The sequence below is a fragment of the Miscanthus floridulus genome, chromosome 5, assembly GCF_019320115.1.
Source record: "Miscanthus floridulus cultivar M001 chromosome 5, ASM1932011v1, whole genome shotgun sequence".
In the NCBI taxonomy this organism is placed as follows: domain Eukaryota; kingdom Viridiplantae; phylum Streptophyta; class Magnoliopsida; order Poales; family Poaceae; genus Miscanthus; species Miscanthus floridulus.
This window is the reverse complement of record NC_089584.1, coordinates 86,341,556-86,403,547: the sequence shown is the minus strand read 5'-3', so window position 1 is coordinate 86,403,547 and position 61,992 is coordinate 86,341,556. Positions and strand designations below refer to the sequence as shown.

The window sequence follows — 61,992 nt, the reverse complement described above, 5'->3', positions numbered from 1 at the left end:
GATGAAGTTTGGTCCTGGTTTCGTATTTTTTCGAGGTCGTATGAATTAGTTATGAATTTCCGAAGTTTAAATCATTTTTGAAATTAGATAAAGGCTGAATTAATCCTGGGCTGACACGTGTCACGGTGTGACTGGTCCACGTGGCATGCTGATGTCAGCATGACGTCATCGTCTCGGTTCCGAGCTGACAGGTGGGGTCCAGCTGACGTCAGCATGACGTCATCAACGTCATCAGTTCTGACAGGTGGGTCCAGGGGCTCTTGGGTCGCTGGACATGTGGGTCCGGTCAAAGTCAATGTCAGTCCATGGCGAGTCAATGGTCAATGATCTATGGTCAATGGTTAGGGTCACTGATGTGTGGGGCCAGGGCTGCTGACGTCAAGCAGCTGATGTCATCGTGACATCAGTATGACATCACCCTGGCTATGTTGGCTTCTAACGTGTGGGGTCCCATGTGATGTGAGCATGACGTCAGCATCTGACATGTGGGTCCAGAGTGTCCGTGTTCATTGACATGTGGAGCTTGGGTTCAACGGTCAATGTTGTCCGGTCAACGGTCAATACGGGCTAGATTCGGGCCGGGCTTGGCTCGCCACATGGCAATGCTGTGGCACTACCCAACGTCACGGCCTTGGGCCTTTACTGGGCTTCATTTCTAGGCTGTGGGCGTGAGCGTGGCTCATGGTGGGACCCACGTTCATGGTCCATGGACTAAGGCAGGGTCCATGGTGGACCGAGTCCACCGTCTTTTCCCTCAGCTCGGCTCACGTGCACCGAGTGTAGGCTTGCGCTGCTCAACTCGCGCCCTTCTCCTTTGTTTCTTCTTCACGACCGTGCTCCCACCAGCGGTGTGCCTCGTCCGGCGAGCCTTGCCGTAGGCGCTGATGCCCAATTGAGGAGGGGAAAAGCTCTGCCGAGCCTCGCCTCAGCGTACACGGTGGTGGGATCTAGGTGGCGGACAGGGCTTTCTAGAGCGTCAGTCACGGTGGTCGCGGCTTGGCGTGGCGACGCTCATCGGTGTGGGCGTGGTCAGGCTGTGGTGGTGGCCAAGAGCGTGTTTGGCGGGGCGCGTGAGTTTCTCGTGGCTCCAGCGAACAGGGCGGAGCGAGTCAGGGAGGAGCCAGGCGCTCCCAGCGGTACTAGCCACGGTGGTCGGTGGCTTTGGCCAGTGGTCTAGTGCTCGGGCCGGTGGTTTGGTGCTCGGAGGTGGTCTGGTGCTCGGAGGGTGGTCGGGTGCGCCAGCGGTTGGCCACCCACGACGGCGGCATTGCGAGCACGTTGTAGCGAGTGCTCTGCTTCGGCGTCCATGGGGCTTGGAGGGGTCTACAAGCATCCAAGGGCTCGGAGGTGGTCGCGGTGTGCGCGTGAGTGTGCTGTGCTTGTGTGCCTATAGACCGGAGATGGCCTTAACCTATGCGCTCACGGTATGGGAGCGCCATGGCCGGAGTAGCAAGGTCCAGTGGCAAGTAGGGGATGAACCGGGGGCTCACCGTAGGTGTTGTGGAAGAGGGGATGGTGGTGGCAGTGACGAGTTACAGCCGGGTAGCTCCGGAAGCCATGCAGTGTCGTGCAAGCATCGTGGCGTCGTCCTTGCTCCGGCGGCTTCGGGGTGCTCCTCGGCGGCTCCTTCTTCTTTCTCCCGCTCCTTCCTTCTTTTCCTCCTTCTTGGCTCTCTCCTCTCCGGCTCGGGTGCACAGGGGGTGGCCGCAAGGTGGCGGCGGGCATGGGAATGCGCTAGGGCAACCGGGACCAGGGCTCTTATAGCCAAGTGGGGGAATGGCGAGCCCGGTGATCGTGGTTGGGGAATCAAGGGGCGATCGGAGATGCGTGCTGCATCCAACGGCCGCGAGTGTTGCGTGGGCACGGCGCCAAGGGGACAAGGCCATGCCCAGGTGTGACCCCCTGGCCCGCCCCTGCCAGTGCTGTCGAGGCTCGGGTCGGAGAAGGAAATTGGCGTGAGCGGTCGGGGGAAGGAAGACGACACTGTGGACGCGTGGGGCCCGTTGGCAGTGACAGCAAGCGAAGGCGGGGAGGCGCGTGGGCGTGAGCGGCATGCGGGGCTTGCTGGGCCAGTCGCTCGATTGCGCGAGTTGGGCCGGCTGCGCGCGAAGCAGGGCTGCCAGTGGGCTAAGCAGCCGAGCCGGCCTGCGAGGCCTTATTTTTTTTCCTTTTTCATTTGCTGTTTCATTTCCTTCTTCTTTATTGGAATTCAATTTTGATTTTAAATCTGATTCCAAATTGGTGTGCACCATATTCATTGGAGTTGTTAAGCATAATCATAACTCAAATGGAAATCCAAATCACATTTTGGAATTAACCATGTATGCAATACTTTATTTGTTAGAACTTAAATAAACACAATTAACTAATGACATGCCATGCTTATGTGTTAACTTGGGGTTGGGTTAGACCCAATGCATTTCTTAGGTTGGTTTTCTATACATGACACTCATCATCACATGGGAGTTTTAAGAAAAAATTTTGTAGTTGGTATTTTTGGTGTGTGGATTTTTAGGTTGTTACAGTCGGTGGGGGTGATCATGCACGCATGTGAATGGCATCCTTAGTCTTTTGATCAAGGAAAAGTTCCCTAGCCTGCTGCAGTTTGGTGGAACTATTGAGTCAGCCTACACATGGGCCCACTATGCCGCCGTCCCCGACGCCCCTGATCGGGATGGTAGGGTATTCGTCGACAATGGTGTAGCATGTCAAGGCCGAGCTTTGGGTAAGTCTTTCTCGCACTACATTGCTCAATACATTGCATTGATTGGACATGCTTGAAATAATGACTGGATACATCGTGTCTATATGCAGGATTTCTTTATATACGAGGAGGGATACGAGGCCAAGGCAGATGTTGTGGCTGACAAAGCCACCAAGAAACTCATCAAGGACATGCACTATGAGGCGCGCATCCAGGCCATGCCGCGGAAATTCTGGCAAGAACCATGAGGCTGACCCCGGAACAATACCTGAAGGTAAATATAGAAACATTAATACTTATTTTTTTTAGATTAATTACGCTTAATTTCATCTTCTTATATGTCATATACTTGATGACATAGGTGCCCTTTATGGTGGTGCGCCTATGATCTGCAGTGCTGTGCCCGGATGGTGGGACAGGTGGTGCGACCCCCGCGTGGGAGGAGAATCACAATGCTTGCCGGGAGTGGCGTTTGCTGATGCCGGGTGCACCACACCATCAAGGCAACCTCACCTCTCAGAATATGCGGCTAGATGGATACGCGAATTCATTTCTTTATTCTAACGCTCAACTCTCCATAATTTCTAATCATATTGCTTTTTTTTTGCGATTAGCGGCACATGGTGGCGAGCCTTGCTCCTAGTTCATGGCATATGCTTTTTTCCCACAAGGGCAAGGTGACGTCCGACGTCGCCTACAACCCGAAGGACCCACCCTCGGCGTATAGCAACGGAGTCCGTCCACAGCTACCTCGATGGATACACATCGATGGCAAGGGCGGTCCATGGCCCAGAGTATGATCTGAGTGCCCATGACCTTGATGGTGAAGTGGTCATGAGGGCGGGAGGAGGCAAGAAGCATAGCCGGTTCTGGATTGGCGATGACACAATCAACACGGCCAATACTCCCACTCTCTCCTAGATTCGAGCACGGAGCACCGGTTCTAGTCCGACGCTACGCCCACGGCCGGACTCTACACGGTTCCAGATGAACGCACTCCAGGTTATTTCTGTTTTATTCATTGATTTTTACATACTTTTTGCATTGCATTGTAGGCTCAGTTGGAACAAGAAATGAGGCGCCGGGAGGAGCTAGAGGCGAGGATGGAGACAGAGCGGCAGAGGATGGAGGTAGAGCAATAGAGGATGGAGTTGTAGATGTTTGAATATATGAGGGGTGTTTGCGCTGCAATTGGTCAACCTCCACCACCGATGGCAATCCCTCCTCCTCGACCTCCGCCAAATACTATTTTAGGCACTGTGAGTCGCTTTACAACCTTATAATCATCGTTTCTACAAAGATGCCCAGACACTAGAAACTTAGTGACTAATGCTATATGTTTGTTACCAACTAGTACTTAAACAATCATACTAGAGCACAATGCAACTGAGAGACCATACGTGTTGTTCAATCTTGTCTCAAACATGCAATCTCTTCTCTTTTGTGCAGCATCAATCAACGGCATCGAATGAGCCTCATGACCTAGAGTGATCGCAGTGGAACTCGTGGCCTAAGTGACTACTTGTGATTTAATTTGTATTTGTATTTGTGGATTATCTGTGACTACTTGTGACTATTTGTGGTTGTGAATGAACCTATTTGTGATTCTCAAGTTTATTTGCATTTATGTGTTGGCGATATATCTATATGAACTGCTTGTGATGCTTATTGTGAACTATTTGTGATGCATATATTGTTTATTTGAGTGGGGTACGTTATACGTAACCGAACAATAAAAACAGAGAATATATGGTCGCTTTGCCGAGTGTTACACTCAGCAAAGAGGCATTTTGCTGAGTGCCAGAGTAAAAACACTCGGCAAAGAGGACATGTGGCCAAAATTAGTGCATTCTGGGACTAAAATGACTTCTTTGCCGAGTGTCTACGTTGTGACACTCGACAAAGAAGCCAATATTTGTATGTTTTGGGCCTGTCTTTGCCGAGTGTCCAGTATTTGACACTCGGCAAAGATGACAGATTTGCCGAGTGCCTGGGATTTGACACTCGGCAAATAAGACATGTTTGCCGAGTGTCAGATATGGGACACTCGGCAAAGAATTCAGGTTTGCCGAGTGTCAGGGTCCAGAACACTCAGCAAACGCGTCGTGACCGTCTCCGCTGTCGTCGCGTTACTTTTTTTCGCCGAGCGTCGGTTTCAACTCTCGGCAAAATGTTTGCCGAGTGCCCGATAGAAAACACTCGGCAATGAGACGTTCACCGACACTGTAGATGTCGTGTGCTGTTTGTCGAGTGTTACACTCGGTAAATCTTTTGCCGAGTGTTTTTTGGTACCAAGTTTCCATATGATTTCACCCGGTTTTGTGCTGATTGTCTCCGCCGTGCAACAAGAAGGCCAAGGTATACGTACACTAGTAGAGAACAGACCTTTGATCCTCGGCCAAAATGGGCTCTAGTCCCAGAATTTTTTGCCCCTGGGACTAGAAATACCTTTAGTCCCGGTTGGAGGCTCCAACCGGGACTAAAGGTCCCTGCCCAACGGCTACTGCGCCAGACAGAGGTGGCAGGGACCTTTAGTCCCGGTTGGAGCCACCAACCGGGACTAAAGGTATACTTTTACTTCCGGTTGGTGGCTCCAACCGGGAGTAAAGGTCTACTCCCGGGCCGTGGCTGCGCTCGGGGTTGGAAAGTTACCTTTAGTCCCGGTTGGATCCACCAACCGGGACTAAATGTTCTCCCTTTATAAATCGACCGTCTCCTCCTTCCTCCCCGAGCCCGAGCTCAGCACATTTTGAAGCTCACTGCAGTAGTGTTCTTGCTTCCTCCCTCCCTCCATTGTTCCTCCATCCATTCTTCGATTCCTCTGTCGATTTCTTCGATTCCTCCATCGATTCTTCAGTTGTAAAGGTTACCAATCTCATACTCTCATTTTTCACCATTTTCTTATGCCATTTTGTTCACTATATATATTTATGGTTCTTTATTGTGGTTTTTTTTCATTTGTAAGCAATTTGAGCTCAAAATCACTTCAAGCTTGCATATTTACATGAAAGAAGGTTAAAGTATATATAAATATAAACTTAGAAAATAGTTAGAAAATTATAGCAAATCCGTACTAGTTGAACTTGCGGACCATGTTCAGCTCGGCGAGCATGTTCTCTGCCGAGCGGTAACGGACGTCAAGGAGGAGCTTTGATTCTACGAGGGAGAGCGACAACGGTCGTGGAAGACCGTGTTCCCTTCCTCGTAGAATCGGAGCTCTTCTTTGACCAAGTACGGTGCCGTCCGGTGGAGAAATGCTCGCCGAGATGATCACGTAAGCAAGGTCAACTAGTACGGATGGTTATTTATTCACATGTCCCGATATCATCGCAGTAGTCTGTCAATCACCGTACCTAAATGTAGTATATATAAATAAAAACTTAGAAAATAGTTAGAAAATTATAGAAAATCCGTACTAGTTGAACTTGCGGACCATGTTCAGCTCGGCAAGCATGTTCTCTGTCGAGCGGTAATGGACATCAAGGAGGAGCTTTGATTCTACGAGGGAGAGCGACAACGGTCGTGGGAGACCGTGTTCCCTTCCTCATAGAATCGGAGCTCTTCCTTGACCAAGTACGGTGCTGTCCGGTGGAGAAATGCTCGCCGAGATGATCACGTAAGCAAGTTCAACTAGTACGGATGGTTATTTATTCACATGTCCCGATATCGTCGCAGTAGTCTGTCAATCACCGTACTTTTTATTTTAACTTTTTATGAAATGAAAAACTTAGAAAATAGTTAGAAAATTATAGAAAATCCGTACTAGTTGAACTAGCGGACCGTGTTCATTTCGGCGAGCATGTTCTCTGCCGAGCGGTAACGGACATCAAGGAGGAGCTTTGATTCTACGAGGGAGAGCGGCAACGGTCGTGGAAGACCGTGTTCCCTTCCTCGTAGAATTGGAGCTCTTCCGTGGCCAAGTACGGTGCCGTCCGGTGGAGAAATGCTCGCCGAGATGATCACGTAAGCAAGGTCAACTAGTACGGATGGTTATTTATTCACACGTCCCGATATCGTCGCAGTAGTCTGTTATGTGTGTACACTCCCATTCTTCTGTTAATTTACGGAAATATCATGTGAATTACTTACCTGCCGCAGTAAAAGACGAGAACACAATGACCATTAAAAATATCATTGTTTAGAGATCTAGATAATTTTATAGTTTGTTAATTTTATTTGTTTATAAAAGGAGAAATTTATAGTGTATTAAAAAATGAGTATAGAGAGTAGATGGCAACTGCTTCTGGGTCCTCGGCCTCTCATGGGTTTCCAAAGCGACTTAGGCCGGGCCTTCCTCTCATTCCATGCGGCAAGTGTCGTGATGAGACAAAGATTGTGATGGAGTACCGAGTGAAGAAGGAGGGTCCCAACAAGGATCGTATCTTCTACAAGTGTCCGGATCGCAATGTGAGTTATTTTATCGTATTTAATGATTATGGTTAGTTTATACCTATTTTCATGATGGTTGTGATTAAAGTTCTAATTTTTTGTTTTAATTTCAGTGGGATGGCAGTGGACGATGTTCAGGCTTCTACTGGGAGGAAGAGTATGTTGAACTCGTGCAAAAATATCTTGCACAACAGGCAGATACGGCGGCTAATGAGGCAGTGATCCAGCCGAAGAAGCCCAAAGATGTTGCACAATCGGGGGATCTGTCTGTTTTAGTTGAGATTGGTCGCGAAATCCTTGTGCTCCTGAAATGTATTTTAGCTTTAGTTCTTTTAGTGGTAGTTGGGATTGTCTACATTGTAGCGATGCTTTCATAAATTTGTATCTTTTGTGGTGGCACGCATGTTGTATAAATAATTAATTATGATCTAGGTTTTAATATGATATTTATGTCATGTAATGCAGATGAGCCGTCATTGGATGTATAATGCTGATCGCCGCTCCCAAGAGTTCATTGACGGCGTGCATTCTTTGTTACGTGCGGCCGAGGCAAACAAACGCGACGGTTTCATGTGCTGCCCATGTGCCATATGTAAGAATACGGTGGAATATCCTTGCTCAAGGACTCTTCATTCACACTTGTTCAAGTCGGGTTTCATGCCAAACTATATTTGTTGGATAAAGCATGGAGAAATCGGTGTTGTAATGGAAGAAGGTGAAGAAGAACAATGGGACGACAATGATATTATTCCTGATGGTGCGTGCTTCAATGATATTGCAATGGGAGAAGCTGAAGAAGAGGTAGCCGCAGAAGATGAGTCGGCTGATGATCTTTGTCAGGTCATTCGTGATGCACAAAGAGAATGTGAAAGTGAAAAGGAGAAGATCAAGTTCGAGCAGATGCTAGAAGATCACAAGAAATTGTTGTACCCAACTTGTGATGCAGGGCAGAAAAAGTTGGGAACCACACTAGAATTGCTGCAATGGAAGGCAAAGAATGGTGTATCTGACAAGGGATTTGGAGAGTTACTAAAAATCCAAAAGAAGATGCTTCCGAAGTACAATGAATTGCCCGCCACTACCTACGAAGCAAAACAAGTTGTTTGTCCTATGGGGCTAGAAATAGAGAAGATACATGCATGTCCTAATGACTGCATCCTGTACCGTGGCAAAGAGTACGAGAAATTGGATGCATGCCCGGTATGCCATGCGTCGTGGTATAAGATCAGGCGAGATGACCCTGGTGATGTTGAGGGCGAACGTCCGCGTAAGAAAATCCCTGCCAAGGTTATGTGGTATGCTCCTATAATACCACGCTTGAAACGTCTGTTCAGAAACAAAGAACATGCAAAATTGTTACGATGGCACAAAGAAGACCGTAAGGTAGACAATATGTTGAGACACCCTGCTGATGGGTCCCAGTGGAGAGCAATCGACAGAGAATTCCCGGAGTTTGCAAATGACGCAAGAAACTTAAGGTTTGCTTTAAGTACAGATGGTATCAATCCTTTTGGAGAGCAGAATAGTAGTCATAGCACTTGGCCTGTTACTCTAAGTATCTACAACATTCCTCCTTGGTTATGCATGAAGCGGAAGTTCATTATGATGCCTGTGCTCATCCAAGGCCCGAAGCAACCTGGCAATGACATCGATGTGTACCTGAGACCACTTATTGATGAACTTCTCATTTTGTGGAATAAAGAAGGTGTACGTGTGTGGGATGAGTACAAACAGGAACACTTTGATCTGCGAGCATTGTTGTTCGTAATAATCAATGATTGGCCTACTCTAAGTAATCAATGATCTGCGAGCATTTTTGCATTAACAAAATAATAAATATTAGTTACATTATGTTTTATAATTCTAACAAAAAATAAAAAAGTTAGGTTATAGATTTTTCCTATGTGCAATAAACAAAAAGAAAATTCATATTTTTAACAAAATAATTTTATGCCTTTTATTTAATTTACTATGTATTTAACAAAAACTATTGCATTTCTATTGTATTTAACAAGACTATTGCTTAAAACAGGCGGGAAACGAAACTGCAGGCCACCTTTACTCCCGGGTGGGAAGCCCACCCAGGAGTAAAGGTGGGCTGCAGTTTCGTGGCCCGCCAAAAAAATCCTTTACTCCCGGTGCGAGTTACCAACCGGGAGTAAAGGTATACCTTTACTCCCGGTTGGTAACACGCACCGGGAGTAAAGGTACCTTTACTCCCGGTTGGTAATACGCACCGGGAGTAAAGGGTTTTTACTTCCGGTTGGTGGCTGGCACTGGGAGTAATTCTCTCTGATATATAACCTCCAGCGCCTGGCGCAGATCGATCCGCTCGTCTTCTTCCTCGTCGAACACCGCCGCCCTCTTCTTCCTCGCGCCGCGTCCATTCGCCTTCCGTGACACCGGCGCCGCCCTCTTCTACCTCTTGCGGCCTCCACCGCGCGCGCCCGTGCCCCTCCTCCGCGCGCGCCCGTGGCCCTCCACCGCGCCCTCCTCCGCGCCCGAGGCCCTCCACCACGCGTAGTTGCCCCACCGCGCCCGAGGCCCTCCACTGTCGAGCTCGAGGTGATATGTTCGTCGATCTCTTTGTACATTCGCCCGAGCCCTCCACTGCCGAGTTATAGATCACGTCGAAAACTACAACTTTGGTGTAAGCCATGTCAACGCTCGAGGTCGATTGAAAATTCCAAATTTTGAATCACAAAATCTAGGAACTAAAAATGAATATTTGGAACTCTAAATGATTTTAAATAAAAAACATATCTTAACGCAAGTTTTGAATATTTGGATATTATATGGATAAATTAGCAAGTTTAATTAGAGTGTCAAAAACTGCATTTTATGGTACTAAAATACATTTTAAGATCACTGGGACCTGAACTCATGACAAGTTTAATTAAGGACCACCAATGAAATTACTTTAGAAATTAATTAGATCGATGTAAATCCATGGCTTGTATAATAAACACGCTATATATTATTTGGAAACAACGCTACGAACCATCCGCTAATGAACTTTCGTACAAACTCCTCAGGATGGCAACCATTATCGTTGTCACTAAAGCTGAAAATGATCCAGCCCATCAACCGCCATATATTCATCACTATATGATATGCCATTATTCCAAGATGCAGTTTCAATAGAAGAATTTTTTCTATCTTCATAGATCAATGTTTGTTAACGAAATTTTATCCAAATATATTCATGTAGGGTCTTTTTTTTGAAGGATTTGTTGTAGGATATATAATGGTCAAATAGGAACTCAATTTTGATACCCAGTTTGTAAACTAAGCGTTTTTTAGTTTATAAAAAATATCACATGTGATGATGTAAGCAGTTTTGGTTGGACTTGCATGCATGGCTACAGACAAATGAAGGAAAACTTCAACGTTTCTTCATTTGTGAACTTTGAATATACAGATATAATATATTAATGTTGCTAAAGTAATATGAGCATTACATATTTTTTCCGGGAAGACTATCTTCAAACTTTATATCATAGCATCAGAGATCGCCTGTAGAAGAAGAAAATAAATTCTTATCATTTCGGAAATAGTAATGGTTATATTAGCAATAAGACACATATACTTACATTTCATAATGACTTATACTTACATTATTAACATAGAATTTTCTCATATGATGAATGACTACATGGTTCACATGGTACATAGGATCACAACATCACGCACCGACACCGCCCCGGCCCGCCTCACGTCGTCGTCGTCGTCAGCACGCCGGCCCGCCTCACGTCGTCATCGTCAGCACACCGGCCACCACGCCGACATGTATATATACGTCATTTGTATTCATATGCATGTATATATACGTCGCGGAGCACCGCCGCCCTCGTTCGTCCATGCGTTTCTATGTATACGGCGGAGCACCGCCGCCCTCGTTCACCCATGTGTACAGACATATATACGGTGGAGTGGAGCACCGCCACTCTTGTCACACCGCTCTTTCTCGTGGCCTAGTTGATCAACATTCGTATTATCGTTATCGTTAATGCTAAACAATCACACCAGGGCAAACCGCGCTGTTGATGTCACCGACGTGGTTCGCCCTAGTCACCGACGCAATTTGCCCTCGGTCGTTTATGTATAGCCCTAATTCGCCCTAGTACCGACGTAGTTCGTCCTAGTGTGGCGAATTGCGTCCGTGACTGAGGGGCAAGATTTAATAATGCATATTGTTCGTAGATTTTACGCATGTAAGCAAAGATTTGACGTACTATATATTGGTTTTGTTTTTTGAAGCTAGATGGCCGACCTGAGAAACATGGATGAGGAGGAGTTGATGATGAATTTGATCAACACTGGCACTCAAGTTGCCGGCGATGATGGTGCTAAAAATAACGTGCAAGAGGATGCAGATGACGGGAGCCAGTACTTAGCTCTTGAACAAAATGAGCAACAACATATTGGCCAAGTATATATTTTTTATTATTAGCTATATATATTATCATATGTCTTATGTGTGCTCATGACATTAAAAATAATGTTTATGTTTTGTAGCCCTCTGGATCGACATCAACAACTACAACGAAGAGTAAAAATGTTCGAGGTCCCAAAAAGCCATTGGAGGGCCGCTTCATCATCTCGGAGTTCAATGTGGATACAGGAGAACCGGGGGGGCCGAATAAAATGAAATTTGTGCACCTGTGGTTACCTTGTACGGGACCGGCTCCCGATTAGTACCCGTGAATGGAAGAAGAAGACCAATGCTCCTCATATCAGTTTTGTCTCCGATCGTGACAAGGCGTTAATTTGGAATGATGTCTTGGTACATTTCACGCTCCAAACAGATGGTTATGATGATATAATAGATGGTGATGAATTGAAGGAGCGAGTTAGGGATTGGGCAATGAAGAAGATGGCCACCCAGTTTCAAACTTGGAAGAAACACCTACACATGACGTATGTCAAGAAGAACATAGCACCAGATTTTACTGTCCCAGGCCCGATCTCAAAGCAGAGGCCCTATTGGGATGAGTTTGTATAGTACAAGACTTCGGAAGAGGGTGTGAGTCGGGTGATAAAGAACCAACGTAATGCCCAACATAAGACATACCACCATACCTTGGGATCAGGTGGCTACCCGACTGCCATTAAGAAGTGGAACAAAATAGAAGCAGACCTTCTTGCCAAGGGTATCAGACCAGAATCACTCGAGTGGGGAGAACGTGCAAAGAATTGGTTTTTCGGTCATGGGGGAACACTAGACCAGGAGACAGGGAAGTGCGTTTATGGCGCAAGACTACAAGAAGCAACAGAAAGATTGTTTTATGCTCAGAGAGCTACTGCTAGTGGTGCGTTCAGTCCCAACAGAGAGAAGGATGAGCTGACATACGCCATCGGGACTATTGAACATGGTGGCCGAACTAGAGGCAAAGGAAGTGTCTCATGGGAGCATGGATTCCCTCAGGACAGACCTTCCTACAGAAGTCACTAGAGAAAGAAGGAAGAAGAGGCACAGCGGCTCCAGAGGTTGAAGGAAGCGGTGCGTGAAGCACAGGAGCGGGAAAAAAACCTTGAAGCGAGAATGCAGGAGGAAATCAGAAGGCAAGTGCAAATAGCAGTGAGTGCAAGCAAGCAGGCATCAGAGCCAGGAATCAACATTAGCCAATCTGTTCAGTTGAAAAGCAGCTGCGCTTCCACGGAGATACCAAATCAAGGGGACACAGGACTGCGCTTCCCTGTGGATGACGTCACTGAACCTTGTACAACGTGTGAGCTACACATTCCGAAGGAGAATTCCACAATCAAGGTGGCTATCGGTCTTGTTAATCCTATCGACCGAACCAAGACACCAAGGATTCATGGGAATATAATCCAAGAAGGATATGCTACCATCTCGGTAGATAAAGCTGAAAAAGGTTTTAGTGATTTGCCTCTTGACATTCCTGGAGGTGATGGCGAGAAGACTCTAGGAGAAGCGGAGAAGACATTCATTCTATGGCGCAAGCGCTACATCATCATTCCAGGGATGTCGGCTCCACCTCCTCCTGAACTACCTCACCATAGGTACGTGCGGATGAAAACACTACATCATTAATTTGTATTGGCTTAAATAATTAACAATCTGCTCATAATAATATGTCATTCCTTTTTTTAGCAAATCCTCCCCCAACCTAAATCCAATTGTTCAATCGCTAGATCATCATAGTGCTCTGTACGATGACATTGTGTTGGAAGACGAGGCTGCATCCACACCATCTCCAAGGAGGTCTCCAACACCGCAGCCGCCACCTCCAAGGAGGTCTCCAACGCCGCTGCCAACACCTCCAAGGAGGTCTCCAACGCCTCCCCCGCCCCCGCCTACCAAGAAGCCTAGCAAGAGGCCAGCCCCTCAAACGAAGAACCAGTCCCCGCCTGCAAAGAAAGCCACCGTGAAACCAAGGGCTATTCCCAAAATAATATCTGAAGAGAAGGAAGAAGGAACTGATGCATATAAAAAAGACATGTCTAGATTCTATGACAAACTTAAAATGAATCAAGAAGCAAGGAGAAACCCGGAGAAACCGTACTTCTTCGTAGCTCCAGATATTCTAAGAAAAAAGGTGACTTCTTACCAGCAACAACAGTGGGAATCTCGTAAGCCGTTCAAATCAACGTTATCAGACTATGACCGCACTCTCACCAAGTCAATTGAGGCGGCACAGAAAAAGAAGCGAGCAGGGAAAGGAGTTGCCCAACTCGGACAACAAGCGCACCAATCAATCCCCCCGCTAGTTGTTGGTAATGAATATGGTTCGAATTTAGGATTAATGCATCAGGCAAACATTCCTCCGGATGTCGATTTGGATCACCTTGGTGAATTTCTTGATGAGACTGGTCTCGACCTTTACCAGATGTTTGGTGATGGAAACATTGAGAGTGCGGCGGAGGTTGATATTTGGAAGAAAAAATTTGTACTAGGCCAGAGTCTATACAACCCTCAAGCCTTATCTGATCTGGGGACGCAAATGTACCTGCTAAACAAGTGGTACATGCAGGCGTCTACCAGTGGAGACTTCTGCGTTGGTGTCAGAATTAGAGACGAACATTGGTTCCGTGGCGATGATGTTATGTATGTTGACTTTGCAGAATTTCATCAACTATGCCACCTGACCTCTCTGGACAAAGTTATCATTAGCTGCTATTGCCTGTAAGTAATAATTCTTTCGATCTATTATTAAACTCATCATATGTGTGTATATGCATATAAATTATCCTAACAAGTACTATATATATGCAGATTTACAATGACAGAGCTCAGAAAGGAAGGCTGCAATGAAATTGGTTTTGTTGATCCCCATATAGTATTCAAAGACCCAATTACTCCAAAGACTAATTGGAAGTCTGAGTCAGAGAGTAACCTCATGAACTTCTTAGTGAACCAACGCCACAAGAAGGATATACTCTTTCCCTATAACTTCAAGTGAGTGTTAATCATGTCGATCATATCCTTAATGGCTCATATGTTGATTCTAGTTAATTAATGAGTGTTATGCGTTATATCCTATAAACACATGCAGCAATCACTGGATATTGATGGACATCGATCTGGTGAAAAGTCACTTGATAATCTATGACTCGATGAGAAAACCACAACAAGACTACCAAGATATGATAGATATTATCCAGAGGTAATTTCGGGATCTCTAGCAACTATATATACACACAAACATGATGATTAACTATATCTGATGACGTGGCAAATTTTTTATTGGGCAGTGTTTGGAAAACCTTTATTGAGAAGCAACACATGGAAAAATGCAAAGCGCCACTGAATGTAATCCCTTTGAAAGTAAGTCCCCTGAATCGCATCATCTTTATTAATTAAACATATAGCTTTCACCGGATCACCAGATTGGATGACAAATCTTTTTCTCGTAAAGTGGTGTCTGAGGCAGGAACAGGGGAACAACTACTGTGGTTACTATGTTTGCAAGTTTATCAAGGTGCTCTCCCAAAGAACTCCTACAGAGAGACTCAAAGTACGTTAAAAATACACTATATATTCATTTAATTATTATTATTGATTGTGTTACTATGTCTTTATATATATATATATATATACATATATTAATTTATTTTCCTTTAATTCAAACCTGTAGACTCGATGGTTGGAGGAAAAGGTCATACGGCAAGACCAAATCAAAGCAATTCAAGAGTCTATAGCCGGATTTTTTAATGAGCAGGTCATCGATTTCAAGGGCGAGTTCTACTTCGACCCAACACTGCCATTGAAGCCAAGCTAAAGGATGAGAGGAAACTTGTTATGTCACAACAAATATAATGCAATCTTTTGTAATATATGCACATGAAATAATATAATGTAAAATACACATATGCAAGCATGCATGTAAATATATATATGACGCATGCATGCATATATATATATATATATATTTCTATGCTTGAATTGTGTGATTTAATACGTTTATTGTGCTTGAACCGAAACATACTATATGCGCGTATAAATGTATAATTAGCAGCGTACAATACGACTTCGAAAACCTATTTTGAAAAGAAAACAAAAAAATGAAAAGAAAAGAAAAAAGAAAAAAACCTTTAATCCCGGTTCGTATTACCAACCGGGACTAAAGGTGTCGGCCATCGTGGCATGTCAGGAGGCACCTTTAGTCCCGGTTGGTGTTACCCACCGGGACTAAAGGTCCTCCTTTAGTCCCGGTTCCTGACCCGGGACTAAAGGACCCCCCCTTTAGTCCCGGATGCTTGCTCCCAGGTGGAGAACTGGGACTAGAGGGGGTTTCCCACCGGAAGTAAAGCTCGGTTCTCACCAGTGGTAGTTGCGGACTTGTAGCACGGTGCCCTCCCATGCTGTCCCATTTCTTTTGAGGATGCAGCTTGTATCCGTCAGGGGTCAAGCTCAAGTTATGATGTACTCCGCCGCTTAAGCAATCTGCTGACGAGCTCGTTGTTGCTGAGCGCGAGCCCTCGTTGTATCACCGAACTTGAAACAAGCACCTATATATCGTGTTACGTGCCGCTCTTGCTAGCCAGTCTCACCACAAATCTTGCAAGCCCTTGCATCGCATGCACCCCATCCCCATCCTCATTCAGACGATGAGCTCTGCTCTATAAATCAAGGCCGATGAAGGGAACTGCCCGCCAGTATGGGTAGGACTGCAACAAGAACGTCGACGTGTTTGATGCATCATGGCTCGCATCAACGCTTATTCCCTAGCGCTGCTGCTCTTTTGCTACGTTTTGTCAGGTGCAGCTGAAGCGGCGTACAATGTCGCCAGTTTCGGAGCGAAGCCCGACGTCCGGCACGTTCGCCAGTGCCTGGTCCGCCGCTTTCCGATCACGGGAGCCGGCGGCCGTGCACGTGCCGAACGGGCACTTCCTGCTCAGCCGTGCGGCCTTCACTGGCCCATGCTCCAGCAGGGTGACGCTTCAGGTCGATGGTACGCTTGTTGCGCCATCAGGCGGGGACGATGGTTGGATCGTGTTCGACCACGTCGACGGCCTCACCGTGTCTGGCGGCACCGTCGACGGCCGCGGCGAGGCGCTGTGGGCGTGCAAGGCTGCCAGGCACGGCGAGTGCCCCAGTGGAGCAACAGTGAGTTGCCATATTACATCACATGCATCTTATTCTTGCAAGTGCATGCTGAAGTGCAAACATGCATGACACCACAAATATAAAGTGTTCCTCTTGATCGACTTGGTGCGTCGCTAGTCGCTGAAGGTGCTGAACTCGAGGGACGTGGTGATCAGCGGCCTGACCTCGGTCGACAGCAAGTTGTACCACGTTGTGATCGACGGCTGCGAGGGCGTCACGGTGCAAGACGTACAGATCGTCGCGCCGGGAAGCAGCCCCAACACGGACGGGATCCACGTGCAGGCCTCGTCCCAGGTCACGGTCACCCGGACCAGCATCCAGACCGGGGACGAGTGCGTCTCCGTCGGCCCCGGCACCACCAACCTGCGCGTGGAGCACGTCAGCTACGGCCCGGGCCATGGCATAAGGTACGTAGTGGACTGAGCACACAGTCGTCGTCGTCACATGTGTGATGGTTTGGGTCCGGTGGCGTCCAGCATAGGGAGCCTGGGGAAGGGAGAGCGAGGAGAGCGGTGTGGAGAACGTGACGGTGATGGGGGCCGCCTTCGTCGGCACCGAGAACGGGCTGCGGATCAAGACGTGGGCGCGGGCCAAGGTGGAGGGCGCGTACGTGCGCGGCGTCGTCTTCGAGCATGCGCTCATGCACGACGTGCGCAACCCCATCATCATCGACCAGAGCTACTGCCCCAACCACGGCGGCGGCGCGGGCTGCCCCCATCAGGTTCGCGCGCGCGTGCGGCACAGACATGCATGCATGGACACAAAAGCAGTTCGATCGAGCAGCTCGCAGGCATGACTCGTATGTATAGCTGCTTAGATTAGAATTTTGTTTTGCTTGCGTCACCGGTGCAGAGCTCGGCCGTGAAGATCAGCGACGTGAGGTACACGGACATCCAGGGGACGTCGGCGTCCAAGGTGGCGGTGAAGTTCGACTGCAGCGCGAGCAACCCGTGCAGCGGGATCGGCCTCAAGGACATCAAGCTCACCTTGGACGGCGGAAAGCCGGCAGAGGCGACCTGCCAGCACGCGGACGCCAGGGCTTCCAGCGAAGTCGAGCCTCCAAGTTGCCTGTAACGCGTTACAGATTAAGGGCTAGTTTGGTTAATTCCCAATCCAAAGGGATCAATCGTGATCCGTTTGAACTGGGGATTAACCGAACAAGCACTAAATGGTGTGGCGTTGACACTTGGATTATGTGCTCCATTCTGCTGTAATAACAGTTGGTCCGTGTTCAACTGTGTAACTAATATTGGGTCATCAGTGGGAGAATAGAACCAATAATCTCAACTAGCCCATTGCCCCATACCATCTTCTATCTACTCTTATATCTTAGTATAACTGAGAAAAAGAAACCCCTTAAAAGCCAAAATATGATCGGGGAGTTCAAGATGGAACAAGAAAATCACATGCAAGCAAAGAGGATCAAATTCGATAGCAAAATATGAGCAAAAGGGGCTAATCCTAGAAATTGCAGCAGAAACAGACTTACAGCCGGGTTTCCATACTAGTTAAGCAAAAGGGGCTAATCCTAGAATTTTTGTACTTTGTCAAAATGTGTAACAGGCTCCACCATTGCGTTCCTATCACAAGTCTATCGAAAAGCATATATAGATAGTTCAGTTTGGAGTCTAGATGGAGAAAATGCGATTTCGGAAAAATCATCCATTAGAAGCAAGCTTAGTCGGTTCCCTAAACCAGCTAAGCTAGTCTTGTACACTTCCTTAAATTGAAGAATAAACTTCATCATTGTGTTAAGTTAAGTCGATCAAAAAATATATAGATCGCCCAATGTAGATTTCGAATGAAGAAATTACGCTCTCGAGAAGTGTTTCTACCAACGAGCCAATACCAATTCAGTAGTGCAACATGTATCTTTTGCTTATCACTTAATCATCTAATCTTTTGTGAGTACTTGTGGTGGCTAGAGCACTTGGATGAGAGACTTAACTCCCCTACAACTTCAGCACCCTATAACACACTTGAAATGGACGGACATATGGGTAACCTCCAGATATAGTCGCTGGTGGCTAGCTGCAACTTTTGCACTAGCACCGGAGTTTCCAGTGCCGCACCAGAGCCTTTTTGTGATGCCACGTCGACTAGCTGTGCCGACCGTTGGAGGGTCCTTTCTCCTGTGCCCTCTAAAATCTTTTGTAGAGCTTCTAGAAGCCAACCTTGTCTTCGGCGCTCAGTCCTTGGTATCATCAGAGTAATCCGGTGAAATGAAGGTGTTGGTTCTTCATATGCACCAGAGTTATCTGGTGACGTGCCTATCCTCCGTGATGTCTTGGATTTCTTGTGTCTTCTATGATTTTCAATGGTGCTCCTGGGTCTTCCTTGAGGTGTTGATCACTTGATCCTTGCATCCAAATGAACTAACACCTTGTATACTAATAAACCACATTAGTCCATTTAATCATTGTCAATCAGCCACCAAAGTTATATATAAACCTTGATGTGCCATTTTCTTTATAATCTCTCTAAGAGAGTGAAATAATTTTTGTTCCCTTCCTCTCAACTCTAGCCTAAATCTAAGACTCCTCTATTTAAAATGCACATATCTATGCTATTCAATATGCTTATCTAAAACTCTTTCAACAACAATAACAACAACAAAGCATTTAAGTCCCAAACAAGTTGGGGTAGGCTAGAGTTGAAACCCAGCATAAGCAATCAAGGTTCAGGCACGTGGATAGCTGTCTTCCAAGCACTCCTATCTAAGGCTAAGTCTTTGGGTATATTCCATCCTTTCAAGTCTCCTTTTATTGCCTCTACCCAAGTCAACTTCGGTCTTCCTCTGCCTCTCTTCACGTTACTATCCTGGCTTAGGATTCCACTACGCACCGGTACCTCTGGGGGTCTCTGTTGGACATGTCCAAACCATCTCAACCGGTGTTGGACAAGCTTTTCTTCAATTGGTGCTACCCCTAATCTATCACGTATATCATCGTTCCGAACTCGATCCCTTCTTGTATGACCACAAATCCAACGCAACATACGTATTTCCGCGATACTTGTCTGTTGAACATGTCGTCTTTTAGTAGGCTAACATTCTGCACCATACAACATAGCAGGTCTAATCGCCGCCCTATAAAACTTGCCTTTTAGCTTATGTGGTACCCTTTTGTCAAATAGGACACCAGATGCTTGCCGCCACTTCATCCACCCTGCTTTGATTCTATGGCTAACATCTTCATCAATATCCCCGTCTCTCTGTAGCATTGATCCTAAATATCGAAAGGTATCCTTCCTAGGCCCTACTTGACCTTCCAAACTAATATCTTCCTCCTCCCGAGTAGTAGTGCCGAAATCACAACTCATATACTCAGTTTTAGTTCTGCTAAGTCTAAAACCTTTGGACTCCAAAGCCTCCCGCCATAACTCCAGTTTCTGATTCACTCCTGTCCGGCTTTCATCAACTAGCACTACATCATCCGCGAAAAGCATACACCAAGGGATGTCCCCTTGTATGTCCCTTGTGACCTCATCCATCACTAAGGCAAACAAATAAGGGCTCAAAGCTGACCCTTGATGTAGTCCTATCCTAATCAAAAAGTCATCCGTGTCTCTGTCACTTGTTCGAACTCTAGTCACAACATTGTTGTACATGTCCTTAATGAGCCCAACATACTTTGTTGGGACTTTATATTTATCCAAAGCCCACCACATAACATCCCTTGGTATTTTATCATAAGCCTTCACCAAGTCAATAAAAACCATGTGTAGGTCCTTCTTCTTCTCCCTATACCGCTCTATAACTTGTCTTATTAAGAAAATGGCTTCCATGGTTGACCTTTCGGGAATAAAACCAAATTGGTTTATAGAGACCCACGTTATTGCTCTCAAGCGATGCTCAATAACTCTCTCCCATAGCTCCATAGTATGGCTCATCAACTTAATTCCCCAGTAATTAGTACAACTTTGAATATCCCCTTTATTTTTGTAGATCGGTACCAATATACATCTCCTCCACTCATCAGGCATCTTGTTCGATCGAAAAATATGGTTGGACAGCTTGGTTAGCCATACTATAGCTATGTCCCCGAGGTATCTCCACACCTCGATTGGGATACCATCCGGTCCCATCGCCTTACCTCCTTTCATCCTTTTCAACGCCTCTATGACCTCAGATTCTTGGATTCTCCGCACAAAGCGCCTATTGGTGTCATCAAAAGAGTTATCCAACTAAAAGGTTGTGTCTGTATTCCTACCATTGAACAATTTGTCAAAATACTCTTGCCATCAATGTTGGATCTCATCCTCCTTCACCAAAAGATGCTCCCTTTCATCCTTAATGCACTTAACTTAGTTGAAGTCCCTTGTCTTTCTCTCACGAACCCTAGCCATTCTATAAATGTCCTTCTCTCCTTCCTTCGTACTCAAACGTTGGTAAAGATCCTCGTACGCTCTACCCTTTGCCACACTTACAGCTCGCTTTGCAGTCTTCTTTGCCACCTTATACTTCTCTATATTGTCCACACTCCTGTCATGGTACAAGCGTCTATAGCACTCTTTCTTCTCCTTAATAGCCCTTTGGACTTCCTCGTTCCACCACCAAGTATCTTTAGCCTCGCCTCCACTTCCTTTGGTTACTCCACACACCTCTGAGGCCACCTTCCGAATGTTGGTTGCCATCTTCTCCCACAATTTGTTTATGTCCTCTTCTTCCTTCCAAGAGCCCTCTTTGATAACTCTTTCCCTGAATACCTCTGGCGTCTCCCCTTTTAGTTTCCACCACTTTGTTCTTTCAATCTTAGCTTGTTTATCTCTACAGGCACGCACCTGAAAACGAAAGTCTGCCACCAAAAGCTTATGTTGAGAAACAACACACTCCCCTGGTGTCACCTTGCAACCCAAGCATGCTCGTTTGTCCTTTCTTCTTGTGAGGACAAAGTCAATATGGCTAGAGTGTTGTTCGCTACTGAAGGTCACTAGATGATATTCTCTCTTTCTAAAGAAAGTGTTGGCTATCATCAGGTCAAAAGCTATCGCGAAGTCCAGAACTTCCTCCCCCTCTTGATTCCTACTACCATACCCAAAACCTCCATGAACTGCCTCAAAACCTACGCTTATAGTACCTACATGCTCATTAAGATCTCCTCCTATAAAAAGCTTCTCACTACTAGGTACAACTCTAATCAGGCCATCTAAGTCTTCCCAGAACTGTCTCTTAGCACTCTCGTCAAGGCCTACTTGGGGGGCATACACACTAATTACGTTCAAGACCATATCACCAATGATAAGCTTGACTAAGATAATCCTATCTCATTGCCTTCTCACTCCTACCACACTATTCTTGAGGCTCTTATCAATCAAAACTCCTACTTCATTTCTATTCGCAACTGTTCCTGTGTACTAAAGCTTAAAACCTGTATTGTCCACCTCCTTCGCCTTCTGACCCTTTCATTTAGTATCTTGAACGCATAATATATTTACACGCCTCCTAGTCGCGGTATCAACTAATTATCTTAACTTACCTGTAAGCGACCCTATATTCCAACTAACTAAACGGATCCTAATTGGTTCGACTAGCTTCCTTATCCTTCGCACCCGTCGACTCAGATGTGAAGACCCTTGCTCATTTTTCACTACACCTGGACGCCGATGTAGCACGCTACTAAAGATGCGACGACCCAATCCTTGCTCACTTGACACTGTGCCCAGATCGCGTCACGGGGGTGACGACCCGGCCCTTGCTCATTTAACACCATACCCGGGTTCCGATATGGCGCATCGCTAAGAGGGTTACGCCCCAACGGTTTTCTTTCGGGTTTCATCTCCATTAGAATGGCTAGGTTTAACATTGGCTCGCCACGCCTATCACAACCCTCCTCATTTACCAGGGCTTGGGACCTGCTATGTTGAGACAACATAGGCGGAGTTATCTAAAACTCTTTCAACTATATACAATACTTCCTCTCTCCAAAATAAGTTAACTTATAAAGCTATGTCAAACAATTTTAAATCTGATCAACTTTATAATAGAAAGTATCAATATCCGTGACACAAAAAAAGGACACTGTAAAACTATATTTCAAGGAGTCTAATAACAAATACTTTGAATCATATATATTGTTACTTTTTTGTTCTAAAATTTTGGTCAAATTTAATATAGCATGACCTAAGACAACCCTGGAAAGTGATTTAACTGAGATGGGGATCATCATGTGTACGAAACGAGCTTAGTACATGCATTGTACACATTTTATATAGTCTTGATTGTCTAAGGTTTATGCACATACATTTCGCTGACGCTATTTACTAAGCGCCAACGCAACCAAAACTCCTTACAAACAACTGATGGTTCTACGCGCGTCCACACGCAAACCACTAGTTCTTTTCAAGTAGCAAAGAGTTGGGGATCCCTGAAAACAGCAGGGAAGGCAGAGCTCAGGCTGACCTCCCTCATACACCTCTAGAGCCAGGGAGGTCGACCCACTGAAGCTGGAGCTCTATTTCCCCGCACTCTACGTTCCTTAGCCGTAGAACCAGGTCTTGCTTCACCTTCCCCTCCGATACATATATCGAGCTCTCCTCTGCAAGGCAGTTCTGTCTGTTCGGCACCAGTTTCTTTACTATGGTTTTGTCGGCAACATCCTGGAGTTTCATCTTCACAACCTCGACTAATGGGCGGATGTCCACCTCTGCATTACCCATTGTATCATCCACGAAAGTGCCCTTGTCATAAACTTCCTGAAAATGAGAGAGAGTTACTTGTCAATATGAGTGTTTCTCTCTTTAAGAGATTTGGAAAATGAAGTCACGGTGTGCAATCTAAGCTATGAAATAGTCTTCTGAAAGGACATGGACTAAGTGTTTCAAGTTTCAACCATGAAAGTTCAAGGACAGCTATTTTCTAGCTCAAGTTTGCATCTCAGCCCTCCTACCGAAGTTCGCCAGACATTCATATTTCCCTTTGAGACTCAAATAGTCAAATATCAAAACCACAGGGAGCCTCAGGAAACTAATACACTCAACCTAAGAAGCTTAAAAGATCCTAAACATGGCTTAATTTGAATTACATTTAGCTGGCACAGGCAAATTACAAGTGTGCATCAATTCAATTGATCAGTTACATATAAGAATAGACAGAGTTAATTTCCATAATATGGAAGTTATTCAGTAGATTCAGCGAAAAGATAAAAGGCAAATAATTACTCCCCTCCAAGTAGTGACTGCAGGCTGAGTTAGCATTTACTACTAGTATATCAGGAGACACCTGATTTTCACAGTGTATGAAACATGGTTGCCCATATCGATTCTAGTATAGATAACAGCGACACTTGCACATATCGAGGAAGACTGGTAATAAACTAGAATAAACTAGTACTAGCAGTAAAGTAGTAGTACTTCTTCCTTTGTTACTCGTTTGCTTAGAATATTTGCAGAGTTTGGAAAGGGTAGGGGCAAAAGAACCCAGAGAACAGATTTGGGAAAGGAAAGGTGGAAGCGTATGCATACCAGTCTGACTGGAACTGCAGGGTCTTCAATAGAGAGCGTGAGTTCTTCGTTCCATTCCGGATTGGTACTCTTCTTCACCACCCGTGTCTTCAGTTTCTGTGGATTGTTGAAAAAATAATCACGATTCTGCGCACGCATGTGTGAAAAAAAAGGACAGACAACTTCATAGGGGAACGAACTCCAAACAGGGAAAATAAAATCCGAATAGCTGGAGTAGCGTATTAGTCGTCGTCTCTGCTGTAGGCCTGGCGGGGATCGATTCGAACGAAGTTCGACAGATCTCGTGACGGACAAAACCCACCGGTAAATCAAGGCAAACTTCAATCGCCTGTAGAAAAGAAAAGGAGGGGAGGAGAGGAGGAGGAGCGGACCTGCTTGCCGATGCGAACGACGACGTAGGGATCGCTGGATCGGAGGTCGCGGATGGCGAGGCTCACTCCCCTCAACACGCGCACCTTCACCAGCCCGACGAGATGGTGCAGCATGGTGGTCTCCCTCTCCTTCACCACCAAGTTCTCTCTCCTCCCCGCAGCCGCCGCAGGTCTTCTCGGTTGTTTGTTTCTCGATGGGTTTCTGCGGTTCTATTCTACCTGCCGTTGCGCTCTGGCTTCGACTTAAGTAAGCTGCCGTTGCGCTGGCCAAGTCAGAAAACTGTAGGAGACGCCGAATACGTATTGCCGCGGTGCTTGACGCCCCCAGTGGATCTCTTCTTCTCCCACGGTGGGCCCCGCGGTCCCACCCCCAGTGGAGCAGCGTAGACTATTCGTCCGTTACGTTCCGTCCTGATCCTGGCTCTTGACCTGTTGACCGAGGAGGGCCGACGACTCCCCGTTCTCCAGGCTGTTGTTGTTTGTTGACCGAGGTGGGTTTGATCCGGTCGCTGCTGCTCCGCGTCTATCCAGAATCCACAGATGCAGAAAAGCGGCAGGAAACGAACATCGTTGTGATGACACGGTAATTTTAGACGGGACGATCGGATGGAGCCTTCCTGGCACGGTGCTGGCCGGCGCCTGCCGTGGTCTCACGTCCGGCTTGAGGGAGCTCTGAATATTCACGAGGAGGTATCATACAAGTCTTAGGCCTGCCTCAGCAACGCATGTTCCTATGTTTGTCTCCAGTCCGTTGGCCTGCAGCCCTACGGGAGAGCGCGGCCTCGCGGACGCTGGCATCCAGAAGAGTAAACGCCATCAACGCCATCATCATCTCCATCGCCGCCTCGTCGCGCTTCCAGCCGATCGCCGGTGGACGTCCGTCGGCCTGGTCGTATGCCCCCGCCACCGACGTTGACGCCATCGGAGGAGGAGAAGTAGCGTGCGAGGAGATGGTGCGGCGGCCAGGGGGTAGGGGCGGCCTGGATCTACCACCGTGCCTCCTGGATGGAGGCCGAGCGCCGCCTCCCGGCCTGCGCCGCCGCCGCAGGGGACAAGGCCGCCTCCCTCCGCGCGCGCCTCACCGACGCCGCCGCATCTCACCTGCGCCTCACAGCCATTGCTCTGGCCCGTGTTCGTGGTGTCATTTACCCTGTGTGCGAGGTTTGCTGTTTTAAGCAACGAAAGGCGGGAGGCGGGAGCAGCAGTCGGCACCCGCGCGCAGGCCGGCTCCAGCAAGCTGCTGGCAGCCGGCAGCCGCAGGGCGCAAGAGCTGCAGCAGGCACGCCGCCGGCACCTGGCGCAGAGCTGCACTCTGCAGAGGCAAACGGCAAACCGGCAACAGCGTAGCAGGTAAGCAGTTTTTTTTTCCTTCAGTAATTCGGTTCCTCAGATTTCGTTGTTTTGGTCAGCCATCGTGCTTAACAGAGCTATAGCTATTGTGTTTTCGTAAATGTTACCTACATTTGGGATTTTCATTCTAGGCCAGAAGATATCAGGCAGGATGCAAATAGAAAGGGGTGTTTGGTTCCATGGACTAAATTTTAGTCCATGTCACATCGGACGTTTGGATGCTATTTAGGAGAACTAAATATGAGTTAATTATAAAACTAATTACATAGATGGAGACTAATTTACGAGATGAATTTATTAAGCCTAATTAATCCGTCATCAGCACATATTTACTGTAGCACCACATTGTCAAATCATGGACTAATTAGGCTTAAAAAATTCGTCTCGCAAATTAGCCACAATCTGTGTAATTAGTTATTTTTTTCGTCTATATTTAATACTTCATGCATGTGTTCAAATATCCGATGGGACAGGGACTAAAATTTTCCTGTAGGAACCAAACACCCCCTAACATGATAGTGATGCTGATTTGAAACAAATGTGACCTTTCTCATAGACGTGTTGTCAGTTACTACGAGGGAAGGAGAACGGGGCCAAGGAGGCTGGTCTGGTCTTTTTATGGAGGCATCTGCAGTTGCACAAAACATCGAGGAGGTGATTTTTTTTACCACTACAATACTACCTAGTAGGGCCAAGGAGGCTGGTCTTGTTTTTTTTTTAGTAATTCAGTTCCTCAGATTTTTTTTTACCTACTACATGTTTACTACCATCAATCGCAAAAAAAAAGTTTACTACCATCCCTGTCTTCAATCATAGATTTGTTTTATCTGGTTGCTTGCCCCTTCATCACTTGTTTTAAGTAGCCACCTATTATAAACATATATCTCCTAACATTACTTTACTAGGTTGTCAATCCCAAATGATGATGTCAGAGATGCTTGTTGGTACTACACAACATTACTACTAGAATAATACTAAGTAGTTCTTTATCATTTTATATGACTAGAAAGAATATATAAATATATGATTAAAAAGGATTTGCAAGCGCACAGATAATATATCATTGTAGCATTTTAACCGAGAGTATTTCAGGTATCATTATTTATATTTTTACCACAGAGAAGGTCTAGCATGGAAATGTATTGATAACTTATACTATTGAAGGAGAAATAAACTACAACCAATGTTCTACTCATAACAAGAGTAAGTCATAGGATAAGATATATATATATATATATATATATATATATATATATATATATATATATATATATATATATATATATATATATATATATAAGTATTGATCAATAATAATGATAAATCACTCAGAGTACTCCTTTCTATGGTATTAGCATGGTCAGGTAGAATATTAGAGGAATAATTCCTAAGCTATTCTTAATTACAAGTCAAAGCATACATCGATTACTACAATTATACCTGGTAGTCATTGCTAAGATCATGCTCATATCTACACATAAGGGATATTACTAAGGAAGGTTAAGAACAGATCTTGCTCTTCCTTTGTAACCGGAGCCTACGTGCACCTATATTCGGGGAGTGGACTACAAAGGACTCAATGGGAGTGTCACATCCGCGATCTACCACATGACCAAGAATATAGGGTGTATCCGTAGGTAAATAATGTATAAGCACCACGCTTACACAATGTCGACCACTCACCCCGTGAGCAGCGGAGCGAGTGCTACATGAACTTATGCATGGATATAATGATAAACTAGCTATATTAAGCATATAACCAAAGTAAACGATGAACATTATAACAAAGAACATGAATAATATAAATTCTAATATTATCATAACAATTGTAACTAGCATATAAAAGTAATAGAGATACAAAAGAGAGGGGATATAAAGATTATACCGAACCATGCTCTTGACAAGATAGGGAATCCAAGCGAAGCCTGCTTGCCTCTCTCTAGACCTAGCCTAACTAGCTATGCCCTAGAATATGGTGGAGCTCTGAGGATGATTAGGGTTTCTGTTTTCTCAAATGACTTATGCCTTCAGGGGGTAGGTGTTGATACATATAGGCCAGAGCATCCAACCTGAGCTCTTGGATCAAACCGACTTAAAGGACGGCGTAGATGTAATCTAGGAGGCGGTGGAGAACCAACATTACAACAAGGGGTTGATAGGTGGCCCCTAGGGGCCGGGCGTCTTACAGGTGGGGCCGGCCGACCTCACCTGGCGACGTCTCGCCCTCCGCTTTGTTGTGGATTCCTCCTGAGTCTTCTGGCGTCTGTTTCGCTGCGGATAAGCGCAATTAAATCTGACATGTAGGTCCACCTTCATGGTTTTCTGAATAAACCCTGCAGAAAATACAGATTCACCAAATCTCATAGAATTTGTTAGTTTAAACCCCTAAACCTTCATTGGTGGTTATATTTATGCCCTTATACATGTTATATTGATGGTTTATAATGGTTATTAACTACCGTCAACATAAATGAAGGCTATGGATAAGTTAAGTGAGTAGGTCTAACTTAGTGAGATAGGAGTAAGTAGTTTATCATTTTGTATCAATACCTCAATACATATAAGTATCAAAAATAGGGCGATAGTAGTGGGGTGCCAACCTGTCATGTAGTCCCGATGACTACGGATGATCTTGACTATGCTTACATGTCCCTCACAATCTAGATTAACCTAAAAGAAGACATTGGATGAGTTGGAGACGAGTTCCTTGATTGGATAGAGAGATAAAGAGCATATGAGAGTGATCTTGTGATTTGGAGCTTGGGAAGACATCTAATAGTGGATTAGTGTTGCACTAATTACCATCTAAATGGGTGATAGGGTGGTTGGAACTTAGTGCTAAAGGCTAAACATTATAACATTTTAAAATAAGGATACACGGTCCATGCAATAAATTCCCAAAGCCAACAAGTTCAGGTTGGGTTCTGGGTGAATTGATAGAACGTTACATGGGTACTGATGTATGCTCCATGCTTTAAGGAAGGTTTCATAGAATGATCCGTGGCACTGGTACTTAGTCATTTTTGGTGGTTTGTGCTCACGGATGCTCTGTGCGAATTAACAGACATTCCATGGTTCACTAGGTTGTCTCGGGTTCTCTATAGTTCAGTTTTATAATTCGACGGACTGCCCGTGGATCATCACGGACACTCCATGGAATTATTGACAGTGAGGATCAAGTGCATGGCTATGAGTTTTAGATAAGTTTTTGGGTTAACAGACTCTCGGTCCAATGTGACGGACACTCCGTCCTTTGTTGACAGAACCAATGTTCTTAACCTTCCATGTTGCCCTTTTGTGATTCAAGCCTAGATGGTGAATGCTCTACATCATGCATGTGCAAGGGATTTCTAGGGGTGTTAGGTGACATGTTGGGCTAGTGTTAGCTAGGGTTTGAGCTCTAGTTATGAAGTGCAACTAGTGATTTGAAAATTGATTAAAATCATGAGAAATTGGGAGACAAATTCATAAGATTGAGTATTGCAACTTAGCTATAAAATTTGATGATTCCTAAGTCACCAAGATAGAGGATAGAGGTGCCTTTGAGCAACCTTACTTCCAGGCTAGAGATAGATTTGGCCATTCTTGCAAAAATCCATAAAATTGCATGAGAGAGAGATTAGAAGGATGCATGAGAGGATTAAGTTGTAGATGATCTTGAGCTTACTCTTGAGATGGTGAAGCAACTTCCAATCCTCATGCTTCATCCATGCATAGAGAGAGACATGAGTTAGGGTTTTGAGGATTGAGCTCAAGAGAATGAGAGGAGAGAGTTCTTAAGCTAACCATGAGATGAGGGAGATGATGATCATGGGGTGGGGCTGATCTTAGTGCCCTTTTCTTCCTTGTTTTCTCATCTTTCACTTTCTCACTCTAGTTCATCTTGTTCTTCATGTGTTCTTCATTTCTAGAAAGAGAGAGGGGGGAGTGGAATGGGAGAGAGGTGAGTGAGTGAGTGGATCTGGCTCCTTCATGCTGAAGATATTGGCCATTTCATGCTGACATGTTGGACCCACTAGGGAGAGTGGAGAACAACTCACTTTCCACTCAATTATGCCAACTTAGTGAATTGACGGATAGTCCGTCAATTGCAATGGAATGTTTCGTCAATTCTTTTGACCTTGAGAAATTGATTTAGAAAATGGGATTTTTGGCATTGAGGCCATTCTTAATGTCCAAGAGATAGATAACCACTAGTAGAGAGATTAGGGATGTTGTTTAGCATCTTCCGAAAGGTATCCTTACGATGTTGAAGTCAAGTCGACCAAGGTTGACATCCTATTGACTTCGGTTGACTTGAGAAAACCAAAGAGATTGATTAGCAAATTTGGAGTCCTTGTCCTAGTAGAAGATACCAGGGATCTTTCAAGAGAATGATAAAGTGATCCTTGGGAGTTTGAGGGTGTTTGCAAGGCAATCAAGGAGGTTCTACTTAACAGGGCTTAGTTGCAACAACTTTGGGTCGTGACAATATCCATCCACGATAAGATCCACAACATTTTGTCACATCTATCCTCACAACAACCTACAGGTAAAATTTTAGACCCACATCCATACCCGTGGTCGCCTACGGGTTTGGAACACCCGTCAGATGTGTTAATGGCATAAATAATATATTATCATGATGGCATTAGCAAGTATATAAAGTTAAAATAGGCAATTTTTTCTCATCTTTGTATGATACATCTAATCATCTATCACATATATACCAAGTACTTGTGAAAGTTCCTAAAATAGACAAAATCTAAGGCACAAGTACCAAGCATGTCGTTGCCAATTGGATGCTTGACACATTTTTACATAGGGTCACCAATTATTTTGTAGGTACCCATGGATGCAATTTGACACCCACACCCGACCCTCATTCATATCGGGTCTAGGCCTAGTTGAAAGCCCTAGTTTGGTTTTGGACAATTGATGAAACCTATTTGGACTAATCCTTGCATCTAAGTGTGTGACTAGATAGGGTGGTCCAATCCAAGTGGTGGAGCAAGATGAAGTCCATGGAGGTAAAGATGGACATGAGATGATGCTAATCAAGCTCCAACTTGGAAAAGAAGAAAGAGAAAAACAAAAACTAAGTGTTGATCAAGGCAAAGGTATCAAATAGGTTTTTGTTTTGGTAATCAAGACACTATAGAGAGTGTGATCACATTTAGGATCGATAGCCATACTATAAAGAGGTGAAATCTTTGGCTAAGCGGTTATCAAGTGCCACTAAGTGACTTGATTCTTGCATATGCATTAGGGACCTAGTGTGCTAACAATTTACCCTTGAAAAATGCTTGGTAAATGCTAACACACCTGCACAAGTAGTGAGACACTTTAGTGTTGGCACATGGAAACAAGGATAAAGTGACCGCGCTTGAAAAGAGAAGAGACAGGGGAGTTGAACCCTAGCTCAGGAGGTGTCAGACTCTGCCTGGCCAGGTTTGATGGCTAACCCTAGCACGCAAGCAGAGAGGAGGCAGCATCAGACTCTATGAATCTAGGGCATCGGACTGGCTGGTGTCACTGTTCCTCGAGTCCAACGATGCTATGCTAACAAGAGTGTTTACGTAGACGCGACATGTGGTAGCGTCGGACTCTTCCTGGGTTCAACCCAAAAACATGTTCTAGAACCTCTAGGTGTGATTTTATCAAGCATCAGACTCTGGGTGTCGGTTGGTCCGATGGTCACGTCTGGCTGGGTCCGATGGTGGTGATCAACACATGACTAAGGGTTGTTGGGTGGCAATGGTCGATTTGATTTGAATAGGATGCATGGCAGTGCAGGAGTGGCCGCGGTAGGGCATCGGACCCTACGTCGGACGGTCCGATGGCCTTGCGTAGCTGAGTCCGACGGTCACTTATGTGACCTAACAGCTCTATCTCATGGTGGCACCTATTTAAGGTGGGCTTATACTCTTGGCACTTTCACATACATGACATCCTTATGAGCCTAAGCAAAGACCTCCCGCTCATCTCCATCATTGATTCATCATCATTGTGAGATTGAGAGTGATTCCTAGTGCATTTGCTTGAGTGATTACATCTAGTGGCACTTGGGAATCGTTGTGGCTGCGGAATTCTTGTTACTCTTTGTGGTTACTGCCACCTAGATGGCTTGGAGCAGTGGAGGAGCATTAGCACGGGTTAGTGATTGTTCATGGCCATCTCTAGGTGATTGTGAGGGGTCTTATACCTTCCCCGACGGAGAGCCAAAAGGTAACTCTACTGGATTGCTCGTGTCATTGAGTTACCTCACTTATAGGTAGGTTCTAGCAGAACCCAAGTGTTGGGCTAGGTTTGTGGAACACCTATTATCCACCGAACCACCAAGTGTTGGTCAACACAATGGGGACTAGCGTGCCGACAAGCATGTAAACCTGAGGAGAAAATCTTATGTCAAATTGTGATTGGAATTCTTCCGGTGATTCATTTAGCATTCATTGATTGGTTCATCATCTCTTGCCACGGTGGTATAATCACCTCACTCACTCTCTTGTATTTACATTCTAGTGAAGCTAAGCTCTTTAGTGTAATTAGTTTTGAGAGCTAGCTTGTTTTATGAGTAGTTTTGTTAGTGAGGCTCTTTAGTCTAGTCTTTGAGTGCTCACTAACTTAGTTGGTAGTGTCTTAGCCTTTGCTTCTCATAGAGATCATGGTCAACTAGAATTATGGTGTAGGTGGCCTGCAACCCTTGCAGAGCTAGAGCAAAATTATATTTTGCCATTTAGGTTACTAACCATTTGCTCTAGTGAATTTGTAGAGAATTTTTATAGACTATTCAGCCCCTCTAGCCATTTAGGATCTTTCAAGTGGTATCAGAGCCGTGGTCACCATTTGATTAAGGATTCACAACCTTTGGTGTCAAAAGATGACTCAAATAGTGTTCAACCATGTTGGGGGTAAACCACCACACTTTGATGGAACATGTTATGATTATTGAAAGAGAAAGATGAAGATGTATTTGGGTTCAATCAATGACAAGGTGTGGGATGTGACTGAGAGTGATTTTGTGATTCTTGATCCCACCAATCCTACCCCAAGAGAGCTAGAGAACAATCAATGCAACACAATGGCGCTCAACACCATCTACAATGCCATTGACTCAAAGGTGTTTGAGCAAATCAAAGATCTTGAGAGAGCTAGTGAGGTTTGGAAAAGATTGGAGGAGACTTATGAGGGCACTCCGGCGGTCAAGAGTGCAAAATTGTACATTCTCAAGGACAAGTTGATAAGCTTTATGATGAAGGATGATGAGAGCATTTTGGAGATGTTCCATAGATTACAAGTCATTGTCAATGATCTCAAGAGTTTGGGTGAGAAGGTACAAGATGATGATTTCTCTCATCGGTTCTTGATGTGCCTACCTCTAAGGTTTGAAACATTGAGATTGATCATCATAAGAAGAGGATTGAAGGACATAACCCCTAACCAAGTACTAGGTGATATCATAACACAAGAGACATACCATGTAGAAAGGGAGGGGGTTGATCAAGATGAGAAGAAGGATGAGGACAAGAAGAAGAAGAGTGTAGCATTCAAGGCTAGCCCATTATCCAAGAGCAAGGGCAAAGCAAAGAAAGTAGAATCAAGTGATGATGAAGATGCTAGTGACATTGATGATGAAGCCATGGCTCTCTTTGTGCGCAAGATGGGCAAATTTATGAAGAAGAAAGGCTATGGTGCAAGAAAGAGAAGAGATCACAACAAGGAGTATGTGAGAAGATGCTATAAATGCAAGAGCAAGGATCACGTTGTAGCGGATTGTCCCTACACAATAGTGATAATGATGAGGATGAGAAGAAGAAAGAAAAGAAGGAGAAGAAGGAGAAGAAAGAAAAGAAGATGACATTAAAGAAGAAGAAGGGTGGAGGCTATGTGGTCACTTGGGATAGAGATGGCTCTTCGGATGATGATGACTCTAGTGATAATGACAAGAAATCCATCAAGAAGGCACTAGCTAGCATCGCCATCAACAACAAGCCTTCCATCTTCGACACTCCATTTACTTGCCTCATGGCGAAGCCCACCAAGGTAAAATATGATGTGAGTGATAATGATGATTGTGAAAGTGATGATTGTAGGAGTGATGATGAGGAGTACTCAAAGGAGGAGCTCATGGATATGTTAGAGCATTTTCATACTTGCTTTGAGATGAAGAGAAAGGAGTGCAAAGAATTGCGCAAGAAGGTTAAATCTCTTGAGCAATCCTTTAATGAGCTCAATACAACTCATGAGAGGCTAATGGAAGCCCATGAGAAGATTGTCAAAGCTAACTCTAAGCTTGAAAAAGCTCACTTCTCTCTCCTTGAGCAAGCCAAGAAGGAGGTCATTGTGACTTGTGACGTGGGCTCTACATGTGATCTAATCAATGAATCTTTCTTTGAGCCTATTGTTGTTGCTCCTACTAACCCTTCTTGTAGAACTTCTATTTCTACCTCATCTACTAGTGATGGTTTCACTTGTGATGCCACATTAATAGTTGAGAAAGAAACCCTCGAGAAGGAGGTGTATGAGCTCACTCGTGCATTAGGCAATGCCTATGGTGGAGATGTCCTCTTGCTAAAGTGCTTGGGTAGACAAAGGTTTTCTCTCAACAAAGAGAGATTAGGCTATACCCCCAAGAATGGTAAGGCGGCCCTTGTCACTCACAAGACTAGTTTTGTGAGGGGCAATGGTTGGTTTTGCAATAGATGCAAGCAAGTTAGGCACATAGAGCAATACTGCAAGAACAAGAACAAGCAAACTAATGTATCCTCAATTAAGTTTGATTCTTGTTATTTGCTTACCAATGGTGCCAATGGTGTTGCTAAGTTCATTGGTACTCCAATTGTGGGCTCAAAGAAGAAAGCCATTTGGGTGCCAAAGACCTTAGTTACTAACCTTTAAAGACCCAAGCAAGTTTGGATACCTAAAAAGAATTGATGTTCTTTTATAGGTCAATTATAAAGCCGGAGGAAGGCATTGGTGCTTGATAGTGGGTGCACACAACACATGACTGGTGATTTAAGAATGTTCAATTTAATCAACACAAATGATAGCAATGGGGTTGATAGTATAACATTTGGTGATAATGGCAAAGGCAAGGTCAAAGGGCTTGGTAAGATTGCAATATCCAATGACTTGAGCATATCCAATGGGTTGCTAGTAGAGAGCTTGAACTTCAACCTTTTGTCAGTAGCACAACTATGTGATCTTGGTTTCAAGTGCATATTTGGTGTGGATGATGTAGAGATAATAAGTGTAGATGGCTCTAACTTGATATTCAAAGGATTTAGATATGAGAATCTATACTTAGTTGATTTCAATGGTAGAGAAGCTCAATTGTCAACATGTTTGCTCACTAAGTCTAGTATGGATTGGTTATGGCATAGAAGGCTTGGTTATGTTGAAATGAAACAATTGAACAAATTGATTAAGCATGATCTAGTAAGGGGCTTGAAGGATGTCACATTTGAGAAGGATAAGCTATATAGTGCATGTCAAGCCAGAAAACAAGTTGGTAACACACCCTAAAAAGAGCATGATAAGGACATCTAAGGCATTTGAGTTATTGCACATGGCTTTTTTTAGGCCAACAACATATACTAGTATTGGTGGCAATAAGTATGGCTTTATGATAGTGGATGATTATACAAGATATACATGGGTAGTCTTTCTTGTTGATAAGAGTGATGTGTTTGCTACATTCAAGTCATTATTAAGAGAATTCACAATGAGTTTGAAACTACAATCAAGAAAGTGAGAAGTGACAATGGTAGTGAATTCAAGAATACTAGAATTGATGAGTTATGTGATGAATTTGGAATTAGACATCAATTCTCAGCCTAGTACACTCCACAATCAAATAGCCTTGTTGAGAGGAAGAATAGAACACTCATTGATATGGAAAGATTTGTGCTTAGTGAGCATAATGTGAGTCATTTTTTTAGGCCGAAGCAATCAACATGGCTTGCTACTATAGCGACCGCCTCTATTGTCATCCATTGCAATAGAAGACCCCATATAAGCTATTGAATGATAGAAAGCCCAATATTGCATACTTTAGAGTCTTTGGTTGCAAATGCTACATTTTGAAGAAAGGCACTAGATTGAGCAAATTTGAGAAGAAATATGATGAAGGGTTCTTACTTGGTTACTTCACTACTAGCAAGGCCTGTAGAGTTTGGAATTTGGCTAGTGGTACTCTTGAGGAGGTTCATGATGTTGAATTTGATGAAACCAAGGGTTCCCAAGATGAAGATGAGAATCTAGATGACGTGAGAGGGACTTAATTGGTAAATACACTGAAGAATATGGACATTGGTGATATAAGGCCTAGAGAAGTGATTGATATTGAAGATGACAAGAATCAAGTGCTATCTAACTCAAATGTGCAAGCTAGTGGTTCTTATGATCAAAGTTAAGCTAGTGCAAGTGATGACAAAGAGCAAGATCAAGAACAAGTGGCTAGTTCATCATCTTATCCAAATGATCAACCAAGTGCAAGCAATCCAGTTCAAGTGCTCCAACCAACCAATGTTGCAAGATATCATCCATTGGACTCTATAATTGGTGATATGTCAAGAGGTGTGCAAACAAGATCAAGATTGGCACCATTTTATGAACATTTCTCATTTGTGTCATCCATTGAACCAAAGAAGATACATGAAACTTTGAAGGATGTTGATTGGGTCAATGCCATGCATGAAGAGCTAAACAATTTTACAAGAAATCAAGTATGGGAGTTAGTTTAGAGTCCTAAGGATTATAATACAATTGGAACAAAGTAGGTCTTTCGAAACAAGCAAGATCAAGATGGGATAGTAGTAAGGAACAAAGCAAGATTTGTAGTACAAGGCTATACACAAGTTGAAGGTCTTGACTTTGGTGAAACATATGCCCTGGTTGCAAGATTGGAAGCAATTAGGATTTTGTTAGCCTATGCTTGTGCCCACAACATCAAATTGTACCAAATGGATGTGAGAGTACATTTCTCAATGGGTACATCAATGAGCTTGTGTATGCAGAACAACCATCCGGTTTTGAAGATGAGAAGAAGCCCAACCATGTCTACAAGTAGAAGAAGGCATTGTATGAATTGAAGCAAGCACCTAGAGCATGGTATGAGAGGTTGAGGGACTTCCTACTCTCTAAGGAATTCAAAATGGGAAAGGTTGACACCACTCTCTTCACCAAGAAGATAGGCAATGACTTGTTTGTGTTGCAAATATATGTGGATGATATCATATTTGGATCAACCAATCAAGATTTTTATGATGAGTTTAGAAAGATGATGGCAAATGAGTTTGAGATGTCCATGATTGGAGAGCTTAGTTACTTCCTTGGTCTTCAAATCAAGCAAATAAAGAATGGCACATTTTTGAGTCAAGGCAAGTACATAAAAGACATGCTTAAGAAGTTTGGAATGGATGATGCAAAGGCAATTAGTACACCAAAGGGGACAAATAGAAACTTGGATAGTGATGCTAGTGGCAATATGGTGGATCAAAAGATGTATCAGTCTATGATTGGAAGCCTACTCTAAGTGACCATATGAAGACCGGCTGTGATGTTTAGTGTATGCATATGTGCAAGATTTCAAGCCTCACCAAGAGAAAGTCACTTGAAGGCAACAAAGAGAATATTGAGATATTTGAAGCATACACAAAATGTTGAATTGTGGTATCCCAAAAGAGCTAGATTTGAGTTTATTGGATATTCAAACTCCGATTATGTGGGATGCAAAGTTGAGAGAAAGAGTACATCGGGCACATGTCAAGTTGGGAAGATCACTTGTGTCTTGGTCATCAAAGAAGCAAAATAGTGTAGTACTTTCAACCATTGAAGCGGAGTACTTTTGGCTGGTAGTTGTTGTACTCAATTACTTTGGATGAAGGCTACTTTAAGTGATTTTGGAATCAAGTTCAAACAAGTGCCATTGCTATGAGATAATGAGAGTGCCGTGAAGCTCACCAATAACCCAGTTCAATATTCAAGAACAAAGCACATAGATGTCTGCAATCATTTCATAAAAGATCATCAACAAAAAGGGGATATTTGAATTGAGAGTATGGGCACCAAAGATCAACTTGCCGACATATTCACCAAGCCACTTGATGAGAAGAGGTTTTGCAAGCTAAGGAATGAGTTGAACATATTGGATTTCTCAAATGTGCCCACTTATATGGCATGCCTCTCCTTCGAGCAAACAAAGGTAAAATTATTTGGCATGGCATACATCCTTTTCTAAGGACTTGTTTAGTGCATCTAATCATTCCTATCATGTCTTAGGCTCATTCATGAAAATCAAATGAATTTTATGCTTGTATGGTACCACTATTGCTTTTATGATTGACATAATCTAGTGGTAGCATATGACATGTTTATGGGCTTGTGAACCTAGTGTCTAATCTAAAAAAATGAACTATAAGTGTTTAGCTCAACATTGTCAAGATAACCCTTGAAATGAGGTATGAAGAAGCTTGCCATTGGATCAAACCGAGTTAAATATCTTTGGTGCTTGATCTAGATTAAACCAAACATGGGAAAATGATCCTCACTTCACATGGTTTCACACTAACTTATCTAAAATTTGAGCTCACCTTTTATGTTAATTAATGACAAAGGGGGAGAGAAATTTCCAAAGATAATTAAAGGGGAGTGAATTACAAAGATAGATAGGGAATTGACAAAGGAAGGGGATAAATTAAAATTTGAAGCACACAAGTAGGGAGAGCAAGCTCATAAACTTGTACGTTGCATTTGGATGTGCATTACATATGTTTGCTTGCATGGAATAAGTTTTTAAATTCCATATCCATGCTTGTGTGGTGTATGCTAGATGGTAAAAAAATGATTGATGAAATGAAAACTAGCATGCATAGGATAGCTAGACACTTGATTTGTTTCTACAAGTGGTACTAGAACCTTGCTTCCAATATTGATCTCATGAGATATCTAGTGTTTTTAGTTTTCAAGTGATATCTAGCAAACCATAGTGCTAAGGATGGTGTTCAAATAGCAACTCTGATTGGTATCACACTTCAAAGGTCCATTCTTTACACCTTAGCATCATTTTGTAGTCATTACTCTCTCATACTTCCTAATCTATGCATATGTGTAAGCTTTCAAATCCAAACTCTTAGCACATATGTAGGGGGAGCTAATGCTACCAATTCGGGTTTATGAAACTTGTCCATATCCTTTACACATGGTAAAATGCTTGGGCAAGCAACATGAATCCAAAAAGATTTTATTGAATATCTTTGTGAAAGGTTGTCATCAATTACCAAAAAAGGGGAGATTGAAAGCCCTAGTTTGGTTTTGGATAATTGATGAAACCTAATTTGACTAATCCTTGCATCCAAGTGTGTGACTAGATAGGGTGGTCCAATCTAAGTGGTGGAGCAAGATAAAGTCCATGGAGGTGAAGATGGGCATGAGATGATGGTGATCAAGCTCCAACATGGAAAAGAAGAAAGAGAAAAACAAAAACCAAGTGTTTATCGAGGCAAAGGTATCAAATATGTCTTTGTTTCGGTGATCAAGACACTATAGAGAGTATGATCACATTTAAGATCGATAGCCGTACTATAAAGAGGGGAAATCTTTCGCTAAGCGGTTATCGAGTGCCACTAAGTGACATGATTCTTGCATATGCATTAGGGACCTAGTGTGCTAACAATTGACCCTTGAAAAATGCTTGGTAAATGCTAACACACGTGCACATGTGGTGAGACACTTTGGTGTTGGCACATGGAAACAAGGGTGAAGTGATCGCGCTTGAAAAGAGAAGAGATAGTGGCGTCGGACCCTAGCTCAGTAGGCATCGGACTCTGCCTAGCCAGGTTTGATGGCTTACCCTAGCACGCGAGCAGAGAGGATGCAGCGTTGGACTCTGTGAATCCAGGGAGTTGGACTGGCTGGTGTCACTGTTCCTCGGGTCCACTGATGCCTTGCTGATGAGAGTGTTTATGCGGACATGACACATGGCAGCGTTGGACTCTCCCTGGGTCTGATGGTGGGCATCGGACCAAGGACCGACCCAAAAACACATTCTGGAACCTCTTAGTGTGATTTTGTCAAGCATCAGACTCTAGGCGTCGGCTGGTCCGACGGTCACTCCTGTCTAGGTCCGACGGTGGTGATCAACACGTGACTAAGGGCTACTAGGCAGCAATGGTCGATTTGATTTGAATAGGACATGTGGCAGCACAGGAGCAGACACGGCAGGGCATTGGACCCTACATCAGATGGTCCGATGGCCTCACGTAGCCAAGTCTGGCAGTCACTTATGTGACCTAACGACTCTATCTTGTGGTGGCACCTATTTAAGGTGCTTGGCTAGCTTGGGGCTTACTCTCTTGGCACTTTGACATACTTAACATCCTTGTGAACCTAAGCAAACACCTCCCACTCATCTCCATCATTGATTCATCATCATTGTGAGATTAGGAGTGATTCCTAGTGCATTTGCTTGAGTGATTGCATGTAGTGGCACATGGGAATCGTTGTGGCTGTGGAATTCTTTTTACTCTTGGTAGTTGCTGTCACCTAGATGGCTTGGAGTAGCAGAGGAGCATTGGCATGAGTTGGTGATTGTTCGTAGCCATCTCTCGGTGATTGTGAGGGGTCTTGTACTATCCCTAGTGGAGAGCCAAAAGGTAACTCTAGTGGATTGCTCGTGTCATTGAGTTACCTCACTTGTGGGTAGGCTCTTGCGGTGCAAGTGTTGGGCTAGGTTTGTCGAACACCTATTAGCCACTGAACCACCAAGTGTTGATCGACACAACAGGGACTAGCGTGCCAGCAAGCACGTGAACCTTGGGAGAAAAATCTTGTATCAAATTGTGATTGGAATTCTCTTGGAGATTCATTTGGCATTCATTGATTGGTTCAACATCTCTTGCCACGGCGGTATAATCACCTCACGCACTCTCTTGTATTTACATTCTAGTGTAGCTAAGCTCCTTAGTGTAATTAGTTTTGAGAGCTAACTTGTTTTGTGAGTAGTTTGGTTAGTGAGGCTCTTTAGTCTAGTCTTTGAGTGCTCACTAACTTAGTTGGTAGTGTCTTAGCCTTTGCTTGTCATAGAGATCATAGTCTACTAGAATTGTGGTGTAGGTGGCTTGCAACCCCTATAGAGTTAGAGCAAAATTGCATTTCGCTATTTAGGTTACTAACCATTTGTTCTAGTTAATTTGTAGAGAATTTTTATAGGCTATTCACCCCCTCTAGCCTTTCAGGACCTTTCACTGGTGACACCGGTGGGTGTGATTTGGCACCCACGCCCTCATCCTAGTGGGTGCAGTGCCTGTTGTAACACCCTAGGTGTTAGGCTTGCATAATTTGACTTGCATTGCATGAGCATGAGCATGAGCATCGAGCATTCATATATAAGCTTTTACAATTGAAACATGTGATTGAAACATATGAAACATGCTTGTTATTCTATGTTTCCTTGTATATATGCATATGATCATGAGTGAGTACATGTAAATAGTTGATGTGAGTCACTAAAACATCTTAGCTACACTTAGGATGACTAGTGGAACAATGTTCGTGAAGGTCACTTTGCATGATCAAGTGCTTAATTAAGTGATGCTATGTATGTTGACCTAGAAAGTTTTATGTGTAACCAATGTATGAAATGATTGTGTGACCCTAGGAATAGCTTAAACATGTTTGGAATGTCATTAGAACAACTTTGGTATTCATGGATAGGGCTAATTTGGTCGCTAAGTCATAGTTTAAGTGTATACCATCATTTGAATGTAGTAGGTTTGACCTAGTTTGAACTATGTCATAGAGACTTTGCATGGATGTGGTCACTAAAGCAAAGTTGTAGTATTTGATGAGATGAACAACTTTTATTTTTGGGTCATAAGCTAGTTCAGCTCCTAACATGCTAGAAATGGGCTCACAAAAATTAGCTTTGCACTTTTTTCAACACTTAGAATTTTTGCTAAGTCATGTTTCACTGAGAGTGTGACGAGCTCAACTTTGGGCTGATATATCTCTCTAACCATAGAGAATTAGAAGGTTTCTTAAGCATTATTGTAGCTAGTACTTAGGGCTACATGTTTTGTTCAGTTGGTTTGCACTAAGGAGCTACGGATTAAGAGTTTCATCGCTAGCAAATCGTGTCATCAGGGTCGGCCTATCGAACACTCATGGTCGATTCGGCTTGGCCTCGGTGGCCGACTGGCCACAGAGCATGGCCGCCGCGTGGCCAATGCTGGCCAGCGATGGGCCCTCGACGTCGTGAGCTGGCGCTCATTATCTGCACGCCGCACCTGCACTGCCACCACCTAGGTCACTAGATGCGGTTTGTTCTGTAGATCACGTCGGTGCACTTGGTTTCACCGGAGAGCTCACCGGCGACGAGCTAGGGCCGGTCCGCGCAACTCCCCTGCTTCCTATGTCACTAACCAATGGGCCCGACTAACCTCTGGGTCCCGGCTATTAGTGGCACAGAGTTGTAGGATAGCTCAGTTATTTTTAGATTTACGTGCTAGCTTTGGAAAATCATAAGTTGAGTTATAGGGATCCAAATCTTGTGAAACAAATTTTGTTGTGTTCCTCAGGACGTGTAGTATTATATAAAAAACATGATATGTACAGTTTTAGTTGTTTTTATTGGAGATTTAAATGTATTTAGATAAATCTTTTTTGAATGTTAATAATCTTGTAAAATAGATATCTTAAGCTAGAAAACTCCTAAAATTGTGATTCCAATTTTGTGCGTTTTGTATTGACATGCTCTAGCTAGTAAAAATATTAATCTTTCTGCAAACTTGATTTAAATATGGTCTTTCTATTTATTTACTAATAAATGGCATTTTCTAAGGAAATTTGTAGGGATAAAAGTATGTAATATATTGCTATGCAAATTTTTGTATAGTAGTATGGCACTAATATGAAGCTAGGAAAAATATATAATCTGTTGCTTGACACTTTTCTATAGGGTTTACTGTTTTCACTAAATTAACCCTTGCTAGCTTATTATTTTTGCATAGGATGTTATACATGTGCAAATGGTACAAAATTTTCACAGTAGCCTATTGTGAGCATTAGGAGTCCACTGTAATTTTATGAGAATTTATTGTATAGCTTTGGTGTATGTTTATTATTTACCCTAATTATTTAATTAAATTAATAAAGGCATTTAAGTAATTAAATTGGGGTTCACCATGATGTTTTCTATGATTCTTGTGATGCATAGTAACTGTTGATGTTCATAGTATGGTGTAGAAGCCATTGGTTGTATGCAATTAATTAATTGTTACTTTGTAATTCAAATATGTGGTTGCATGTATGGTTTTGATGGTGTGGATGATTTCATGTGGATAATGATTTTTGCTGTAAAACTTGTCAATAACAAAGTTGTAGGTAACTTACTAATGTACCTTGTGTTAAATTTTCACAGTCATAGGCCTTAAGGTTTAAGAGTTCTAGCTGTTACAAGTTTGCTATCCGAAATGTTTACTTTCTAGATTGATTTAATTGAATGATTTGTTTGTCCTATATAACTGTTGAATCACAGTAAGGGTATTAAAATAAAGTTATAGACAATTTCTTAGGCTTTCCATAATGTCCACAACCATATGATTTCAATATAAATAACTCCAGTTATGAGTAAAACAAATAGCTGTTGTTTTATGGTGTAGTAAATGAATGGTAGAAGTGTTTGATTAAGTAATCAAGAAGAGATATGCACCTACTCAGTAAAATGTGATGCACTTGTTATTACTTTAACACCATACTGTTAAGAATACTTACAAGAAAGCATTCATCATGTGTCATTATAATATACTTGTCAACATGTATGCATTCGCAATATCTTATGCCATATTCATGCATATAGGATCGACAGAGGAAATAACGTTGCTGGAATTCAACGAAGGAGAGGAAGGGGACCAGCAGGAGATTCCTCAAGCCATAGCTCCCAAAGAAGAGGAGCAAACCCTAGAAGAGCTTCTAGAGTGCCCTGACCACTGCCCCACTTCCTTTCTGAAAGGCAAGCCCTGGAGCATTCTAAGTCTCTTAGTGTTTTACAAAATACTACTTGAGTCCTTTATGATTGATGCATTAGGTTATAAGAGTTGTCTAGAAACACTTGATGCATGGAACTACCTTGTCTAGATATATACATCTTTAACCCTATGTAGGTCTAGGATCGAATATATGCTTAGCCCTGCTTAGACCGGTAGAAGTCAGGTGATTTCCTGTCACCTGCGAGATATAGGTGGATACCGAAGCACAGTTGGCTATATTTGCTATCGTGGAAAAGAACCATGGAGTAAAAGTAAATGGAGGCCGGGCGGAGTCTATGTGTAGGTTGACTCATATGATTTTGGCTGTGCCGATTTAGGACCGTACCATTGTTGGCGATGTTTGATAAGATTAAACGCATGCCTATCACTTAGCTGGCCGGATAACTCATTTTGACTGCGAAGCTGAGTAGCTCAACTCAAGTCAGGCCCCGCTCTGTAAGAGTGCGCACTCTGGATGGTAGTAAGGATGTGTAGGGAGCCAAATGTGAGCCCAAGGGCAGGCTGGGCCTGAACGTCCTGGCAGTTGGTTATCCCTGATTGTGCGGCGCTGGGCGAACCCATGAAATGTGTACTTGAGTTGTACCAAAGGTGACCTAAGATGACCGTTGATCTAGTCTGCCTGGGTTTGTGTTAGGAATAAATTCCTAGCTGGTTGAAATCTATTCGAATCACCTTCTCTCCCGGATAGTGAGAAACTTGGCTAGTACCAACATCGTAGTAATTGTATTATGGAATATGATGGTTCGGATAAACATGGAATTACTATACCTGCTATGGTTACTATTGTATGCTCTTAAAATAATGTATCACATGTTTGGCACATGATAGTTGCTAATTTAGTGATGGATAGTTATAATTAACTTGATAATGGAATTATAATTGTATAACTGAGTTAATCGTTTTTTATGCAAAATGTTGTCAAGCTACCTCCACTTATACAGCCTTGCATAATCTTTGGAGTCAATTTATTTTTGGTTTATGACGGGTAAGTCTAGCTGAGTACCTTCTCGTACTTAGGGTTTTATTCCCATTGTTGCAGATGGCACAATATATCATGGATATTGCAAGAGTTGCTTCTATCCAGCTATGGATGAGGAGTAAGCCTTGGGCAGGCTTCTTTACTAATCTCTCTATATGCTTTTGTGGACTATGATCGTATGTTGGCACTGTATTAAACTATGTTGACAAATGCTACTTTCGAACTTAATTTGCTTCCGTTATTATCTATCAAACTTGGTTTGTAATAACTTTATTTCATACTCTGATGATGAAAATGTATCTGCGAACTTTATGTAATATGTGACATGTATGTTGAATCATGTATGATCTTGGTTGTTTGTGGATCGTTTATCGAGACCCGTCGTGGTACTCGACAGACTACCGGGTTTATATGGGCTCAAGTATGACAGTGCGACCGCTTGCGGGCCACCATTGTACTTGTGCTCTTATAAATTGGTCGGTTCTACGACAGCTGGTATCAGAGCAAGATTCAACATTAATTGTCACATGTATATTTAAAATAAAGATTTTTGTTTTCCTAAATCATTTTCTAGCAACTAATAGCTATATAAATAGGTATTTGAAACCTAAAGTGTGCCAGTGATCACTTTCCTTATGCCCAGTTAAGGACTCTTAGGTGGCTATTTAAGTACTAACATGTGGGTTTTTTTCATCGTCCATATGGCGTGCTATTGTATGGATGCCATTCACTTGAATGGTAATGTATGGATCAAATGCCTCTACGCCAAGGTAAGAAGGTAAGTTGATGAGTGGCATGACCGCAAGATGTGAGCATGCAGTCGGGGAGAGTTATCTTTGGTACGGCTATGTATGCATGCTTGAATGTGTATATGGTGCATATTTAATTGTGGGTATAAACTGTCATCGGGTAGCTTTGATACAGAAGTATATGTATGGGTATACATATATGGAAGTATTTAGATTTATATTGTGCATATATAATTGTGGGGTTTGGGCTAAAATGAAACTCTTATGCAAGTACACTAACAACGAAACGTGTAGCTCGACTAGTTACGCTATATATGAGAGAATGTATGTATGCCACCGTGTATGTCGTTAGAAATAATTTTTTTCCTAAGCTTGTGAGGACGTACGGAACGTGCATGCATCATGATATTAATTATTCAATACTTGCATTGTTCCTCCCCTTATAAATTTCTTACTCAGTTATGTAACTCTTATCCATTACGGCCTTGTCTCACAAAAGTTGTACATGTTGATGGTATAGATGGAAGCACCAGTTGGATGTGAGAGTTTCTTGATGGTTTTCGAAACTCCTGCCTTGCTTTGGAGAGTTTTGCACTTTGCAGGGTATCATGAACCGCCCCTCTATCATTGGAATGAAGAGTACCTAGAGGGATAGCCATGGTGTGAAGTGAGGCTAACCATACCAGCCCGCACACAGGCACCTTTCTGGCAGGAGTGGAAGGTGGAATCTGAAGGGAAAACTCCTTGGGAGGCTGCCCAAGTAGTGGCCTTTGAGGTATTGAGTCGGATCTGTCAGCAGCATGGGGATGCACTTACCGGTAGTGCCACTGGCATGTTTCCTCGGGTGGATCCATCCACAGCAATATGGGAACAACGCAACCACAATGCATTGATCTAAGATCGAGATGAGCGGGCCAATAGCTCTAGTCCCACTATGAGTGCCATGTTTACAGTGATGAAGATGTTCTGTACACGCTAGGACACCAGAGATTTCTGGCAGGAATCATACACCACTTGCATGGACAAGCTCATGAGAGCTGAAGTCGCACAACGTAAGCTCAAAAAGCGTGTGCGCAAGCATAAGAAGGCAGCCAGTGAGGCCCGATGGGAATCTGACCAAGCCTATGTAGCTTTGGGCAATCTCCATACCCAAATAGAGCAAGTGGATCAACAGAGAGCAGCAGCCCAAGAAGCTAGAGAGGATGATCAAGCTATGTTAGCAGGACTGCGGGAGCAGCTGGAGGCCACCCGTGCCGAGGCGTCCACAACTACACGCCAGCAGGACATAGCAAACAACCATGCCGCTACAGCAAAAATAGAACTAGATAGGCACCGCACCATAAGTGCCATGTAGGACCGTGCTGAGAGGGATTTGCGTCAGTAGCTTGCATAGGCTCAGCTTCAAGTGATGGACCTTCAGCATGAGGTGCATTATCTGAACAACTAGCTGAACCCAATCCTTGATGGGGAAGAAGATGGTCCAAATATGGAGGAAGATGACGACGAGGATGAGGAAGAAGTGGAGCCAGAGGAGGGAGATGATCCTATCTCTGACCTCCATAGTGATCATAATGAGGATTAGATTGCTTAGTGGCCAGTAGAAATGCTTGATGTATCATCGCTATTTATGTAATGGACCTGTAGTTTGAGTTTGGTGTTGGTGATTGGACTATCATGTAATATTGGTATTTGCATGTTATCTCACCTTTGGTTAAATGCTAATGCAATTCCAGTTCATTTATCGGTGATCATGATTTGAATGTTAACGCGCTATGAGCCCGATAAGTGATCAAATTGGTGGTGTCATGTTGCAAGAATGAATTATTATGCCTCTATTTTTATTGTATGAATTTAAGATTCTCTCTAGTAAATTTAGTTTGGCATGATTATATAATTCATCTATAATCCCTTGACATCATCCAATAATCACTTATTGTTGCAACTTTGTAGATGACTCGCACCCGTGCCGGAGCTAGCAGCAGCCATGATGGCAATGACGGTGACTTACCACCATCGCCACCGCCATCTGCTCAGGAGTTCTTTGCCCAATTCTTGGGAAGCCAAAGTACTATGGAGGAAGCTCTGCGCCTCTGATGAGGACATGACACCCATGCATATGACCATGTTTGGCACATGGTATGGAGTTTTACATGTTTTGGAACCAGTCACTTGTGCTGAAAATAAACATGTTATTCATATTGCTACTAAAACTGATGAGTTCAAACTATTGTCTTCTTTACATACTTTGGGTTACATTGAATTTGATATTTTGTGTAACCTAGATTGTTTGGAGGAGAGCCTATTTAAATATGATGATTTGCCTTGGTTTTCTAAACATACTGTAAGGAAAATGGACCCTAGGCCCATTTACTTTGGATTTTGGTGTTTGATGACCAACACAACCAAATTGGACTAATGAATTTGCAAGTGATTGTTTTGTAGTTCAATAGGATGCAAGATGTGACTTGGACAAAGGCGACGTGATGATCCGATGATCAACACATCAAAAAAGACCTTAGGAGCACAAGAGAAGACCTAAGATGTCAAGCAAGGTCCAAGCACGAAGATAGGAACCAAGCCGCACGCAAGATCACGAAGAAACGAGCTCACAGAGGTGACCGGACGTTGGAGAAAAGCGACCGGATGCTCCGATCAGGAGGCTCGGCAATAGCAGCAGCGACCAGATGCTGGACCGGACGCTGGCGGCAAACCGACTGGACGCAGGACAGCAGCGTCCGATCGAGTACAGAGAGGTTCTAGAGCGGTGGATTTGTGATCAGACGCATCCGGTGGCAAGTGACCAGACGCTGGCAGCGTTCGATCAGTTGTTCACGGCTCCAACAGTCGGGACGACCAGACGCGTCCGATCAGGACAACTCCAGCGTCCGATCAGTAGCAGAAAAGCAAGATTTCATCCCCAATGGCTACTTTCTCAGTGGGGCTTATAAATAGACCCCCAACCAGCCATTTGAGGATAGTGGAGCTGAGAAAACATACCAAGGGTGTTGATACACCATTTTAGTGATCTCTACTTGCATAGTACTTAGAGTTTTATTAGGTGATTAGCGTAGGTGCTTTATGAAGTGCTTAGGTTGATCAGACCACCGCTTATGCGCTTGCTCTAGGTTTAGGCCTTGTGTTTAGTGAGGTTTGCATACCTCTTACCACTCGGTGCTTGCGCGCACCATTGTTGTACATTGGCAGGGCTTGTAGTCTTGCGAGATCACACCAACCGTGGTTGTGGTGTGGCCGGCACCGTGTACTGGAGGGAACAAGGCCCGCGGCGTTTTGGCCGAAAGCTTGATAGTGAAGATGGCGGGGAGCATCTAGGAGAGGCTTGCTAGAAGGCACGTCGGAGACCCACTTGCACGTGGGGAAGGCCCGAGGCTATCCACGGAGTTACCCGATCGGGAGCTTGACCCTTGCGAGGGATTCCTTGCGAGGGGCTCCAACGAGGACTAGGGGGAAGCTTGCGTGCTTCTTGATACCTCGGTAAAAATACTGGAGTCGTCGACGGGAGTTTGCATATCTCTACCTTGCTCTTTAGCTTCCGCATTTACATTGATTGTATTACTCCTTGTGTGGTAGAGATAGCAACACACTAGCAAAACCGTAGTTGCACATCTAGATAGTTTATCTTTTGCATATGTTTTGCTAAGGTTAGAAAAAGAGGCCATACTTTAGAGTTAGAATTTTAAGTCACCTAATTCACCCCCCCTCTTAGGCGTCACGGTCCACTTCAATTGGTATCATAGCCAGTTGGCTCAATTTGGACCCTTGGCTTAACCGCCGTTGAGCCAACGCTATTTAGAGTGGTTGGGATGGATACCTCTAGGCCTCTGCACTTTGACAACACTAACTTCCCTTACTATAAGGCTAGAATGGCTTGTCATCTTGAGGTGGTTGATTTGGGTGTATGGAGAGTCACTCATGACGGGATGAAACCCATTAAGAATCCTGATAAACCCACGAAGAGTGAAGAAAAGGAAATTCATTTCAATGCTAGAGCTAAAAATTGTTTGTTTGAATCATTTAGCATGGATGTGTTTAACCAAGTGTTCACTTTAAATACGGCATATGAAATTTGGTTAAAGCTTCAAGAGCTCCATGACGGCACAAGTAATGTCCATGAGCAAAAACATTGTCTAACTAAACAAAATTATGATTCCTTTGAAATGAATGATGATGAGTTTGTTTGTGATATGTATTCTCGTTTGAATCTAATTACCAATGAGCTCCATTCAATAGGATTAATAAAGCTAGATGATGTGGACATCATGAGGAAGATCATCTCTGTGCTACCACAAAAGAAATATACAAGCATCATCACCATCCTTCACAACATGGAGGACTTGAGCACCATGACCCCGGTCATAGTCATTGGCAAGATAGTGGCATTTGAAATGTCACACAAGATGGGTCAAAGAAGAAGCCTCTTCATCAAGGAAAGGCAAAGCTCTCGCTTGTAGCGAGAAAAAGAAGATGAAGGGCAAGCAAGTTGAGACAAGCTCAAGCTCAAGCTCCTCAAGCGAAGATGAAGAAGAAGATCAGGATGATGATGATGATGAAGAAGATTCAAGTGATGATGATCAATCTTCCTCCTCCACCTCCGACCTTGATGAAGAATCAATCAAACTTATCAACAAGGTGGAGAAAATGATCCAAAGGCTCAATGTCAAGGGTGTGCCCATCCAAATTCAAGACCTCATTTTCACCAATCAAAGAAATAAGCAAAGAAAGAGAGGGTGCTATGGATGCGGCGAGTTGGGGCACTTTGTGGAAGTTTGTCCAAACAAGCCCACACCCAAGACAAAGAAGAAGGCATGCAAGAACTAAGCCCTCACATCAATAAGATCATGGGATGATTCTTTAAGTGACGAAGAACACTATCACAAGAGGCGAGGTCGTAAGCACTCATCATCAAGCTCTTCTCGTGTGTGCCTTATGGCACAAGGTAACGAAATCTCATCCTCTGATGAGAGTGATAGTGATGATGATATGCCTTCTTATGATGAAAATGTGCAACAAAATCTTAACTATGCTAAAATTTGCACTAGTCAACAAAAGAAGCTCAAAAATTTAAAAGAAAAGCTAGATAGTTCACAAGAAGCTTATAAAACTTTGCTTGAACAATATGAGAATTTTGCTAATCTCAATGTTAAACTATCTACTAAAATTGAGCAACTTAAGGCTAGTGCAGCAACAAATGCATGCAAACCAATGATGAGCAACTTGTAAAGAAAAATGAAAAATTAAAAGAAAAGTTAGCTAGCTCACAAGATGGTTATAAAAGTTTGCTTGCAAAAATGGAAACCATGTGCAAACATTGTGATGAGTTAACTAATAAAGTTGTAATCTTGAAGCTGTTAATACAATCCCACCAAGGCATCTAAAAAGAAAAGTTCTATCTTTAACATGTCTAAAAAGGATGCCTCTACTTCTTGTAATGATTTATGTTTAGACTCACCTTTGTGCAACCAAGTTTGTGTTGAGAAAGTTGTTGTAGATACATGCACACAAGAGGTTGCAAAGGAGAATGAGCAACTCAAGCAAGAAGTAGATCGCCTCACCAAGGACTTGACTCAAGTGAAAGGCAAGGCGAAGCAAGCCCAACTTCATCAAGATAACACCGTCAAGGGAGTGAAGAACCTTGATGAAGGACAAATTGTGGTTTGCTACGTATGCCACAAGGAAGGTCACAAGTCCTATGAGTGCAAGGTGAAGAATGGGGGAGGAGCAAAGAAGATCTTGCATGTGACGCTTCGATCAGGAGGCTCGGCAACAGCAGCAGCGATCGGACGCTGGCGGCAAACCGACCGGACATAGGACAGCAGCGTCCGATCGAGTACAGAGAGGTTCCAGAGCGGTGGATTTGCGACCGGATGCGTCCGGTGGCAAGTGACCAGACGCTGGCAGCGTTTGATTAGTTGTTCATGGCTCCAACGGTCGGGACGACCGGATGCGTCCGATTAGGACGACTCCAGCATCCAGTGAGTAGCAGAAAAGTGGGATTTTGTCCCCAATGGCTACTTTCTCAGTGGGGCTTATAAATAGACCCCCAACCGGCCATTTGAGGATAATGGAGCTGTGGAAACAAACCAAGGGTGTTGATACACCATTTTAGTGATCCCCACTTGCATAGTGCTTAGTGTTTTATTAGGTGATTAGCATGGGTGCTTTGCGAAGTGCTTAGGTTGATTAGACCACCGCTTATGCACTTGCTCTAGGTTTAGGCCTAGTGTTTAGTGAGGTTTGCATACCTCTTACCACTCGATGCTTGCACGCACCATTGTTGTACATCGGCGGGCCTTGTAGTCTTGCGAGATCACACCAACCGCGGTTGTGGTGTGGCCGCCATCGTGTACTGGAGGGAACAAGGCCCACATTGTTTTGGCCGGAAGCTTGATAGTGAAGACGGCGGGGAGCATCCGGGAGAGGCTTGCCTGAAGGCACATCGGAGACCCACTTGCGTGTGGGGAAGGCCCGAGGCTATCCACGGAGTTACCTGATCAAGAGCTTGGCCCTTGCGAGGGATTCCTTGCGAGGGGCTCCAATGAGGACTAGGGGAAGCTTGCGTGCTTCTGAATACCAAGGTAAAAATACTGGAGTCATCGATGGGAGTTTGCATATCTCTACCTTGGTCTTTAGTTTCCGCATTTACATTGGTTGTATTACTCCTTTTGAGGTAGAGATAGCAACACACTAGCAAAACAGTAGTTGCACATCTAAATAGTTTATCTTTTGCGTATGTTTTGCTAAGGTTAGAAAAGGAGGCCATAGTTTAGAGTTAGAATTTTAAGTCGCCTAATTTACCCCCCCCCCTCTTAGGCGTCACGGTCCACTTCACATACATATCATGTTATTGGCAAATATAACAACAAGGGAAAATATATGATACATCGAGTATACATTCATAGTAATATGAATTCTCCTTTTGTTGTACAGGATTATGATAGTTTAGAGGGCAACCATAATAATACAAACATTTTCTCATGTTCCTCAAAGAAACAAGTTCACTTCCAAGAAGGGGAGCATTGTTGGTTGCTACCTATGTCTGCTAGATCATATATTCCTGCATTGTCTTTGGTTAGTTCTAATCTTTTGCGGGATAGTGTTGACATACATCGTGTGCATTCAGATCATGGAGTCTACATGCTTGCTAAAATTTTTATGCGAGATGACATGCTAGAAACTTGGAAACATGGTCATGTTCCTTCTCACAATTATTTCAGTTCCCTTTGTCTTCGCAACCCCATTTTCCTTTAGGTTGTGCAAGATCAGTTTCAAGCACAATCAACGCTGAGGATGGCTTTTCATCAAGAAGGGGAGGATGATGAGGACATGACACCCATGCATATGACCATGTTTGGCACATGGTATGGAGGGGTAGGATGCCAGCAAGGGTGTCTAAGTCAAGAAGGAGGTCCGAGGCTAATTCGGTTTGAGTCCCCAAGGTGGAGGCCCAAAGCAACTCAAGTTCGAGTCTGCCTCGGCCTCCAGGACTAGTCTGCCTTAAATTGGTCACCCAGAACGTATCCGGACTCTGTTTTTTATGATCCACATATGGTTGGAAAGCTAATTTGATAAGGAAACCAATACAAGTGTTCTCACATCAAAAGACCTTCAAAATCAACAGGAATCATCGAAACAAGTCAGTGTCCAGAATCTATCAGGGTGCTGGGACACCGTCTTTTGGTCCGTTGGACCGTGTATCGTGTTTGGGCCCATTAGGGGGCGTGTCCAGGGGGTGACTCCCAAGACTCTATAAATAGTAGCCGTCGCTCTCCTTAGGGTTTGGGTTTTGTTTAGTTCTTAATTTCCTTGTGAAACAGACATCGTTTTGCTGCAACTGTGCCGCCAAGGCTGCTTGCTGTGAACCAGGGCCCTAGTTCTTAATCTTGTTCGCCTGTAGCGATTAGTCCTTTTGAATAAAGACTTGAACTCCTTCTCATTATCATAAGCCATTATCATAGGACTTGAACTGAATATATGCATGCTTTCAACAACCTGTCCAGGTATGCCCTAGGTTTTGTTGATATCAAAGAAAAGAAGATAGAGAGCTTCAAGCGTGGTCTTGGTAGGAAGCTGATGAAGACTATGGCCAACTCCAAGTGCACCACCTACAACGAGTTTATTAGTGATGCTTTGACCTAGGAAAACCATAACAATATGCATGTGGCAGCTAAGGGCCGCAAGAGGGCAGCAGAGGCAGGTGCCTCAGGGTCATATCAGTCCAGAGCTCCTATAATAGCTAGGCCATAGTTCCACCCACCAGCACCTAAGTTCAGGCCTCCACCAAAATCTCAGAACAGTAGGCCTCAAAAAGTGTTTCATAAGGCATTTACTATTGCCTTACCCAAAGGGAATGGCGGTCCTAGGAGCAATCAACCCTGCTACAACTACAATCAAGTGGGTCATTGGGCCAAAGAGTGCCCCACCCTAAGAAGAACGACAATCAGAATTAGAACAATCAGAGGCAGGCAAACTCAAGGGCATGTCCTGGATATGTGCACTATACTGCTGTTGAGGAGGTGCCCACGGAAGAAGTTGTCATGGCTGGTATGTTTCTTGTCAACAAGTATCCCGCTATTGTTTTATTTGATTCGGGAGCTTCTCATTCATTTATGAGCCAATCATTTGCATCTAAACATGATCAGAAAATAATCAAATCAAGCAAGGGTGGTTATAATATAAGTTCAGTTGGGGTTACTATTTCTACAAATAAGATAGTCAGAAATGTCCTCATCTCTATACAAGATAGGGAGTATACAATGGATTTGATAGTATTGCCCGGGTTATCCATAAGCGTAATCTTAGGCGTGAATTGGATGAAGGATCATGGTGTTCTCATTGACACTAGCACTTGTACTATTATGTTGAGAGAACCCAAGGGAGGTAATGCTTTTCTAGTACCACTTTCCCAAAATTTTGAACTCCAACACTTAGCTTGTGCTATCCAAACCACTACCCTTTGCGATATCCCAGTGGTTTGTGAGTTTCCTGATATATTCCTAGATGAGTTACCAGGTTTACCACCTAATAGGGATGTGGAGTTTAAGATTGAGTTAGTGCCAAGTACGGCACCTATCTCAAGAAGACCTTATAGGATGCCACCAAATGAGTTAGCGGAACTTAAAATTCAGTTACAAGATCTATTGGACAAAGGTCTCATTCAACCTAGCTCATCTCCATGGGGATGTCTAGCATTGTTTGTAAAGAAGAAGGACAAGTCCTTGAGAATATGTGTGGATTACAAGCCACTTAATGATGTGACCATTAAAAACAAGTACCCATTGCCTCGCATCGACATCTTGTTTCGATCAGTTGGCAAAGGCAAAGGTATTCTCCAAGATTGATTTGAGATCAGGTTATCATCAGATAAAGATCAGGCCAGAGGATATACCTAAAACTGCTTTCTCCACTAGGTACGACTTATATGAGTATTTGGTTATGTCTTTTGGACTAACGAATGCTCCTACCTACTTCATGTACCTGATGAATTTTGTATTCATGCCCGAACTCGACAAGTTCATGGTAGTGTTTATCGATGATATATTGATTTATTTGGAGAATGAGGCAGATCATGCCGAGCATCTGAGAATTGTTGTGTCCAGATTGAGGGAGCATAAGCTTTATGCAAAGTTTAGCACGTGTGAATTCTGGTTGAGTAAGGTACCTTTCTTAGGTCATATCTTATCAAGAGATGGAATATCTGTAGACCCATCAAAAGTATAAGAGGTCATGGATTGGAAGGCCCCGACTTTGGTTCATGAAGTTCAGAGTTTTCTAGGGTTAGCAGGATATTATCATCATTTCATTTCAGATTTCTCTAAGATAGCTCAGCCCATGACTAGGCTACTTCAGAAAGAAGAGAAGTTCAATTGGACATTAGAGTGTGAAGTAGCTTTTCACACCCTTAGGACTCTGTTAACTACAGCTCCTATTTTAGCACAACCCAACATTGAAAAGCCTTTCGATGTGTTTTGTGATGCATCGGGTATAGGTTTGGGGTGTGTGCTCATGCAAGAAGGAAGAGTTATTGCATATGCTTCTTGGCAGTTGAGGAAACATGAAGTCAACTACCCTACGCATGATTTAGAACTTGCAGCAGTTGTTCATGCATTAAAGATATGGAGACATTATTTGTTGGGCAATGTATGTCATATATATACGGACCACAAAAGTCTTAAGTATATCTTCACCCAACCTGAGCTAAACATGAGACAACGAAGATGACTAGAGCTGATTAAGGACTACAATTTGGAAGTGAACTACCGTCCGAGGAAAGCCAATGTTGTAGCCGATGCACTTAGTCGAAAGTCTCATTGCAACACCATGGAAGCATTGTTGGAAGATGGCTTTAATTTACTACATACTGTTGTACTGCATAATATCACTATCAGTTGTTCACTTGAGAGCAAAATCATAGAACTGCAGAAGACAGATGTAGGTATATTTCACATCAAGAGAAAGATGCAAGAGCAAGAAACTAAGCATTTTAGATTAGATGAAAGGGGTGTGCTATGGTTTGAGGACCGACTTATGGTACCAAAAGACCATGAGCTTAGAAATCAAATTTTAGATGAAGCTCATTCATCCAAATTGTCTATCCATTCGGGTAGTAGTAAGATGTATCAAGATTTGAAAACCCATTTTTGATGGACTAAGATGAAGAAGGAGATCACGGCCTATGTCGCTAGGTGCGATAACTGTAGTAGAGTAAAAGCTGTTCATATGAAATCTACCGGATTACTTCAGCCATTACCTATTCCAGGTTGGAAATGGGAAGAAATTAGTATGGACTTTATCACAGGCCTTCCGGTGACACAGCAAGGCCATGATTCTCTATGGGTCATTGTAGATCGCCTTACCAAGTCAGCACATTTTATACCGGTGAACACAGGGTATGTAGCTAGAAGGTACGCCAAGTTGTACATTTCTCAGATCATGAGACTACATGGAATACCTAGGACTATAATCTTAGATCAGGGACCATAGTTTGTGGCTCGTTTCTGGAACACTTGCACCAGGCTTTGGGGACTAAATTGATCAGACGTTTGGCATACCATCCACAAACTTCAAGACAAACTGAGCGAGTAAACCAGATCTTAGAAGATTTGCTGAGAGCTTGTGTTATATCTTCCAAGGGTTCGTGGGAGAAATGGTTACCATTAGCCGAGTTTTCCTACAACAACAGTTATCAAGCAAGCATCAAGATGGCTCCTTTTGAAGCCTTGTATGGTAGAAAATGTAGAACTCTATTGAATTGGATTGAGCCCGATGAAAGAAGATACTTTGGTATTGACTTTGTCACTGAAGCTGAAGAGCAAGTGCGTATTATTCAACAGCATATGAAAGCCGCTCAGTCCGAACAAAAGAGTTATGCTGATAAAAGAAGAAGACCACTAACTTTTGAAGTGGGAGACTATGTATACTTAAAAGTGTCACCCATGAAGGTAGTATAGAGATTTGGAGTGAAAAGAAAGCTTGTGCCTAGATATGTGGGTTCATACAAGATTGTGGAACGGAAAGGGAATGTCTCTTATAAGTTACAACTTCCACCAGAGATGAGTGCAATATTCGATGTCTTCCATGTTTCTCAGTTGAAGAGATGTCTTCGTGTACCTGAGGAAGCTATTGCACCCACCAACATAAAAGCTTCAATCGGATTTGACCTATGAAGAGAAACCAATCCGAGTGTTAGAAGAGATGCAAAGAGTAACACGGAGTAAGATTATTAAGTTCTATAAGGTGGTGTGCAACAATCAAAGTGAAAGATGCCACGTGGGAACAAGAGGATTATTTACGAGAGGTTTATCCTGCCTTTTTCCAAGAATGGTAGGTCTTGCAAATATCGGGATGAGATTTTTATAAGGGGAGGGGTTGTAACACCCTAGGTGTTAGGCTTGCATAATTTGACTTGCATTGCATGAGCATGAGCATCGAGCATTCATATATAAATTTTACAATTGAAACATGTGATTGAAATATATGAAACATGCTTGTTATTCTATGTTTCCTTGTATATATGCATATGATCATGAGTGAATACATGTAAATGGTTGATGTGAGTCACTAAAACATCTTAGCTACACTTAGGATGACTAGTGGAACAATGTTCGTGAAGGTCACTTTGCATGATCAAGTCCTTAAGTGATGTTATGTATGTTGACCTAGAAAGCTTTATGTGTAACCAATGTATGAAATGATTGTGTGACCCTAGGAATATCTTAAACATGTTTGGAATGTCATTAGGAACAACTTTGGTATTCATGGCTAGGGCTAATTTGGTCACTAAGTCATAGTTTAAGTGTATACCATCATTTGAATGTAGTAGGTTTGACCTAGTTTGAACTATGTCATAAAGACTTTGCATGGATGTGGTCACTAAAGAAAAGTTGTAGTATTTGATGAGAGGAACAACTTTTATTTTTGGGTCATAAGCTAGTTCAGCTCCTAACATGCTTGAAATGGGCTCACAAAAATTAGCTTTGCACTTTTTTCAACACTTAGAATTTTTGCTAAGTAATGTTTCACTGACAGTGAGACGAGCTCAACTTTGGGCTGATATATCTCTTTATCCATCGAGAATTAGGAGAAGGTTTCTTAAGCATTATTGTAGCTGGCACTTAGGGCTACATGTTTTGTTCAGTTGGTTTGCACTAAGGAGCTACGGATTAAGAGTTTGATCGCTAGCAAATCATGTCGTTAGGTCGGTCTGTCGAACACTGATGGCCGATTCGGCTTGGCCTCAGTGTCCGACTGGCCACAGAGCATGGCCGCCACATGGCCAATGCTGGCCGATGACGGGCCCTCAACACCGCGAACTGGCGCTCATTATCTGCACGCCCCACGCCCTATTTCCACGCACCCGAGCTCACTCCCTCACTCTCCATCGCCTGCTTCTGCTCTCGCCGCGGAACTAGAGCAATGTCGCCAGGCACAGCGTAGCTCCACCGCCACCTATCACCCACTCCACCACACCATCATTGTCTCCGCCTCGCCCACAGCTGTGCCACATCCCACTCTACCTGCTCAACTTAATTATAGCAGCTGACGAGCTTTGGTGAGGGCGTATTCGCCATTTTCTTCCTTGTCGGAGTTCTCGGCCGCCATGGCTGCCTCCACGGTGAACTCGCCACTACTTGGCTCATGCACGCGTTGCTTCCAATTGTTTGCATTAGAGCTTGTATAGGTTGTAGTGTAGTTGGTTGCATGAAGTTACCGCGCATGGGTGTCTCACCGGCGCGGAACACGGCGACCCGCGCTACCGCCCTCGCTCCTCCGCACCACCACACATGTGGGCAGGGCTCGTTGGAGCACCTCGAGCTGCCTAGGTCACCTAAATAGATCTGAATGGTCACCGTGATGCTGGTGCGCTCATTGACTGGCTTCGCCATGGCTAGTGATGGCCGGCGTACCACAGAGCAGCGCCGCCATGCCGCCATGGCCGGCGACGAGCACGCTCTGCCGCACCTGCGCTGCCACCACCTAGGTCACTAGATGCGGTTTGTTCTGTAGATCATGTCGGTGCACTTGGTTTCACCGGAGAGCTCATCGGCTACGAGCTAGGGCCGGTCCGCGCGGCTCTCCTGCTTCCTGTGTTGCTGACCAGTGGGCCTGACTGACCTCTGGGTCCTAGCTGTCAGTGGCACAGAGTTGTAGGGATCCAAATATTATGAAACAAATTTTGTTGTGTTCCTGAGCAAGTGTAGTATTTTATAAAAATATGATATGTACAATTTCTGATATTTTTATTAGGGATTTAAATGTATTTAGATAAATGCTTTTTGAATGTTAATAATCTTGTAAAATAGATATCTTAAGCTAGAAAACTCCTAAAATTGTGATTCTAATTTTGTGGGTTTTGTATTGACATGCTCTAGCTAGTAAAAATATTAAGCTTGCTGCAAACTTGATTTAAATATGGTATTTCTATTTATTTACTAATAAATGGCATTTTAAGGAAATTTGTAGGGATAAGAGTATGTAATATATTGCTATCCAAATTTTTGTACAGTAGTATGCCACTAATATGAAGCTAGGAAAAATATATATTGCTTGACATTTTTCTATAGGGTTACTATTTTCACTAAATTAACCCTTGCTAGCTTATCATTTTTGCATAGGATGTTATACATGTGCAAATGGTACGAAATTTTCACAGTAGCCTATTGTGAGCATTAGGAGTCCACTGTAATTTTATGAGAATTTATTGTGCAGCTTTGTTGTATGTTTATTATTTACCCTAATTATTTAATTAAATTAATAAAGGCATTTAAGTAATTAAATTAGGGTTCACCATGATGTTTTCTATGATTCTTGTGATGCATAGTAACTATTGATGTTCATAGTAAGGTGTAGAAGCCATTGGTTGTATGCAATTAATTAATTGTTACTTTGTAATTCAAATAGGTTGTTGCATGTATAGTTTTGATGGTGTGGATGATTTCATGTGGATAATGATTTTTGCTATAAAACTTGTTAATAACAAAGTTGTAGATAACTTACTAATCTACCTTGTGTTAAATTTTCACAGTAATAGGAATTAAGGTTTAAGAGTTCTAGCTATTACAAGTTTGTTGTCCGAAAGGTTTACTTTCTGGATAGATTTGATTGAATGATTTGTTTGCCCTATATAACTGTTGAATCACAGTAAGGGTATTAAAAGAAAGTTGTAAACAATTTCTTAAGCTTTCCAGAATGTCCATAATCATATGATTTTAATGTAAATAACTCCAGTTATGAGTAAAACAAGTAGCTGCTATTTTGTGGTGTAGTAAATGAATGGTAGAAGTGTTTGATTAAGTAATTAAGAAGAGATATGCACCTACTCAGTAAAATGTGATGCACTTGTTATTACTTTAACACCATGTTGTTAAGAATACTTACAAGAATGCATTCATCATGTGTCATCATAATATACTTGTCAGCATGTATGCATTCACAATATCTTATGCCATATTCATGCATATAGGATCGACAGAGGAAATAACATTGCTGGAATTCAATGAAGGAGAGGAAGGGGACCAGCAGGAGATTCCTCAAGCCACAGCTCCCAAACAAGAGGAGTAGACCCTAGAAGAGCTTTTGGAGTGTCCTGACCACCGCCCCACTTCCTTTTTGAAAGGCAAGCCCTGGAGCATTCTAAGTCTCCCAGTGTTTTACAAAATACTACTTGAGTCCTTTATGATTGATGCATTAGGTTATAAGTGTTGTTTGGAAATACTTGATGCATGGAACTACCTTGTCCTAATATATGCACCTTTAACCCTGTGTAGGTCTAGGATCGAATATATGCTTAGCCCTGCTTAGACCGGTAGAAGTCGGGTGATTTACTATCACCTACGAGATATAGGTGGATACCGAGGCACGGTTGGCTATATTTGCTATCGTGGAAAAGAACCATGGGGTAAAAGTAAATAGAGGTCAGGCGGAGTCTATGTATAGGTTGACTCATTTGATTTCGTCTGTGCCGATTAAAGACCATACCGTTGTTGGCGCTGTTTGATAAGATTGAACGCATACCTATCACTTAGCTAGCCGGATAACTCGTTCCGACCGCGAAGCCAAGTAGCTCAACTCAAGCCGGGCCCGACTCTGTAAGAGTGTGAACTCTGGATGGTAGTAAGGATGTGTGGGGAGCTAGACGTGAGCCCAAGGGCAGGCTGGGCTTGAACGTCCTGGCAGTTGGTTGTCCCTAATTGTGTGGCGCTAGGTGAACCCGTAAAATGTGTACTTGAGTTGTACCAAAGGTGACCTAAGGTGACCATTGATCTGGTCTGTCTGGGTTTGTGTTAGGAATAAATTCCCAACTAGTTGAAATCGATTCGAATCGCCGTCTCTCCTAGATAGTGAGAAACTTGGCTAGTACCAACATCATAGTAATTGTATTATGGAATATGATGGTTCGGATAAACATGGAATTACTATACCTACTATGGTTACTATTGTATGCTCTTAAAATGATGTATCACATGTTTGGCACATGATAGTTGCTAATTTAGTGATGGATAGTTATAATTAACTTGATAACGGAATTATAATTGTATAACTGAGTTAATCGCTTTTTATGCAAAATGTTGTCAAGCTACCTTCACTTATACAGCCTTGCATAATCCTTGGAGTCAATTTATTTCTGGTTTATGACGTGTAAGTCTAGCTGAGTACCATATCGTACTCAGGGTTTTATTTCCATTGTTGCAGATGACACGATATATCATGGATATTGCAAGAGTTGCTTCTATCCCGCTGTGGATGAGGAGTAAGCCTTGGGCAGGCTTCTTTACTAATCCCTCTATATGCTTTTGTGGACTGGGATCGTATGTTGGCACTATATTAAACTATGTTGGCAAATGCTACTTTCAAACTTAATTTGCTTCCACTATT

The 61,992-nt window shown here is 43.4% G+C and overlaps 2 protein-coding genes and 1 pseudogene across 2 annotated transcripts; 2 read left to right on the top strand and 1 right to left on the bottom strand.

Moving 5' to 3' along the window:
- The first annotated feature begins 16,261 nt into the window (after positions 1-16,261).
- On the top strand, positions 16,262-17,741 carry LOC136452515 (polygalacturonase-like; annotated as a pseudogene).
- Positions 17,742-22,835: 5,094 nt separating this feature from the next.
- On the bottom strand, positions 22,836-24,729 carry LOC136452514 (GTPase activating protein 1). Its single transcript, XM_066453126.1, has 3 exons — positions 24,500-24,729; positions 24,129-24,224; positions 22,836-23,360 (listed from the first exon to the last, which is right to left on the bottom strand). Exons 1-3 carry the CDS (start codon positions 24,611-24,613, stop codon positions 23,073-23,075), a joined length of 498 nt encoding a protein of 165 aa, XP_066309223.1. The 5' UTR covers positions 24,614-24,729; the 3' UTR covers positions 22,836-23,072.
- Positions 24,730-25,224: 495 nt separating this feature from the next.
- LOC136454876 (uncharacterized) lies at positions 25,225-45,033 on the top strand. The gene is made up of 5 exons (XM_066455124.1): positions 25,225-25,391; positions 25,511-25,849; positions 26,418-26,503; positions 43,686-43,838; positions 44,915-45,033. Exons 1-5 carry the CDS (start codon positions 25,225-25,227, stop codon positions 44,974-44,976), a joined length of 807 nt encoding a protein of 268 aa, XP_066311221.1. The 3' UTR covers positions 44,977-45,033.
- Positions 45,034-61,992: the final 16,959 nt, after the last annotated feature.

Excerpts from the sequence above, each read along its gene's own strand:
- LOC136452514 (XM_066453126.1), bottom strand. The coding sequence starts at position 24,613 with ATGCTGCACCATCTCGTCGGGCTGGTGAAGGTGCGCGTGTTGAGGGGA. Across the intron at positions 24,225-24,499 it reads TCGTTCGCATCGGCAAGCAG|AAACTGAAGACACGGGTGGT; the intron begins GTCCGCTCCTCC and ends AACAATCCACAG. Across the intron at positions 23,361-24,128 it reads CTGCAGTTCCAGTCAGACTG|GAAGTTTATGACAAGGGCAC; the intron begins GTATGCATACGC and ends TCTCATTTTCAG.
- LOC136454876 (XM_066455124.1), top strand. The coding sequence starts at position 25,225 with ATGTTCCTATGTTTGTCTCCAGTCCGTTGGCCTGCAGCCCTACGGGAG. Across the intron at positions 26,504-43,685 it reads TTGCACAAAACATCGAGGAG|GATCGACAGAGGAAATAACG; the intron begins GTGATTTTTTTT and ends TCATGCATATAG. Across the intron at positions 43,839-44,914 it reads CCCCACTTCCTTTCTGAAAG|ATGGCACAATATATCATGGA; the intron begins GCAAGCCCTGGA and ends CCATTGTTGCAG.